Raw genomic sequence first — 72089 nt, forward strand, 5'->3', positions numbered from 1 at the left:
GTGATTCTGTGGCCTTAGGCCGATCAAGAGGCGTGACTGGTTCAGACTTGACCATGTCCCCAAGTGATCTGGTGGCTTTCGCCTATCAAAAGGTGTAGCATTGGTTCGGACACGACCAAGGCCCCAAGTGATATCACAAAGCTTTTTTGAAAAGCAAATTTCAAGGGGTAAACCGGAGGCCGCTTTAAAATAGAACAACTCCATGTAACCACGCATGATATGAAAGGACAGAGACCCCGCTTTAGCCGAGGCTCCGTATATTATATAAATGATAATATATACACTGTCATAATATGTACACAGATAGAACCGATGGCTCCAGTGTAGTAAGGCCGAAGATGAGCTATGTTCCACGACCTGTTGGTCTCCTCCTCTGATGTGCGTGAGTCTTTATGCTCTCGAATATCGATCAGATAGTATGACCCGTTGTGCAGATTCTTGCTGACCACGAAAGGTCCCTCCCAAGGTGGGGATAACTTGTGCATATCTGTCTGGTCTTGGATGAGCCGAAGCACCAAATCTCCTTCTTGAAAAGCTCTGCTTCTGACCCGGCGACTGTGATAGCGACGAAGATCTTGTTGATAAATCGCCGAGCGGGCAGCCGCTATGTCACACTCCTCATCTAATAGGTCCAAAGCATCTTGCCGTGCTGTCTCATTGTCCGCTTCAACATAAGCCAGCACACGAGGCGAATCGTGCCGGATATCACTAGGGAGAACCACCTCTGCTCCGTAGACCATGAAAAACGGCGTGTATCCTGTAGATCGGTTGGGCGTAGTATTGATACTCCATAGCACAGACGGTAGCTCTTCAACCCAACAACCCGGTGTTCTTTGCAATGGAACCATAAGACGGGGGTTTGATGCCTCGCAAGATCTCTTGATTAGCCCGTTCTGCCTGCCCATTGGACTGGGGGTGAGCCACTGATGATACATCAAGTCGGATGTGCTCACGTTCACAGAATTCCTTCATAGCACCCTTGGATAAATTGGTACCATTGTCAGTAATGATACTGTGTGGAAAGCCAAACCGGAAAATCACCTTTTTAATGAACTGCACCGATGTAGCTGCATCACACTTGCTGACAGGCTCCGCTTCAACCCACCTGGTAAACTTGTCAACTGCCACCAAAAGGTGGGTTTTCTTATCCTTGGATCTTTTAAAAGGTCCGACCATATCCAGCCCCCATGTTGCAAACGGCCAAGTAATTGGAATCATCCTCAATTCTTGAGGCGGCACATGAGCACGCCTTGAAAATTTCTGACAGCCATCACACTGTTTAACCAAGTCCTCCGCATCAGCATGAGCTGTCAACCAGTAGAACCTGTGACGAAATTCCTTTGCCACCAGAGATTTTGAACCGGCGTGGTGACCACAATCCCCTTCATGGATTTCGCGTAAAATTTCACAGCCTTCCTTAGGAGAGACGCAGCGTTGAAACGCCCCTGATACACTGCAATGATGCAATTCGCCATTGACAATTGTCATAGACTTGGATCGCCGGACAATCTGCCTGGCTAGAGTCTCATCCTCTGGCAACTCTCCCCGGTTCATGTACGCAAGATAAGGAACTGTCCAATCCGGTATAATATGCAGGGCTGCCACCAATTGAGCCTCCAGATCAGGAATAGCCAAATCCGCTTCACCCGGGAGCTTGACTGACAGGTTGTGCAACACATCTAGAAAGACATTAGGCGGGACCGGTTTACGCTGAGAGCCCAACCGGCTTAAAGCGTCCGCCGCTTCATTTTTTCGACGATCCACGTGCTCCACCTGATAACCCTTGAAGTGACCCGCAACAATATCCACCTCACGACGATATGCAGCCATAAGCGGGTCCTTAGAATCCCAAGTGCCAGACACCTGTTGAGCCACGAGGTCCAAGCCACTGAAGCACTTAACCCGACTTAGATTCATCTCTTTAGCCATCCGGAGACCATGGAGCAAAGCTTCATACTCAGCTGCATTATTAGTACAAGGGAACATTAAGCGGAGAACATAACAAAACTTATCACCTCGTGGGGAAGTTAATACGACTCCAACCCCCGAGCCTTCCAATTGCCTGGATCCATCAAAATGGATAGTCCAATATGTGTGATCCGGCTTCTCCTCTGGTGCTTGCAACTCAGTCCAATCATTGATGAAATCAACAAGTACTTGAGACTTCACCGCCGTCCGAGGTACGTACTTCAATCCGTGCGGCCCAAGTTCTATGGCCCACTTGGCAATCCGGCCAGTCGCCTCCCGGTTCTGTATGATATCGCCCAAGGGAGCTGAACTGACCACTGTGATGGGGTGCCCTTGGAAATACTGCTTCAACTTCCGGCTTGCCATGAAAACTCCATATACCAGCTTCTGCCAATGCGGATACGTTTGCTTGGATTCAATAAGCACCTCACTAATATAGTAAACCGGCCGCTGAACCAGATATTCCTTGCCCGCCTCCTTGCGTTCTACCATAATAGCCACGCTAACTGCGCGAGCATTGTCCGCTACATATAGTAACAATGGCTCCTTGTCGACCGGAGCTGCAAGAACGGGCGGATTGTCTAATTGCCGCTTCAAATCCTCCAACGCTTCATCAGTAGCCGGACTCCAGATGAATTGATCTGTCTTTCTCAGCATCTGGTATAAAGGGATGGCCTTCTCTCTGAGGCAGCTGATAAACCGGCTCAGCGCGGCAATCCGACCCGCCAAACGCTGAACGTCGTTGATACACTTTGGTTTAGCCAGGGAGGTGATAGTCGTAATCTTCTCCAAATTAGCCTCAATTCCTCTGTTGGACACAAGAAAACCCAATAACTTTCCTGCCGGAACACCAAAGAAACACTTGGCCGGATTAAGCATCATCTTGTAAACTCGCAAGTTGTCAAAGGTTTCCTTCAAATCATCAACCAGCATCTCCTTCTGCCTTGACTTGACTAAAATATCATCCACATAAGCGTGCACATTACGGCCAATCTGTTTATGCAAGCAGTTCTGTACACACCGTTGAGAAGTGGCTTGGGCGCTCTTGATCCCAAAAGGCATAGATACATAGCAGAAGGCTCCAAAGGGAGTAATAAACACCGTCTTCTCCTGGTCCTTAACCGCCATTTTGATCTGATGATATCCAAAATATGCATCCAAAAAACTCAAACGCTCACAACCCGCCGTGGCATCAATAATCTGGTCAATGCGGGGGAGGGCAAAAGGATCCGCTGGACAAGCCTTGTTAAGATCCGTGTAATCCACACACATACGCCAAGTGTCGTTTTTCTTAAGAACCAGCACCGGATTAGCAAGCCACTCTGGATGGAACACTTCAATGATAAAACCAGCTGCTAAGTGCCTGGCCACTTCCTCTCCAATGGCTTTGCGCCTTTCTTCGTTAAACCGGCGGAGAAATTGCTTTACCGGTTTATACTTAGGATCAACATTAAGAGTGTGCTCAGCGAGTTCCCTCGGTACACCTGGCATGTCAGAAGGCTTCCATGCAAAAATGTCCCGATTCTCACGGATGAACTCGATGAGGGCGCTTTCCTATTTAGGGTCCAAGTTGGCACTGACAGTGAACTGCTTGGACGAATCGCCGGGCACGAAGTCAACAAGCTTGGTCTCAGCCGCCGATTTGAACTTTGGATCTGAATCATGCTCCGTGGTCGGCTTCTTCAAAGGGGTCATGTCCGCCGGATCAACATTGTCCCTATAATATTTCAACTCCTCTGTGGCACAAACCGACTCTGCATAGGCCGCATCACCTTCCTCACATTCCAAAGCAATCTTGCGGCTCCCAAGAACCATTATTGTCCCTTTGTAACCCGGCATCTTGAGCTGCAAATAGATATAACAAGGCCGTGCCATGAATTTGGCATAAGCCGGCCGCCCAAACAAGGCGTGATACGGGCTCCGGATTTTCACCACCTCAAAGGATAGTGTTTCGGATCAGGAATCATGCTCGTCCTCAAAAGCCACCTCCAGGGCTATCTTACCAACAGGGTATGCTGATTTGCTAGGCACCACAGCATGGAACACCGTATTAGACGGTCTGAGATCTTTGTCTCTTAGCCCCATGCGGCGGAATGTCTCATAGTACAGGATGTTAATACTGCTCCCTCCATCCATGAGCACCTTGGTGAATTTATAACCTCCCACCTGAGGGTCTACCACTAATGCCAACTGGCCCGGATTGTCAACCCGGGGGGGGGGGGGGGGTGATCCTCCCTGCTCCACACGATAGGCTTCTCCGACCAGCCTAAGTAACGTGGTACAGGTGGTTCAACAGAGTTCACCGCACGCTTGTGAAGCTTCCGGACGCGCTTATCCAAGCTAGTTGTGAAAATGTGATACTGCCCATTGTTCAACTATTTTGGCTGGCTCTGATAACCCGACTGCTGCTGCTGCTGCTATTGGTTACTATTACCGCCCTGATTGAAACCTGAACCAGAAGCTCCATCGTGACCCGGCCCATGGAAACCGGATCCTGAGCCACCACCTGACCCACGGTCATACCGGAAGGCATTAGAGTTTTTAAATTCCTGCATAATGTAACAATCCTTCCAAAGGTGGTTAGCCGGCGCCACCTTCGTCCCGTGTTTTGGGCAAGGCTGATTCAACAAATAGTTTAAGCGATCCGGGTTAGGATTTGGAGCCCCATTATGATTCGCTGCTTTACCTCTGCGCCGCTGACCCTTGTCCTGCGCATTAGTGTTAGCCACAAAGTCCATGCTGCCATCCGCTTTACGCTTGCCTCCGTTTCCATGGCCCGCCGGTTTGTATTGATGCCCCTTGGAGTTGCTATTCTTCTTTCCCTTCCCTGCTTCGTCATCGTCAGTCTCGGGATCCTTGGTACTATCAGAATCAGCATACTTCACTAAAGCAGCCATGAGAGTTCCCATGTCATTACAGAACCGCTTCATACGCCCCAACTTCAACTTTAAAGGCTTAAACCGGCAGTTGCCCTCCAGGGTTAAGATCGCCGAGTCAGCATTGATCCTGTCAGACGAGTGCAAGACTTCCGACACGCGGCGTGCCCAATGGGTTGTTGATTCTCCGTCCTCCTGAACACAAGCCGCCAAGTCTACTATGGACTTAGGCTGCTTACACGTATCTTTGAAATTCTGGATAAACCGGGCCCGCAACTGGGCCCATGAACTAATAGAATTAGGCGGCAGGCTTTTCAACCAAGTATGGGTCGTGCCTTCAAGCATCATGGTGAAGTACTTTGCACACGCGGTCTCATCCACATCCAGCATCTCCATGGCCATCTCATAACTCTCTACCCACGCTTCTGGAGATAAATCAGCGGTGTAATTCAGCACCTTGCGTGGACCCTTGAAGTCTTTGGGCAGGCGTACATTGTGTAAAGAGGGGACTAAACAGGGCACTCCCAAGCTAGATGCGACCCGTGGCCCAGCTGAGGTGGTAGGACGAACCGGTGTAAGCTGATCCGCCTCGTTCTGTGCTGCTAACTCGGCCTCCCTTCGTGCCCGGGCCCGGTCCACTACATCCTGAGCATCGCGAACACCACCTGCCGGGTTATTGCCACGGGCCGCTTCACGGCCCCGCGCATTGCTTGATATGGCCGGTTCATCCAGGCACCTACTATAGCTCCGTCTTGGACAAGGTGTGGAATGAATCTGATCGCGGCTTTATGAATATGCCTCCTGTTGAATCAAAGCGGTCCAGAGAAGTTCCTTAACCCGGCGCATCTCTATTGCTTGTGGAGAGTCTCCTTCGACCGGGATAGCTTCTAATCGCGCAGCAGCTGCGACAAGATTGTCCATAGGATTAGAATAATGACCCGGAGGTGTCTGGACCGGCGGAGGAATCACAATGTTCTGCCGAGGAGGTTCCATCAGGTGGGGTTGGACCGTCGCTCCTGGCCTTGGTGCCTCGACCCGGTTTACCTCCTGGTGCCCCGACGGATTACTGGTTCCAGCTCCCGGAGTGTGAAAGAGATTTCGAGGGTCGAACCCTAACGGCAGGCGTGATCTGTGCTTCCGCTTCAAGACCTCCTGTGATGCGTTCTGGTCGAGCATGAGCTTATAGGCCTGGGCATACAAAGCGGCCCACTCTGCGGCCATCCTGTCCTTCTCTACTGCCAGGTCGGCTTTGGCCTGCATGATCTGCTCTCTCACCTTTGCAACCTCCGCATCATGGGCCTCCTGATCTGCCGGATTGGCGTCTGCCATAAGTACCGCTAGTGCGTCAAACAGGTCAGACAGAACTTGAACCGGTGGGTGCACAAGGCCTCCTGCCGCTGCTGATCCGGAGAGCATTGCTGCTGCGGTCGAAGAGTGATTCGCCGCCTGCGTGCCGGCCATGAATATTCCAACCCGGTTGATCTGATCTGGGGGGTCCGGAATACTGTTGCCATCGGAACAGCCCCTAATCTGGTCGTCTTGCAACTGGTATAATGATTCAGTCTCTCCGGTTGAGGACTCGTCGCCGGAATAGACGACGGTCTCACTACCGTATTCTGACTCGTCCTCATGCTCTCCTCCGTGGATGACTCCGACGAAGGCACGCTTCATGGCCGGTTTAACCTGGGTAGATCTCGCACGCTGAGCCGTCTCGACGAGGTCGGTGCAGATGTCCGGCTCAGGCCCAGGCTCACCTATCTTGCCGATGAAAACGTGTATGCCGCCAAAGGGGACCCGGTATCCGTACTTGATCGAGCTGGCTTCGGGACCCCATCCTGAATCGTCGATGTAGAGCTTGCCGCGACGACTCTTGGTCATCTGGCCCATAGCATAGCCTTCGAGTCCTTTGAGCTTGCCCTCCAAGATCATCAAACCGTCGTGCGATAGCCCCATGGTGGGCGCCAACTGTCGTGGATTTGTCACGGCAGATGTCCTACTGAAAGGACTTAGTCGTGGAGCCATTACTACAGGTTAACTTGAAGGGGTTAAAGCGGACACAAAGACACAAGGGTTTATACTAGTTCGGCCCCTTCGATGAAGGCAAAAGCCTACGTCTAGTTGTGATGGAATTGATGGGGTTTCGATGGCTAGGGAGCAAACAAGCTTCGCCTAGGCTTGAGTTGCTGTTGTCTGTCTTTGAACCGCCGTCGGGTCGTCCCCTTATATACATGGTTGACGCCCGTCGGTCCATGGAATCCCAAACTGGTTCATATTCGTATCCCGGTTGGTCTCCCTCTATTCCTAACTTACAGTACATGTTTACAAATCAAGCCGGTATACGACTACAGGCTCTAAACCGACTACAGGCCTTGGGCCTTCATCTGCTTATACTACTAATGAAGTTAACCCGGCCCAGGTAGGCCGGTTCACACCCAGTGGTAATATCCCCAACAGTATTGGATACCGACGATCGAATCTCAGGTAATTAACATACCGATGACAAAGGGAACAACGTATGTTGTTATGCGGTTTGACCGATAAAGATCTTCGTAGAATATGTGGGCGCCAATATGGGCATCCAGGTCCCGCTATTGGTTATTGACCGGAAACGTGTCTCGGTCATGTCTACAGAGTTCTCGAACCCGTAGGGTCCGCACGCTTAATGTTTCGTTGACGATATAGTATTATATGAGTTATGCATGTTGGTAACCGAATGTTGTTCGGAGTCCCGGATGAGATCATGGACATGACGAGGAACTCCAGAATGGTCCGGATATAAAGTTTGATATATGGGATAATAGTGTTTGATCTCCGGAAGGGTTCCGGAATTCACCGGAAGGGGTTCTGGATGTTTCCCGAAATGTTTGGGTACGAGAACACGTGATTTGGGCCAAAGGGGAAAGCCCACAAGGTTTTTGGAAAGCGCAAAAGGAAGTTTTGCGGAGTCCAGGGGCCAGACGCCAGGGTGGGTCCAGACGCAGGGAACCCTGGCGTCTGGCCCTGGAGTCCGAGAAGGACTCTTGCCTTTCGGGTGAAACCGACTTTGTGGGGGCTTTTACTCCAAGTTTCGACCCCAAGGCTCAACATATAAATAGAGGGGCAGGGCAAGCACCAAAGACACATCAAGAAACACCAAGCCGTGTGCCGGCAACCCCGTCCCCTCTAGTTTATCCTCCGTCATAGTTTTCGTAGTGCTTAGGCGAAGCCCTGCGGAGATTGTTCTTCACCAACACCGTCACCACGTCGTCGTGCTGCCGGAACTCATCTACTACTTCACCTGTCTTGCTGGATCGAGAAGGCGAGGATGTCATCGAGCTGAACGTGTGCAGAACTCGGAGGTGCCGTGCGTTCGGTACTTGGATCGGTCGGATCATGAAGACGTACGACTACATCAACCGCGTTGATAAATGCTTCCGCTTAGCGATCTTCAAGGGTATGAAGATACACTCCCCTTCTCGTTGCTATACATCACCATGATCTTGCGTGTGCGTAGGAAATTTTTTGAAATTACTACGTTCCCCAACACTCCTGCCTTGTGGCCTCCTTGTGGCGTTCCAGACTTCTAATCCAAGTCTTCTGGTTTGCTTGCAGTCCAAGAAAGATCATCGCGAAGGTTTCATTCCGTTTGGACTCCGTTTGGTATTCCTTTTCTGCAAAACCCTAAAATAGGCAAAAAAAAACAGAAACTGGCACTGGGCCTCCAGTTAATAGGTTAGTCCCAAAAATAATATAAAAGAGCATATTAAAGCCCATTAAACATCCAAAACAAATAATATAATAGCATGGAATAATTAAAAATTATAGATACGTTGGAGATGTATCAAGATTGCATCTACATACCCTTGTAGATCACTAAATGGAAGCGTGAAGAAACGCGGTTGATGTAGTCGAATGTCTTCGTGATCCAATCATGATCCGTCCGCGAACTCCCGATCCAAACGTTGAACGGATGGCACCTCCGCGTTTAACACACGTACGGCTTGATGACGCCTTCACCTCCTTGATCCAGCAAGCAAGGATGAAGTAGTAGCTCAAGTTCCCGGCAGCACGACGGCGTGGTGGCGGTGGTGGTGGAGCAATCTCGGCCGAGCTTCGCTAAGTGTACCAAGAGAGAGACGAACTACGAGAGAGTGGGAGGGCAGCGCTGTGGCATAGATGGGTGCGGCTGCCCTCCCTCTACCCCTCTATATATAGGGGGAAGGGAGGAGAGGGGCGCCCCTAGGGTTTCCCCAGGGGGCCGGCAGCCACAAGGGGCAACCCTAGATGGGTTTGGGTGGCCCCCCTTAGGTGGCTTGCCCCCTAAGCAAGGGGGAGGCAGCCCTAGGGGGAGCACCACCCTTCCTGGCCTCGTAGGATGGGGTGATGGGGTCGCACAGCCCCTTAGTGGGCTGGTGTGCCCCTCCTCTTGGCCCATGAGCCCCCCAACACTTGTCGGGCCCCCCGAAACCCCTTTCGGTCATCCTAGTCATAACCCGGTGCCCCTGGAACACTTCCGTACTCCAATACCCTTTGTCCTATATATCAATCTTCACCTCTGGACCATTTTGGAGTTCCTCATCGTGTCTAGGATCTCATCCGGGACACCAAAGAACCTTCAGTTACCACCAAAACAACTAAACTATACTTATATCGTCACCAAATGTTAAGTGTGTAGACCCTCCGGGTTCGAGAACTATGCAGACATGACCGAGACACCTCTACGACCAATAACCAATAGCAGGACTTGGATTCCCATATTGGTTCCTACATATTCTACAAAGATCTTTATCGGTTGAACCTCAATGTCAAGGATTCAGCTGATCCCATATGTAGTTCCCTTTGTCTGTCAGTATGTTACTTGCCCGAGATTCGATCATCAGTATCGCCATACCTAGTTCAATCTTGTTACCGACAAGTCTCTTTAATCGTTCCATAATACAAGATCCCGTGGCTAAATCTTTATTCACATTGCTTGCAAGCTGATTGTGATGTTGTCTTACCGAGTTCGCCCTCAGATACCTCTTTGTCATACGGAGTGACAAATCCCAGTCTTGATCCATGCCAACTCAACAGACACCCTCAAAGATACCTGTAGAGCACCTTTATAGTCACCCAGTTACGTTGCGACATTTGATACACACAATGTACTCCTCTGGTGTCAATGAGTTGCATGATCTCATGGTCATAGGAACAGATACTTTGACATGCAGAAAACGATAGCAATAAACTTGATACAATCATATGCTACATTTATAGTTTGGGTCTTGTCCATCACATCATTCTCCTAATGATGTGATCCCATTATAAAATGACTGCTCATGTCTATGGCTAGGAAACCATAGCCATCTTTGATCAACGAGCTAGTCTAGTATAGGCTCACTAGGGGCACGTTGTTGTCTATGTATCCATACATGTATTTGAGTTTCTGGTCAATACAATTATAGCATGGATAATAAACGATTATCATGAACATGGAAATATGATAATAACAAATTTATTATTGCCTCTAGGGCATATTTCCAACAGTCTCCCACTTGCACAAGAGTCAATAATCTAGTTCACATCGCCATGTGATTAACACCCAATGAGTTCTGGGGTTTGATCATGTTTTTCTTGTGAGAGAGGTTTTAGTCAACGGGTCTGCAACATTCAGATCCGCATGTATGTCGCAAATCTCTATGTCATATTGTAGATGTTCCTACCGCGCTCCACTTGGAGCTATTCCAAATGGCTGCTCTAATATACGTATCATGTTTGCTATGCAGAGTCATCCGGAATGGTGTTAAAGCTTGCATCGACGTAACCCTTTACGCCAAACTCTTTATCACCTCCATAACCAAGAAAAATTTCCTTATTCTTCTAAGGATAATTTTGACCGTTTTCCAGTGATCCATTCCTGGATCACTCTTGTACCCCCTTGCCAGACATGTGGCAAGGCACACATCAGGTGTGGTACACATCATGGCATACCATATAGAGCCTATGGCTAAGACATAGGGGACAACCTTCGTCCTTCTTCTGCCGGGGTCGAGCTTTGAGTCTTACTCAACTCCACACCTTACAACTTAGCCAAGAACTCCTTCTCTGATTGATCCATTTTGAACTCCTTGAAAATCATGTCAAGGTATGTGCTCTATGAAAGTCTTATCAGGCATCTTGATCTATCTCTATAAATCTTGTTACCCAATATGTAAGCAGTTTTACCCAGGTCTTCCTTTGAAAAACTCCTTTCAAACAACCCTTTATGCTTTCCAGAAAAACTATATCATTTCCGATCAACAATATGTCATCCACGTATACTTATTAGAAATGTTGTAGTGCTCCCACTCACTTTCTTGTAAATATAAGTTTCTTGCAAACTTTGTATAAACCCAAAAGCTTTGATCACCTCATCAAAGCGTATGTTCCAACTCCGAGATGCTTGCTCCAGTCCAAGGATCGTTGGAGTTTGCATACCTTTTAGCATCCTTAGGATCGACAAAACCATTTGGTTGTATCACATACAACCTTTCCCCCCGGAAACTGTCAAGGAAACTTTGTTTTGACATCCATCTGCCAGATTTCGTAATTGAAAATGCAGCAACTGCTAACATAATTCCAACACACTTTAGCATCACTATGACTGAGAAAGTCTCATCATAATCAACTCCTTGAACTTGTCGGGAACTTCTTTGCGACAAGTCGAGCTTCATAAATGGTGACATTACCATCAGCGTTTGTCTTCTTCTTAAAGATCCATTTATTCTCATACATGGATCATATCTCGGATTTAATGGCTCCCAGCCATTCGTTGGAATCCGGGCCCACCATCGCTTCTTCATAGTTTGTAGGTTCACTGTTGTCTAAAACATGAACTCTTGTAACAACCCGACCTCAAACGGTCAAGCCTCTGTGTATCTGTGCCATCACTATGAGTAACAAGTTTGGTGCTGTTGATAGACGTTTGGAACAACTTGCTTGTGGCAATTTGGTTGGCTCATGTGGAGGAGATCCAATAGCTCTCTTTGTCTTAATCCAACGATAGGGGAGGCGGTCAATCTTTTCCATTGCTTCAACCGGTCGACCTAATGATTGATAGTTTTACACTCATCTACCTTAGTTTAAACCGAGATATTTTATTTTAAAAATAGATATTCGCTCTGATATAGCCACTAATGACTAATGAACACAAAGAATTTCACAAATCCTCTCTTTGATGTGTTTTCACAGGAAATGGGCTAAAAGGAAAGAAATCACGTGTGAAAATGGAAAGGAAGGAAAATGAAGCAAGAATGAATCTGGAGGAGGCGTGCGAAGACAGAGCAAAAGACGACGTTCCATACGGGCGCGAAGAAACCGAGGCAAATCTTCTACATGAACAACTTTTATAAAGGGGGCCCATCAAAATGTCAAATGTGGAGCGTCAATAGAAGTCAGAACATCATCATCTTCATCCACAAACCCTAGCCACCGCCATTCCCATCTATATAGCCGTAGTGACCACCATAGTGCTTAGAAGGATCGGTACAAAAGCTTGTGTCGGTAGCTTGTTATACAGCGCCGGAATCTCTAGTTCACTGATGGACGAAAAAATGGAGAACCCTTTTTGGCGCGTTGGTTGCCAATAGGAACAATGCCACACTCCTACCTGCTGCGTACACTTGGGCTAACCCAGCTAGAACCTTCCCTAGTCGATTTCCTTTTTTCTCATTTTTTTTCATTTTCATTCTTTCCTTTCTGTTTTCATTTTCATTTTTTCTTTGTTTTATGATTTTCATGTTTTACGTTCCATGTTCATTTTTTCTTTGACGTATTTTTTGTTTAATTTTTATTTTTATTTTTATTTTAAATTTTGATACATCTTCAAATTCATGAACATTTTTGGAAATTATGATTTTTTAATTCAGAGAAAGTTTTTTGAAATCATGAATTTTTTCAATCCATGATCATTTTTTGACAAATTCACAAACATTTTGCATTTTTAATTAACAACTTTTTGAATCGACGGCCATTTTTTGAAATTTGGGAACTCGCAAACATTTTCTGAATTTTGTGCATATTTAGAAAAATCCTTGAACATTTTTTGAATTCATGAACATTTTGTTCATAATCACGAACATGTTTTGAACAAGTGACCTTTTTTCGAAATCATGTGTAATTTTTTCCAAAATTTTGAATATATTTTGAATTCGAGGAGTTTTTCAAAAAAATTATGAATGTTGTTCGAATCTGCAAACATTTTATGATTTCCTCAACATATTTTAAAATCATGAACTTTTTGAATTCATGAATATATTTATGATTTTTTGAACATTATTTGGAAATCTGGAACTTTTTTGAATCCTGTATGATTTTAAGGAAGAAAAAAACAAAAAACTAATAAAAAGAATGAAATGAAAAATAAAAGGGGTTAGACTAAAAGGGCGTGTTTTCGTCCACGTGGGAGAAAAAAGAATGAAGGCCAGCTTGGTGGACGTGGATTGTGCCTTGCATGATTGGCCGGGCCCAATTAAACTGAAACGCATGGACTAAAAAACAAAGACATTAAACAGAAGCCGACCTTTCGGCCTGCGATTTTCCTTCCGTCGTCCCCAATTTACCGGTCGCCGCCCCACAAGAAACCGAGTGGCCAAGGGGGAGGAAAGCAAATCGACTCAGACTGACAATGCATGGCAAGCGTGATTGCCGCATCGCCGACCACAATTCTCCGGGCTCCACGGAGGAGAAGCGGGATCTATGCGTCTTGCTTGATCACATCCATGGGTTCTACAGGAAGGCACTCGATCGGCTTCCGATGGGAGCGATTCCCTCGCTGGCCCCGTGCCTCCTCAAGGCCAGCATTCCCTTCGGCTTCCTCAACCCGGTCACCAACATCATCGCCAACATGGTCGTCTATGCCCCTTCACCGACGCCTGGATCCGACGATGACGAGGTGGCGGTGCTGGAGTGGGTCCTCTCCAAGATCATCACCAACACAAGCGACATATTCGTCTTCGAGCTACCGCTTTGCCGGCATAGGTCCCATGGCATGACCATCGCGCGATGGTCGCTGGACGGTCTTGTCAACTTCCTCACCACCCGCTTCCCCTACCTGTATGCTAAGGAAGCCCTCCGCTACCTGCTGATAACCCAGAAGTATAGAGGGATCAATTGTAGCCCCTTTCGATAAGTAAGAGTGTCGAACCCAACGAGGAGCTAAAGGTAGAACAAATATTACCTCAAGTTCTATCGACTACCGATACAACTCTACGCATGCTTAACGTTCGCTTTACCTAGAACAAGTATGAAACTAGAAGGACTTTATAGGTGTTGTTGGATAGGTTTGCAAGAATATAAAGAGCACGTTTATAAAAACTAGGGCTGTTTAGATAAAGAAGCAATAAAGTTAGTATAGCGAGTGTGGAAAAGTGGTGGTAGGAGTTGTGAAATTGTCCCTAAGCAATTGACTACTTTACTAGACCGATAGCAAGTTTTATGTGGGAGAGGCCACTGCTAGCATGTCATCCCTGACTTGGAATTCTATGCACTTATGATTGGAACTATTAGCAAGCATTGATGTATACTATGCAACCTTCTTCTTGTAGACTTTGTTGGGCCTCCAAGTGCAGAGGTTTGTAGGACAGTAGCAAACTTCCCTCAAGTGGTTAACCTTAAGGTTTATCAATCCGTGGGAGGCGTAGGATGAAGATGGTATCTCTCAAACAACCCTGAAACAAAATAACAAAGAGTCTCTTGTGTCCCCAACACACCCAACACAATGGTAAATTGTATAGGTGCACTAGTTCGGCGAAGAGATGGTGATACAAGTGCAATATGGATGGTAGATATAGGTTTTTGTAATCTGAAAATATAAAAACAGCAAGGTAACTATGTCAGGACCCCGACTCAATGCCACATCGATCTAGCATGTAACACCTCATATCACTTTGTGGCCTCACGCACGGTATTCCCACGGGTGTCGCCTTACCTTTGCCCGGGACCGTTTGTGCCTTTTGGCACACGTATATGATAGTGTCGCTAGCATCCATATGATAAGGAGCCCGGGCTGACATGGCTAGTCGTAAACCCAAAGTGGCACAAACTTACAGGGACAGGCATCCATGACCCAGCATCGAACGTGTCGGTCATCAGCGAGTGAATCCATGCTGTAGCACTAGGCTAGCAGGACTCCGGTGAACCGGGCTATAGCGGGCTAACAGGACTCCGGTATTCATCACGCGACATTTCCCCGAAGGGACAGACACAGGAACGAAGAAGGACACATGCCGGCCAGCCTAAGTGTTCCGGAGCAGTAGCAAGCTACCATGGCTCAGTGGAAACACTAGGAGACATTTCCCGGTAAGAGAGGCTACTAAGGATAAACAACTAGATAGACAGATCCCACACATACCAAGCATTTCAATAACATACACACAATATGCTCGATATGTGCAAATACAACATGGCATCGCAACATGACTCTACGACTCAAGTATTTTATTCAATAGGCTCTGAGGAGCGAGATATTACAAACATGGGTCTCATGACCCAACATTTAGAGCATACAAGTCAAAACACAAGCGGAAGCTATCATGTCTGAGTACAGACATCTATAGATGAAAAAGGCTGAGAAGCCTGACTGTCTACTAGATCCTGCCGAGGGCACAAGATCGTAGCTGAGGTAACAAGCTAAACGTCGAAGTCCACGCAGAACTACTAACGAGACTGACGTCTTTCTGCAAAAACATAAAATAGGCAAACGTGAGTACAAATGTACCCAGCAAGACTTACATCAGATCTAGCTACATATGCATCATTATCAACAAGGGGGGTGGCGGGGTTTAACTGCAGCAAGCCAGCTTTGACTCGGTGGCTATCCTGAACTATGACTGCAAGTAACTCTTCTGAGGTGGCGCACACGAGTCCACATATTCACCATATCAATACACCACTATGGATCCGCTCCCGTCTCCCTACGAGAACGCCATCCATAGCACTCACGCTTATCTTGCGTATTTTAGAGTATCCACTTTCACTTGTCTATGAACTGTTATAGGCAACCCAGAAGTCCTTTACCGCGGACACGGCTATTCGAATAGATCATATTAACCCTGCAGGGGTGTACTTCTTCATACATGTTTCCACCACTTAGCGTCTGCACACGACATGTGCTCGGCAGACTTCAAGCAAAAGCCGACGTGGGTGTAGACCACGACCTACCTAAACACTCAAGTCTCTAGTCCAGGTTTATCGCCTATTCGGGTTCCATCCGCGAGGAGATCCGGCCGGAGTTTCGCTCACAGCCACAAATGATGTGTGCAGGGTTCCCAAGACACCAAACGGGCGCCCGGTACACCGTGCCACGTGCCTACCGCATCACAGCCCACCCCTCTGGTCAGCGCTGCGCACGGCCTCCAGCATACTACAAACACCAGAAACTACTTGCAACTCCTGGATAGAGGACAAGGGTGATTAAGAAGTCGAGCGGGGTCATATTTCAGGGCCCAATGCATGGTAGTAGCTGAATCATGGATCACAAATACATAACTCAGTTCCTGAGGACGGCTTCAATGAGACAACCCACCATGTACTCCTACATGGCCTCTCACCGATACCTTTACCAAATCATGTTCACACACCTCTGATTCACCCCCGATGAATCAGACCTGAATCAACTCTAAGCAGTAGCAGGCATGACAAACAAGCATGAATGAGTAGGCACAACAGGGCTCAAACAACTCCTACTCATGCTAGTGGGTTTCATCTATTTACTGTGGAATGACAGGTCATGCAAAGGATAAAGGGGTTCAGCTACCGCAGCAAGTAATAGGTGAATCATTGTTGTCCCAATGCAGTAAAAGAGAGCAGGAGCGAGAGAGTGGGATTGTATCGGAATGAACAAGGGGGTTTTGCTTGCCTGGCACTTCTGAAGATAGTATAGTTCTTCATCGGTGTCATCGAACTCGTCGTCGGAATCATGTCTATCGAGAGGGAACAGATACCGGCAACACAGAAAAGAACACAATCAATGCAATGCGACAATATGATGCATGCTATGACATGGCAATATGATGTGTGATAGGTCTAATGCAACTTGGGACATAAAGGTTTGAGTCCATTTGAACCAAGGATTCAAATGATCACCCAAAATAATAAGTGATATAAGTGCATTAGCTTGTTTCACCTAAACAGCAAGGTTAAAGTGTTCTGACATGCATGAAACTACCACAGATGGAAAGATTGGATTTTTCTGATCATTTTTCATATATAATTTGTTTCATTTGGAGTTACAGATTAATTTCTATGATTTTTAGAAGTTTATACTAATTTCTGGGATTTCCTGTAGAAGAATAATTCCAGTAATTAAATTACTGCGTCAGCATTACGTCAGGATGACGTCAGAGGTCAACGGGGAGGTCCAGGTCAAACTGACCAGTGGGTCCTGCATGTCAGCAGTTAATTAAACTAACTAATTTTGGTTAAAACTAATTAGATGTAGTTAGCAGAGGGGGGGCCACTTGTCATTGACTCGGAGGAGTCAACTTGGGCCCACCCAGTCCACGTAAGGGGTCAAACCCGCCGGTCAACAGGTCAAAGCCTGCCGGCGTTTAGCCGCCGGCGGGGCCAGACGCGGCGGCGTGCTGCGGGATTCGCCCACAGGGCCCCATTTGCTGCACAGAGAGCAGCCACGGGCAGCTGGTGATCGCCCGCACCCAGCCATGGTGGTGGCTTGGCCGGGGAGTGGCTGGAGCTTCGCCAGCGACGAGGTCAGGCGGAGGCCGAAGCTCGGCCAGCTCGTGCGCGGGGCTGCGGTGGCCTAGGCGGCGTGGCGCTAGCACCTACGGCCTCTATGCGGTGCGAGGGGTGTGACGGGCACAAGCCCGTGACCAAATGGTCACCGGAGCAACGCCGGCGACGTGGTCAGGCGGCGGCGCGTGCGGTGAGCTTCGTGTGCTCGCTGTGTTGCAATAGAAGGAGAACGGAGAAGATGGGGAGGTTCAGCAGCTCACAGGGAAGCCGCAGGGGAGGTCGGCGTGCTCAGGGAAGGCTCGGTGCGGTCGGGACGACGACGGTGATCTGGGCGGCCCGAGGTTGAAGACGACGGCGGCGGGGATGATGCAGTGGCTCCGGCGTCGTGTGGCTTGGCTAGTCGGCGTAGTCGACGACGGCGAACCGTCCGGACGCGGTGAAGGGGCTCGGGGACGGCGTTGGACGCGGTTTTACGGTGGCGCGGGCGCAGCAGCGTCGGCCATGGCGGAGGGAGAGTGAGGGAGAGGAAACAGGGGAAGGTGCGGGTGTCGGCGAGGTCGGGGAGAGTGAGGGGGTTCGTTCCCACGTCGCCAGCTCGACGAGGGGAGCGGCGAGGCGACGGCAGCTGCGTGGCACGCATGCCGTGCTCGCCGTCGAGCACCTGCCTGCCTGCCTGGCCAAGTCAAGCAGCTCACAGAGCGGTGGCTGGGCTGGGCCGGCAGGTGGGCCTGGTGGGTGGCACCAGGTAAGTGGCCCGGGTGAGTCTCTCTCTCTCTCTCTTATTTCTGTTTTCTAATTTTCTGCAACTTTGTGACTTTATTTAAAATACTTAAACAGATCCAAAAATCATGAAACTAATCATGGCTACTGTCTAGAATATATCCAACAGTAAACATTTTAGTTTATGATTATTTGAGTATTTAAAATATTTTATAGTATTTAAATGCCCAAATGAAAATACCATATGATTTAATTCAGAGCCCAAATATGTCATGGAAAAATGTGCAACACCCCTGGTTATGTCTCCAGCATTTTCCAGAAATGATGAACATTTTTAAAAGCTATTTGGACTCTCTAAAAATATTTTAGTTGAACCTAGTTGAATTCATTTGGTGCTAGGGTTTAGGCAATCCCCATTTCAAGTTTCATAAAATTTAAACATGATGCATGGATACTACTGCAAATACAAGCAAGGCCTGGACTGGGGCTGTGACAAACTAATGATAAAAGTGAGCGTAAACGGTATTGCAATGGTAGGAAACAAGGCAAAGAGTTCATACTTTCACTAGTGCAAGTTCTCTCAACAATAATAACATAACTGGATCATATAACTATCCCTCAACATGCAACAAAGAGTCACTCCAAAGCCACTAATAGCGGAGAACAAACGAAGAGATTATGGTAGGGTACGAAACCACCTCAAAGTTATTCTTTCGGATCGATCTATTCAAGAGTTCGTACTAGAATAACACCTTAAGACACAAATCAACCAAAACCCTAATGTCACCTAGATACTCCATTGTCACCTCAAGTATCCGTGGGCATGATTATACGATATGCATCACACAATCTCAGATTCATCTATTGAACCAACACAAAGTACTTCAAAGAGTGCCCCAAAGTTTCTACCAGAGAGTCAAGACGAAAACATGTGCCAACCCCTATGCATAGGTTCATGGGCAGAACCCGCAAGTTGATCACCAAAACATACATCAAGTGGATCACGTGATATCCCATTGTCACCCCAGATAAGCACGGCAAGACATACATCAAGTGTTCTCAAATCCTTAAAGACTTAATCCGATAAGATAACTTCAAGAGGAAAACTCAATTCATCACAAGAGAATAGAGGGGCAGAAACATCATAAGATCCAACTATAATAGCAAAGCTCGCAATACATCAAGATCGTGCCATAGAGAGAACATGAGAGAGAGAGAGATCAAACACATAGCTACTGGTACATACCCTCAGCCCCGAGGGTGAACTACTCCCTCCTCGTCATGGAGAGCGCCGGGATGATGAAGATGGCCACCGGTGATGGGTTCCCCCTCTGGCAGGGTACCGGAACGGGCCCCCAAGAGGTTTTTGATGGCTACAGAGGCTTGCGGTGGCAGAACTCCCGATCTATCTTCGTCTTTGATGTTTTTAGGGTACGTGGACTTATATAGGCAAAAGAAGTCGGTCAAGGGAGCCTCGAGGGGCCTAGGAGAAAGGGGGCACGCCCAAGGGGGGTGGGCGCGCCCTCCTATCTCCTGGCTTCCTCGAACCTTCCCTAGCTTGAACTCCAAGTCTCCCGGATCATATCCTTTCCAAAAATCACGCTCCCAAAGGTTTCATTCCATTTGGACTCCGTTCGATATTCCTTTTCTTCAAAATACTGAAACAGGCAATAAAATAGCAATATGGGATGGGCCTTCGGTTAATAGGTTAGTCCCAAAAGTAATACAAAAGTGTATAATAAAGCCCATAATCATTCAACACATATAATAAAATAGCATGAATGCTTCATAAATTATAGATACGTTGGAGACGGATCAGCATACCCAAGCTTAATTCCTACTCGTCCTCGAGTAGGTAAATGATAAAGGAAAGAATTTATGAAGTGTGAATGCTAGAAGGTGCACAAGTTTGATCAATGATAATTTCAATCACCTTTTCTAGCATGAGTATATGTCATAACAGTAGTTCATCTCATAAAACTTCTCACGATCAAGTAACAAGCTATTCACATGTTAAAGCATAGACCATAAACTTTCTTGAAAACTAGCAAACTTCATTCTTAGTCATCAAACAATTGCAATTCATCTTATTTTCAGGAAGGGTCTATGTCAGAGCTTTGATTTAGCCAACTCCACATACTCAACTATCATATAGTCTTCTACAATTGCTAACACTCACGCAATACTAATGGTTATGGAGTTTTAATCAGACACTGAGAAAGATAGGGGCTTATAATGTTGCCTCCCAACGTATTCACCTTTGGGTGATGTCAACAATAATAATTCATGCTAACTTACATCCAGTTGGATATATATATCAGGATCTTTCCAACACGAGGTGCTTGCCAAAGGATAAAATGAAAAAGGGAAAGGTGAAGATCACCTTGACTCTTGCATAAAAGTAGAAGATAGGCCCTTCGCAGAGGGAAGCAGGGATTTGCAGAGGTGCTAGAGCTCAATTTTGAAATAGAGATAATTAATTCTGAGAGGTATGATCTCATTGTCAACATAACAACCATGAGTTCCCAATATCTTCCATACTACATACATTACAGGCGGTTCCCAAACAGAATGGTAAAAGTTTTTACTCCCCCTCCACCAACAATCATCAATCCATGGCTTGCCCGAAACAACGGGAGCCTCCAACTAACATCAAACCTGGGGGAGTTTTGTTTGCAATTATTTTTTATTTGATTTTGATCTTTTGATCATGGGGCTGGGCATCCCGGTTACCAGCCATTTTTCTCTTGAATGACAAGCGGAGTCCACTCATCTTGAGAATAACCCACATAGCTTGGAAGATACTGACAGCCCCTAGTCGCTACATGAGCGATTCGGGCATACAAAACAGATTATCATTTGAAGGTTTACAGTTTGGCACATGCAAATTTACTTGGAACGGCAGGTAAATACCGCATATAGGTAGGTATGGTGGACACTCATGGCAAAAACTGGGTTTAAGGATATTTGTAAGCACAAGTAGTATCTCTACTTGGTGCAAGGAATTTTGGCTAGCATGAGGGGGAAAGGCAAGCTCAACATGTTTGAATGATCCATGACAATATACTTTAACTGAGATGTGAGAAAACATAACCCATTAAGTTTTCTTCCTTGTCCAACATCAACTCTTTAACATGTCATACTTAATGAGTGCTCACAATTATAAAAGATGTCTAGGATAGTATATTTATATGTGAAATCTCTCTTCCTTCAATAATCTTTCATGAATTGTTCAAATGACCAATACAATGCTTGCTAACCTTCAATAAATTTACAACCTCTACTTCTTAGATGTGAAGTCATTACTCCCCATAGGATAAGCAAATGAAACATATATAATTTCAGATTTATGACTTTCAACTCATTCAACCATTTACTCATAGGATATAAGTGAAGCACACGAGTAAAATAACAAACTACTCCAAAAAGATATAAGTGAAGATCAATGAGTAGCTAAATAATTTTGTAACTATGTGAAGACTCTCTCTCATTTAAGGATTTCAGATCTTATGTACTTTATTCAAGCAGCAAGCAAAGCAACATAAATTGGCATTGCAAGGATAGCACAACTCATGTGAAGAAGCAAAAACTTAGGCTCAACCGATACTAACCGATAGTTGTTGAAGAAGAAAGATGGGATGCCTACCGGGGCATCCCCAAGCTTAAATGCTTGAGACTTCTTGAAATATTATCTTGGGGTGCCTTGGGCATCCCCAAGCTTGAACTTTTGTGTCTCCTTAATTCCTCTCATATCATGGTTTCTCTTTTTATCAAAAGCTTCATCCACAACAAACTCAACAAGAACTCGTGAGATAGGTTAGTATAAACCAATGAAAAACCTTATCATTTTCTACTGTAACAAATCACTAAAATTATTATTCAACATCGCATACTAAATGCCTCTGCATATTTAATACTCCTATCCTTAAATAGAATCATTAAACAAGCAAACATATGCAAACAATGCAAACATAACAGCAATCTGCCAAAACAGTATAGTCTGTAAAGAATGCAAGATTCATCATAATTCCTAACTCCAAAAATTATGAGAAAAATACTACGATGCAGGAGATTTATCAAAGCTCAATATGCAAAAAGTTTCAACATTATACCATTCTCTGACTTTTCTAGGGAATTTTTGCAACAACGGTAAACTTTCTGTTTTCAAACAGCAACATGTATACTAGCAAAATAAGCATGGTAAAGGCTATCCTTGACATTTTTATTGAAAATAAAGATGCAAAACATTATTCTAAATAACAGCAAGCAAATACTAACAAAAGAAAATGACTCTCCAAGCAAAACACATATCATGTGGTGAATAAAAATATAGCTCCAAGTAAAGTTACCGATGAACGAGGACGAAAGAGGGGGTGCCTTGGGCATACCCAAGCTTAGGCTCTCGCCACTCCTTATTCCATATTCCATCGAATCTTTACCCAAAACCTGGAAACTCCACAACACAAAACTCAACAGAAAACTCGTAAGCTCCTTTAGTATAAGAAAACATAACCACCACATAAGGTACTGTAATGAACTCATTCTTTATTTATATTGGTGTTAAACCTACTGTATTCCAAGTTCTCTAAGGTTCATACCACTTAATACTAGCCATAGATGCATCCAAATAAGCAAACAACACACAAAAAACAGAATCTGTGAAAAACAGAACAATCTGTAGTAATATGTATCAAACGTATACTTCTGGAACTCCAAAAATCCTAACAAATTAGGAAGTCCTAAGAAATTTGTGTGCTAATCCAGAGCAAAAATAATCAGATCAGAATCACGTTTCTGTTAATTAACAAAACTAATTTACTGGGTGCAAAAGTTTCTGATTCTCAGCAGGATCAACACAACTATCACCGTAAGCTATCCTAAAGGTCTTACTTGGCACTTTATTGAAACAAAAGCTATAAAACATGATTACTACAGTAGCATAATCATGTGGACACACAAAAACAGTAAGGGTAAATATTGGGTTGTCTCCCAACAAGCGCTTTCCTTTAATGCCTTTCTAGCTAGGCATGATGATGACAATGATGCTCACATAAAAGATAAGAACTGAAACATAACGGGAGCATCATGAAGCATATGACTAGCACATTTAAGTCTAACCCACTTCATATGCATAGGGATTTTGTGAGGAAACAACTTATGGGAACAATAATCAACTAGCATAGGAAGGCAGAACAAGCATAACTTCAAAACTTTAAGCACATAGAGAGGAAACTTGATATTATTGCAATTCCTAGAAGAATATATTCCTCCCTCATAATAATGTTCAGTAGCATCATGAATGAATTCAACAATATAACCAGCACCTAAAGCATTCTTTTCATGATCTACTTGCATATAAAATTTACTACTCTCCATATAAGAAAAATTCTTCTCATTCGGAATAGTGGGAGTATCATAAAAGACTTGAATACTATAAATTGTTTCCACATTAAAAGAGTAATGTTCAGAAAAAGGGTAATCATAATCATGACAAGTTTTATAAATATAATCATCACTACTTTTTATAGCATAAGTTTCATCACAATAATCATCATAAGTACCAACCTTGTTCTCATCATAATCGATTGAAACCTCTTCCAAGATAGTGGAATCATCACTAAATAAAGTTGACACTCTTCCAAATCCACTTTCATATTCATCACAATAAGATTCAAAATCCTCCAAAATAGTGGGATAACTACTTCCTAAAGTTGACACTCTTCCAAACCCACTTTCATCAATATAATCATCATAGGTAAGGGGCATGCTATCATCATAACAACTTTGCATATCAAAACTTGGGATGCTAAAAATGTCATCTTCATTAAACATAGCATCCCCAAGCTTGGGACAAACATTAATTTCAGCAAATATATTCTCAAATATTTCATCCTCATCAAACATAGCTTCCCCAAGTTTGGGCCCTTTCATATCATAAGCATAATCACTCTCATCATTAAAAATATGGATAGCACCAATTGTATAGCAATTATCATCATCACAATGAGTAGTAGGAGCAACATAATTTGGGAGGGATACCTTTTTACCTTTGTTGCTCCTTCTTTTCTTTTTCTTCTTCACATTATGTGTGGGTTCAACCTTCTTCTTTGAGCTCCTTATTGACGAGATTGGTTGAATAGAAAGCTCCTCTTCGTTACCTGATTCATCATAAGAAATAATAGGAGGATATTGGGAAGTCTCTTCCCTTTCATTAGTGTTCTCTTATTCTTCTATTTGCTTTCTTTTCTTTATGTAATTGGCAATATAAGGATTTTCAATGCAATTCACCGCACAATACAAATAAATCTTCTCTAGATCAAAATCAAGAAATCTATCAAGATTAAATTTTGGAATCCCTCAGTTATACGTTCCATTTCTTCATACCCCAAAAGAAGACTAAGCTCTTTATGATGCTCAAGGGTAATCAAGTTATAACAACTTTTGGACACGATTCGATCATGAAACAATTTGCATTGGAGATTTAAATGACCACGTTCATTGCAAATTTCACAAGGGGTGCCAAAAATATTGAATTTTTCAGCACAAACATCAAGACTTTCTTGCAACCCTTTAGTTTCTACATGCTTATGCCTCTTGCAATATCTATCTTCTCTATTTGGTGTATCTATGCAAACCCAATGCTCTCCACAAAAATCGACATGCTTATAGGAGACAATTTCATCATAACTAGTGCAATCATCATATATTCAAGGAGTTCATACTAACAACATTGGAATCATGCTCATCATTCAAAGATTTAGTATCAAACATTCTATAGATTTCTTCTTCTAGCACTTGAGCACAATTTTCCTTTTCATCATACTCACGAAAGACAATAAAAAGATGAAGCGTATGAGACAAACTCAACTCCATTTTTTTGTACTTTTCTTTTATAAACTAAACTAGTGATAAAATAAGAAACAAAAAGATTCGATTGCAAGATCTAAAGATATACCTTCAAGCACTCACCTCCCCGGCAACGGCGCCAGAAAAGAGCTTAGTTGACGGGGTGTGAGTGCCGCTTACCTAGCCCCCCCGGCAACGGCGCCAGAAAAGAGCTTGATGTCTACTATGCAACCTTCTTCTTGTAGACGTTGTTGGGCCTCCAAGTGCAGAGGTTTGTAGGACAGTAGCAAATTTTCCTCAAGTGGATGACCTTAAGGTTTATCAATCTGTGGGAGGCATAGGATGAAGATGGTCTCTCTCAAACAACCCTGCAACCAAATAACAAAGAGTCTCTTATGTCCCCAACACACCCAATACAATGGTAAATTGTATAGGTGCACTAGTTCGGCAAAGAGATGGTGATACAAGTGCAATATGGATGGTAGTTATAGATTTTTGTAATCTGAAAATGTAAAAACAGCAAGGTAACTAATGATAAAAGTAAGCGTAAACGGTATTCCAATGGTAGGAAACAAGGCATAGGGTTCATACTTTCACTAGTGCAAGTTCTCTCACCAATAATAACATAACTGGATCATATAACTATCCCTCAACATGCAACAGAGAGTCACTCCAAAGCCACTAATAGCAGAGAACAAACGAATAGATTATGGTAGGGTACGAAAGCACCTCAAAGTTATTCTTTCAGATCAATCTATTCAAGAGTTCGTACTAGAATAACACCTTAAGACACAAATCAACCAACACCCTAATGTCACCTAGATACTCCATTGTCACCTCAAGTATCGGTGGGCATGATTATACGATATGCATCACACAATCTTAGGTTCATCTATTCAACCAACACAAAGTACTTCAAAGAGTGCCCCAAAGTTTCCGCCGGAGAGTCAAGACGAAAACGTGTGCCAACCCCTATACATAGGTTCATGGGCGGAACCCGCAAGTTGATCACCAAAACATACATCAAGTGGATCACGTGATATCCCATTGTCACCACAGATAAGCACGGCAAGACATACATCAAGTGTTCTCAAATCCTTAAAGACTTAATCCGATAAGATAACTTCAAGAGGAAAAATCAATTCATCACAAGAGAATAGAGGGGCAGAAACATCATAAGATCCAACTATAATAGCAAACCTCGCAATACATCAAGATCGTGCCATAGAGAGAACATGAGAGAGAGAGAGAGAGATCAAACACATAGCTACTGGTACATACCCTCAGCCCCGAGGGTGAACTACTCCCTCCTCGTCATGGAGAGCGCCGGGATGATGAAGATGGCCACCGGTGATGGGTTACCCCTCCGGCAGGGTACCGGAACGGGCTCCCGAGAGGTTTTTGGTGGCTACAGAGGCTTGCGGTGGCGGAACTCCCGATCTATCTTCGTCTTTGATGTTTTTAGGTTACGTGGACTTATATAGGAGAAAGAAGTTGGTCGGGGTAGCCTCGAGGGGCCCAGGACACAGGGGCGTGCCCAGGGGGTGGGCGCGCCCTCCTATCTCCTGGCTTCCTCGAACCTTCAGGGACTTGAACTCCAAGTCTCCCGGATCATATCCTTTCCAAAAATCACGCTCCCGAAGGTTTCATTTCGTTTGGACTCCGTTTGATATTCCTTTTCTTCGAAATACTGAAACAGACAATTAAACAGCAATATGGCTGGGCCTCCGGGTAATAGGTTAGTCCTAAAAGTAATATAAAACTGTATAATAAAGCTCATAATCATTCAAAACAGATAATAAAATAGCATGAATGCTTCATAAATTATAGATACGTTGGAGACGTATTAAGCATCCGCAACTACTAAGGTTCATTAAGGTAAAACCCAACCATAGCATTAAGATATATTGGTCCCCCTTCAATCCCGTATGCATCAATTTCTATGCTAGGTTGAAGCTTCTGTCACTCTTGCCCTCCAATACATAGTCCTATCAACATACAACTAACCCTATGGTGTGATCCACGCGCGCGCTCATATGATGGGCACCAAACACTACTAGGGAAAACCTTATACACAGAAATATAGCAACAGCGCGGGTCAAAAAACTGCGCTAGTGCTATATAGCAGTAGCGAGCAAATAAAAACCGCGCTACAGACACAAACTTAGCAGTAGCGCCTGTTGTAAAGAAAGCGCTACTACTAATATTCCCATTGGCAGAATGCTAGGCTACGCATAGCAGTAGCAAGCTTAACAGAAACGCGCTACTGCTAGAGCACAGTTAGCAGCGCGTTTCCAAAGAAGAGCGCTACTACTAACGGAAATAAAATAAGATGATAAACAAATAGAAATTTAAATGAAAATGAAAGAAATAGAAAAAGTAGAAAGGGAAAAATAAAATGTAAAGCAAAATAAACGAAAAAGCGAAAAATCGGAGGAAGGCATAGCAGCAGCGTTTGTTTGTAAGAGGAGCTATAGCTAACGTAGCTGCAACGCGTGCCCTAGACCCCCGCTATAGAAACAAAATAGGAAATTAGCTATAGCAGCAGCGCGTTTTGAGGAAAGCGCTATAGCTAACTCAGCTATAGCGCTTTTTGCGAAACGCGCTACCGCTAAGTTTGACTTAGCCAAAAAACCGTTTCCCCCCCCCCCTGGCCACCACTTCCCCCAAATCCCTCAAACCCACCCCGGCCCGCGCGCGCGCCGCCGTCTCCCCGATTCCTCGCCCCACACTTCGCCGCCGCCGACGACGCCACCAGAGCCGTGCGTCGTCAACGACACCGGAGCCGCCCCCAACGCCACAGAGCCGCACGGCCTCGTCAACGCCACCGGAGCCGCCATCGACGCCACCTTCCTCGCCGTCACCGGAGACGCCCCTGCCTCCCTCGCCACCACACTGCCTCCGTCGCCACCACCGGCGCCATCATCTGTAAGCCCCCACCCCTCCTCTCTCTCTCATGCATAGGTTAGCTAGTTTAATTAGGTTAATTATCTAGGTTAGGGCAAAAATTTAGTTAGGGCATTGACAGAGAAGTAGTTAGGTTAACTAGTTTAATTAGGTTAATTATCTAGGTTAGTGCAAAAACTTAGTTAGGGCTTTGACAGAGAACTAGTCAGGTTAACTAGTTTAATTAGGTTAATTATCCATGTTAATTAGTGAAAAAATTTATTTTAGGCTTTGACAGAGAACTAGCTGCGTTAACTAGTTTAATTAGGGTTAATTATCTAGGTAAACTAGATTAACTAACTAGGTTAAATAGGTAGGTTAATTAGGTTCGTTGGATTAAGAAGCTAGGTTAAGTAGATTGGCAAAGGTTTTTGATTTTTCAAAAGACCACTATTTTTCAAGGAAAAGAATTTAGGCAAATTTTATTTTTCATTGAAGTGGTCATGTTATATCTTTTCATTGAAGTTGTTCGATTGTGCCCAAGTGGTGGCTTTGTTGTTTCCAGGGAATGATGCTGAGTGGCCTATGTTTTGTCGGAATGTTGATTCATTTCTGTTCCGGCAAATTTCAGGTTCTCGATTTGTCCACTTTTTAGCAAAGGTCATGCCGAAATTTCCCGTGAATTTCGGCATGACTTGTGCTACAAACTAGGACATATCGAGTGCCCGGGATTTGCCGCACCGGGAAGGAGTCAACATTCCTGCAAAACAATAGTCCTTTTTTATGTCATTATTCATTTTATTAGGTCTAGAATTAATTGACTAGATTTAATCATAGGAAACATGGCTAGCAACGATGAAGGACACGGTTCTGGTGATTGCGACGACGTCTACCGGGCGGCAGACGAATTTTTTAGCTTTACCGACGATCAACAGATGTTGTTGCTGGGCCCGGCATCGGGTGGAGAGGTTAGGGACAAGAAGAGAAGGGGCAGCAGGGCCGCCTTCAGCCATAAGACCGACTTCTGCTGCATCCAGCAACCGAACAATTCTCTTAATGATGGATTCTATGTCCTACACCACATGCTGGAGTACAGACGGGATCACCAGAACCTTCACATGGCACCTAGATCTGGCGATGCCCATATTCTGCAATGGGCAAAGGACATAGGAGATATCGAGGATCATCGACTTCGAGCTGAGTTCTATAACATCCAGCGCGAACTTGCCCAAATCATCATGAATGAGGTCGTCGGAAAAACAGGGATGTTCCATGCAGAAGGACAAATGTCGCGCGAAGACGTCCGAACATGGATAGCCTCTCAGCGTCTCGACATTAAGCCTTTCACAAAGCTCGATGACTATCTCCCTGACTTGGATGGATGGCACGACATGATGGAGTGATTGTCGATATATGACAATGTGTCCGTTTAGTCCATACTTTCTTTTATGACAAAACTTTGAGTTATGCACGGTGAAACTTTATTTGTGATGTAATTAAACCGTCCTCCTCGACTAGCGAAAATCACTCTAGTTAGGTCATTTGGGTACGATGAACTTTGTTATTTATGCTTATGATATGTTGTTTCTATTTTTGCCAAGTCTGTCTCTTTGTGTTGCTCAACTATATATGTTGCATATCATCGACTCATGTGACGATGCAGGTGCATAGATCATAAATGGCGAAGAAGTGCTACGCCAGGAGTATATATACGACAAGTGGACGGAGTGTCAGGCCCAGGTGTACCGGTTTTCGGTTTCCGAGCGACACGCAGTACTTAGTTTAGGTTCACGCTAATGTGAGAGAGGGATACGAACTCATGTACTCAAAGTGATAGCTATTCTCGTGTATATCATTGTTTAGATGGATGACGATGTATTTGCAAGTAATCGAGACTTGTATCGCTATTTTCGAGATTGATGACGAGAGACCACTTTGTGTTGGATGATGATTATGATGATGACATGATTTGATGAGACTAATTGTATGTGTATGCTATGATTACATTTGTATGTGGATGATATGCTAAAGATTATTGTATAAAGCCTATTCAAATGCAAAACAAATAAAAAACAAATCTGCAGGAAAAAAACTAATAAAACTAGTAGTAGCGAGGGGGGGATTTAGCAGTAGCGCCGACTTACCAGTAGCGCTTACCTGTAAACGGCGCTGCAGATAATACCAGTAGCGTCCTTTTCTGAAGAGTGCTGCAGCTATTCATGTGTAGCAGTAGCGTGTGTCAAGACGCGCTACTGCTATACGTTAGCTGTAGCGCCTTATTAGTAGCGCCGGTACCCGCGCTACTGAGAGGGCCAAAACCCGTGCTGCTGCTAGGCTTTTCCCTAGTAGTGAAAGGACAACAACATAACCACAAGCAAATTAAACCAATCATAGCAATTCACCAATTACCAACAGGACAACGAAAATCTACTCAGATATCATAGGATGGCAACACATCATTCGATAATAATATGAAGCATAAAGCACCATGTTCAAGTAGAGGGTACATCGGGTTGTGGGAGAGTGGACTGCTGTAGATAGATGGGGGAAGGTGATGGAGATGTCGGTGAAGATGACGGAGGTGTTGGTGTAGATCACGGTGATGATGATGGCCCCAACAGCGTTTCGGCGCCACCGGAGGCGAGGGCGAGAGATCCCCCCTCCTTCTTCTTCTTCCTTGACCTTCTCCCTAGGTGGGAGAAGGGCTTCCCCTCTGGTCCATGGTCTCCATGGCGTGGGAGGGGCGAGAGCCCCTCCGAGATTGGATCTGTCTCTCCGTCTCTCTCTGTTTCTGCGTCCCCAGATTTTGCCCTTTCACCATTTCTTATATTCCCGGAGATCCGTAACTCTGATTGGATTGAAACTTTGAACACGATTTGTTTCCGGGTAATAGCTTTCTTGCAGCGAAAGAAGGGAAACAACCGCCTTACAGGGTGTCCATGAGGGTCAGGGACTCGCACTGGGCACTGCATCAATATGTTAGTCCCAAAAATAGTATAAAAAAGTTGACAAAAGTATATGAAAGTTGTATAATATTGGCATGGAACAATCAAAAATTATAGATACAATGGAGACGTATCAGCATCCCCAAGCTTAATTCCTGCTCGTCCTCGAGTAGATAAATGATAAAAGAGATATTTTTTGATGTGGAATGCTACCTAGCATAATCTTGATCATGTAATCTAATCATGGCATGAATATTAAGACACGAGTGATTCAAAGCAATAGTCTATCATTTGACATAAAAGAATTAATACTTGGGCATCCCAAACAAGTAATCATGTCTTTCAAAATATCAATGCTAAAGAATGCTATCCCTTCAAAATCATATAGTCTTGTATGCTCCCTTTTCTTAACACAAGGTACCCCTCATGCCCATCCCAGTGTCAGCCAAGCAATTGATTCATACTTTTTAATGCGCTTCAGCTTTTCAACCCTCACGCAATACATGAGCGCAAACCATGGATATAGCACTACAGGTGGAATAGAGTATGATGGTGGAGGCTGTGTGGAGAAGACAAAAAGGGAGAAACTCTCACATCGATGCGGCTAATCAATGGGCTACGGAGATGCCCATCAATTAATGTCAATGCGAGGAGTAGGGATTGCCATGCAACGGATGCACTGGAGCTATAAGTGTATGAGAGCTCAAACTGAAACTAAGTGGGTGTGCATCCAACTTGCTTGCTCATGAAAACCTCGGGCATTTGAGGAAGCCCATCATGGGAATATACAAGCCAAGTTCTATAATGAAAATTCCCACTAGTATATGAAAGTGATAACTCAAGAGACTCTCTATATGAAGAACATGGTGCTACTTTGAAGTACAAGTGTGGTAAAAGGATAGTAGCATTGCCCCTTCTCTCTTTTTCTCTCATTTTTTTATTTTTTTGGTGGACTTTTTTGGCCTCTCTTTTTTATTTGGGATTCTTTGGCCTCTTTTATTTTTCATAAAGTCCGGAGACTTATCCCGACTTGTGGGGGAATCATAGTCTCCATCATCCTTTCCTCACTTGGGCAATGCTCTAATAATGATGGTCATCACACTTTTATTTACTTACAACTCAATATTACAGCTCGATACTAGAACAAAAATATGACTCTATATGAATGCCTTTGGTGGTGTACCGGGATGTGCAATGATCTAGCATAGCAAAGATATCAAAAATGGACAAGCCATGAAAACATCATGCTAGCTGTCTTACGATCATGCAAAGCAATATGACAATGAATGCTCAAGTCATGTATATGATGATGATGAAGTTGCATGGAAATATATCTCGGAATGGCTATGGAAAGCCATGATAGGTACGTATGGTGGCTGTTTTGAGGAAGATATAAGGAGGCTTATGTGTGATAGAGTGTATAGTATCATGGGGTTTGGATGCACCGGCGAAGTTTGCACCAACTCTCGAGGTGAGAAAGGGCAACGCACGGTACCGAAGAGGCTAACAATGATGGAAGTATACGAGTGCGTATAATCCATGGACTCACATTAGTCATAAAGAACTCATATACTTATTGCAAAAGTTTATTGGCCCTCGAAGCAAAGTGCTACTACACATGCTCCTAGGGGGGAGGTTGGTAGGAGTTAACCATTGCACGCGCCCGACCTTCACGCAAAGATAAACAATCAAAATACAGTGCGCGCCAATTTGGTTACATAGTTAGGAGACCATACATGCATGCTTCGGGAATCACAAACCTTAACACCAATATTCTTACTACACACAACCATTTACTAGAACATCCCACATATTATCATCTCTATATCGCAAAACTATTGCAAGGAATCAAACATATCATATTCAGTGACCGACAAGTTCTATGTAGGATTTTATGACTAACCATGTGAATGACCAATTCCTGTCATCTCTCTAAATAGATATAAGTGAAGCAAGAGAGTTTAGTTCTTTCTACAAAAGATATGACCACGCTCTAAAAAATGTAAGTGAAGCAAAAGAGCATTCTACAAATGGCGGTTTTCTATGTGAAGAGAAACAGGAAATCCAAACTTCAAATGATATAAGTGAAGCACATGAAGCATTCTATAAAGCCATACTCAAAAGATTTAAGTGAAGTGCATAGAGCATTCTATAAATCAACCATGGACTATCTCATACCAGCATGGTGCATAAAAGAAAAATGAAAACTAAATGCAAAAGACGCTCCAAGATTTGCACATATCGCATGAACGAAACGAATCCGAAAACATACCGATACTTGTTGAAGAAAGAGGGGATGCCTTCCGGGGCATCCCCAAGCATAGACGCTTGAGTGTCCTTGAATATTTACTTGGGGTGCCTTGGGCATCCCCAAGCTTGAGCTCTTGCCTCTCCTCCTTCTCCTCATATCGAGACCTCCTCGATCATCCAACACTTCATCCACACAAAACTCAACAAAAAACTCGGTAAGATCCGTTAGTATAATAAAGCAAATCACTACTCTAAGTACTGTTGCAAACCAATTCATATTTTGTTTTTGCATTGTAGCTACTGTAATATAACTTTTCCATGGCTTAATCCACTGATAGAAATTGATAGTTTCATCAAAACAAGCAAACTATGCATCAAAAACAAAATATGTCTTAAACAGGACGTCTGTAGTAATCTGAACATTAACCATACTTCTGTAACCAAAAAATTCTGCCAAAATTTTGAAAAGTAAACAAATTGTATAGAAAGACAGTGCAAAAAGTTTCAGAACCATTTGACATTCCAGTAAAAAAAATGTAAAATCGCGCACTACAGCCAAAGTTTCTGTCGTGCACCGCACAAACCAACAAGCATTGTAATCATCCTAAAGGCAAACCTTGGCACATTATTTTTATTATTAAACTTTATAAAAGCACACAACATAAATAAATGACTCTCTAAAACTTCCGGGTTGTCTCCCTGGCAGCGCTTTCTTTAAAGCCATTAAGCTAGGCATATAGTGCTCAAGTAATGGATCCACCGTATCCCAAGGTATATCAAAGCCAATTTTAATTAACAATGATTTGTAATTTAGTAGTGAGCACAAAGTAACATATATCAAGCAACAACAAAGTCTAACTCTCTTCCTATGCATCGGCATGTCATAAAAGAATAATTCATGCACAAATAGTAAAGGCCAATGCATAATATAAGAAGTTTCTTGCAATTCTATCATGTTGGAAACATAGAGAGGTGGAGATATAGTTCCTCTCTCATAATAATTGCAAGTAGGAGCAGCAAGCACATTCATATTATATCTATCAAAATCATCATGTGCAATAGTAAAATGCAACCCATCAACATAATCCTTAATAAGAGCAAACTTCTCCGATATAGTGTAGTTTGGAGAATTTAAAAAGATAATAGGACTATCATGCGTGGGTGCAATAGCAACAATTTCTTGTTTAACATAAGGAACTATAGCAAGTTCATCTCCATAAGCATAATTCATATTGGCATCTTGGCCACAAGCATAGCAAGCATCATCAAAAAGGGATATTTGAAAAGAATCAATGGGTTCATAACAATCATCATACCATTCATCCTTCGGTAAGCACGAAGGGAAATTAAACAATGTATGAGTTGAAGAGTTACTCTCATTAGAAGGTGGGCACGGGTATCTAATCTGCTCTTCCTCCTTTTGTTCTCCGCTCTCCTCATCATCTTTTTCATCCAATGAGCTCACAGTTTCATCAATTTCTTCTTCCATAGACTCCTGTAAAATATTAATCTCTTCTTGGACAGCGGAGGAGTCCTCAATATATGGCTTAACATAGGCATTAGAAGCATAATTATCATAACAATATTTAAGTATGGCAAAACTTTCAGATTTGTAAAGAGTAGCATCATACTTTTCAATCAAAGAAGAAATTTCATAAGCACCCTTAAAAGCAACAAATTCTTCAATTTGTTGAACATCATAGTAATTATAAACACCCTTAGCATACGAAGATACGATTCCATTATCACTAAACTCACATTGGTACGGAAGGTGTTTCTCAGGGTTTTCAGAACAACAAGTAAAATCATATATTTCATATAAATTCCAAGCATAGCATTGCAAATGATGAATTTGATCCAGTAAAAGTTTCCCTTTTTGAGATAAGCGGTGTCGCACATAAGAAGCATGCTCATCTAAAGATTTGCCCTCAACAAAGATAGTTGGGGTTTCAGCACAAGAACATAAGGATCGAAGATGATCCAAGTAAAAAGCTTCAGGAGTGTGATAGATTTTGAGTGGTTCTTCAACCATTGGTGTAGTAGGTAGGTACAACTATTTTGTTTGGTATTTTGCGTTTCCTACCAATAACTAAAGATAGAGAACAACTTAGAACAACAAATAAAATCTACTTAGTGATAAAGCAAACAATCACACATGAGAATATTCACCCCATGCAATAACTCCCCGGCAACGGCGCCAGAAATAGGTCTTGATAACCCACAAGTATAGGGGATCAATTGTAGCCTCTTTCGATAAGTAAGAGTGTCGAACCCAACGAGGAGCTAAAGGTAGAACAAATATTACCTCAAGTTCTATCGACCACCGATACAACTCTACGCATGCTTAATGTTCGCTTTACCTAGAACAAGTATGAAACTAGAAGGACTTTGTAGGTGTTGTTGGATAGGTTTGCAAGAATATAAAGAGCACGTAAATAAAAACTAGGGGATGTTTATATAAAGAAACAATAAAGTTAGTATAGCGAGTGTGGAAAAGTGGTGGTAGGAGTTGTGAAATTGTCCCTAAGCAATTGACTACTTTACTATACCGATAGCAAGTTTTATGTGGGAGAGGCCACTGCTAGCATGTCATCCCTGACTTGGAATTCTATGCACTTATGATTGGAACTATTAGCAAGCATCCGCAACTACTAAGGTTCATTAAGGTAAAACCCAACCATAGCATTAAGATATATTGGTCCCCCTTCAATCCCGTATGCATCAATTTCTATGCTAGGTTGAAGCTTCTGTCACTCTTGCCCTCCAATACATAGTCCTATCAACATACAACTAACCCTATGGTGTGATCCACGCGCGCGCTCATATGATGGGCACCAAAGGACAACAATATAACCACAAGAAAATTAAACCAATCATAGCAATTCACTAATTACCGATAGGACAACGAAAATCTACTCAGACATCATAGGATGGCAACACATCATTGGATAATAATATGAAGCATAAAGCACCATGTTCAAGTAGAGGGTACATCTGGTTGCGGGAGAGTGGACCGCTCTAGATAGATGGGGGAAGGTGATGGAGATGTTGGTGAAGATGAAGGAGGTATTGGTGTACATCGCGGTGATGATGATGGCCCCGGCGGCGTTTCGGCGCAACCGGAAGCGAGGGGGAGAGAGCCCCTGAGGGAGTCCTAGATTAGGGGGTGTCCGGATGGCCAGACTATAGCCTTTGGCCGGACTCCTGGACTATGAAGATACAAGATTGAAGACTTCGTCCCGTGTCCGGATGGGACTTTCCTTGGCGTGGAAGACAAGCTTGGCGATACGAATATGTAGATCTCCTACCATTGTAACCGACTCTGTGTAACCCTAACCCTCTTCGGTGCCTATATAAACCGGAGGGTTTTAGTCCATAGGATGAACAACAATCATACCATAGGCTAGCTTTTAGGGTTTAGCCTCTCTGATCTCGTGGTAGATCTACTCTTGTACTACCCATATCATCAATATCAATCAAGCAGGAGTAGGGTTTTACCTCCATCGAGAGGGCCCGAACCTGGGTAAAAACATCGTGTCCCTTGTCTCCTGTTACCATCTGCCTAGACGCACAGTCTGGGACCCCCTACATGAGATCCGCCAGTTTTGACACCGACATTGGTGCTTTCATTGAGAGTTCCTCTGTGCTGTCATCTTTAGGCCGATGGCTCCTCCGATCATCAACAATGATGCGGTCCAGGGTGAGACTTTTCTCCCTGGACAGATCTTCGTATTCAGCGGCTTTGCACTATGGGCCAATTCGCTTGGCCATCTGGAGCAGATTCAAAGCTACGCCCCTAGCCATCAGGTCAGATTTGGAAGTTTGAACTATACGGCTGACGTCCGCGGAGACTTGATCTTCGACGGGTTCGAGCCACAGCCAAGCACGCCGCACTGTCATGATGGGCATGATCTAGCTCTGCTGCCGGACAGTGCCCTGGAGGCCGCGCAAATGTCCGCTCCGACTCTTAGCTCGGAGCTGACTGCGCCGATCGAGGATGGGTGGCTGGACACCGCCTCGGGGGCTGCTATCCCGACGGTGATTGAGCCGAACACCAACCCTGTCCTTCGCGAAGCTCGCGACTCCAAGGTGTCGGACTCCTCTCCGGACTCCGAACCTTCCGTGCCCCTGCCAATCGAATCTGATTGAGCGTTGATCATGGATTTCACTGCTGCGTACATCTTTCAGCACTCGCCTTTGGCGACATCCTGAATTCGCTAAAGTTTCTCTCTTTATCAGGAGAGCCCTGGCTGGATTATGGTCAGGAAGGTTGGGATGCGGACGACGAAGAAATTCGAAGCCCACCCACCACCCACTTCGTAGCCACTGTGGAAAGTTTAAACGACGTGCTCGACTTCGACTCCGAAGACATCGACGGTATGGACGACATTGTAGGAGACAAACATGAACCAACACCTATAGGGCACTGGACAGCCACCTCATCTCACGATGTATACATGGTGGACACACCTAAAGGAAGCGATGACGAGGAACAACGGGACGTCACGAGGGATCATTCCCTCGAAAAGCAGTCAAAACAGCGTCGTAAGCGCCGCTCAAAGTCCCGCCTCGACAAAGACAACAACCATACAGACCCAGCCATAGAGGAGGGCGAACCGGTGGATGACGAACATGCTACCGAGCAACAGTCCGAAAAGGACAATCTGGATAAACAACCCGTCCCCAGCGAAGATAACAGTCCGGGCGATCTCATGCCGGACAAGTTACTAGAGTAGAAGAACCTCCACAAAAGGCTCGTCGCCACTACGCGTAGCCTGAAAAAGCAGAAGCGGAAGCTCAAAACAGCGGAAGATGCGCTCATAATCAGATGCAGCAAAGTACTCAACACCGCAGACAAATACGGCGATAGTCACCGAACAAAGAGCTACCCGAAGCGAAAACTACTGCCCGAATTCGATGAGGAGGCCGTAGAGCCCCTGCAATCAAAGAACAAGGAGGCCACTCGGTCGGATAGACGACCCCATGGCAGACATAGAGCGGCAAACGGCGCCGCACACAAGCCGGCCCTCGATCCGCACACAGATTCGCATGAAAAAGATGGCCCAGATAGATCTATCTACGGGACAAGAAAGCAAGCTCTAGTAAGCAATGCAACACATCAAGTATCCGAATACTACGGTACACCTAAACACAGGGGTGCTGCACACCCCCTATGTTTCACCGATGAGGTTCTGGATTATGAATTTCCAGCGGGATTCAAGCCCGTAAACATAGAGGCATACGACGGAATAACAGACCCTGGAGTCTGGATTGAGGATTACATCCTCCACATACACATGGCTAGAGGAGATGATCTCCCCGCCATAAAATACTTGCCCCTCAAGCTCAAAGGGCCAACTAGGCATTGGCTCAAAAGCCTCCCCGAAAACACCATTGGAAGTTGGGAGGAGCTCGAGGATGCCTTTCGGGCAAATTTTCAAGGGACCCATGTCCGACCTCCGGATGCAGACGACTTAAGTCACATAACTCAACAACCCGGAGAGTTAGCCCGAAAATTCTGGAACAGATTCCTTACTAAAAAGAACCAAATAGTCGACTGTCCGGACACCGAAGCCATAGCAGCTTTCAAACATAACGTCCGAGACGAATGGCTCGCCAGACACCTCAGCCAAGAGAAGCCAAGAACAATGGCCGCATTAACAAGCCTCATGACCCGCTTTTGCGCGGGAGAGGATAGCTTGCTGGCAAGATGCAGTATCAGGGATGGAAATGGGAAACCACGACGCAGCAAGGAACATCGTCGGACCAAGGGCAACAGCCCGAAGAGCACGACAGTCAACGCCGGATTCAAAAGCTTACGGCAGAATCATAAAAAAACTGCCCCCTAAGGATAACAGGGACGAGCTATCTAACTTAAACAAAATCTTGGACAAGGTATGCCAAATCCACAGTACCCCCGAGAAGCCTGCAAATCATACCCACAGAGATTGTTGGGTCTTCAAGCAGTCCGGCAAACTCAACGCCGAACACAAGGGGCTCGACACACCAAGCGAGAACGATGACGATCCCCACAAGCAGAGCACCGGAAAACAAAAGAATTTCCCACAAGAAGTCAAAACAGTAAACTCACTTCGCGTGACAAAAGGGAAAAATAGAGCGGCGCCCATAGAGGTACGCGCCATACGACCTACCCAGAGGAGTCCCGCCACTGGTTGTTAAAACCAATCACCTTCGACCATCAGGATTACTCTAGAAGTCTCCAGAATGCAGGACGGACTGCCTTGATATTAAATCCGATAATTGACGGACTCCAATTTACACAAGTCCTAATGGACGGCGGCAGTGATTTAAACCTGCTATATCAGGACACAATCCGCAAAATGGGGATAGACCCAGCCAAAGTTCGCCATAGCAACACTTCCTTTCAAGGGGTAATGCCTGGCCCATATGCCCATAGTACGGGCTCTCTACTGCTAGAAGTTGTGTTCGGCTCACCCGACAACTTCCGCCGCGAAAAGTTAAACTTCCATCTCGCCCCATCTGCAAGTAGCTACCGAGCACTCCTGGGACGCGAAGCTTTCTCCCGCTTTAACGCAATACCGCATTATGCATCCCTTACACTTAAAATGTCCGGTCCGCGAGGCATCATCTCCTTAAAGGGAAATATCGAGTGTTCCTCGAGCGCGGAAGATTGTGTGACTGCCTTGACAGCCACACACTAAACTGGCTTTATCCAAGCACCTACACAGGTCGTTCAAACCCCGGACACGGTTAGACGAGTCCGGTGTAAACATACAAGGGCTTACCAGCCGCATACCCCCGCACAAGGGGCTCCGCGCATATACAGCAAGAGACAATAAACCTCAATTTTATTCATTTTTTGAATTGTACTTTGTTTATTTAATATAACGTACATTTTCGCACGATCTTTTTCAACTAAGTTCCTCCCTTTTACAGATGAAAACCATGCTACACCCGTCCAGGATACGGCACAACGGAGACATAGGCGCAGACATGCAGTAGGGACCCGTTGCAAGGATTATTTTCAGATTAAGACCCTGCATAAACCCTTTTTTACTGTCTCTTGTTGATACACATCCCCTGGTTTCTTGCTATAACCAAGGAGGAGGCTGGCATTTTGGCATGGGCCACGTCAGAATTTTGCGCGTACCTGGACACCAGGGGCTTATTACCAAGGGTGTTGTTCGGCCCGTTTTCATAAAGACCGAATACCTTAGGGAGTGTTCGGCGTCTCGAGTTAGGCCTTATATGCATCCGCTCCGAATCATGTCTTTGGTCAAATGTTGGGTTTTTCCGGCTCCTGTGTTTTGCCGCCTTACGTTCCGCTCTCTCGGTTAACGCGGCACTAGGAGAACTACTGCGATTGTGCCCCGGTTCGTCCAGGCGAGCACCTCAGTAGAGAAAGCCGAAAACTGACTGTCATGATATAGCGTGAGACTGGTCAACCACTCCATGACCCGCCGAAATCTTTAGGATTCCTCCGCATAGACGAAGGGCTGTTTCCCGGTCAGGCACATACGCGCCCCGAATTCGGGTGAGCGCGGTGCCCCTAGGGGCTATATAGTAGCCCCACTGTCAAACTCCTATGGCTAAGTGAAAGTGATAAAGCATTATAGTCCGGTTGCCTAGTTTGCTGCGCTACCACCTCCTTTATAGGACCAAGACGTTGGATAAAGTGTGAAAACGCACCTTTTGCAAACACCCCCGCATTATATGCGTGGGGGCTGAAGCCGAAGACTGCCATCTTTCAGGTTATATACACATATACATTAACGGCCACACAGGAGGTGTTTTAATTCTTGAAGGCACAAGTATAAAAAGCTTTTATATTTCATTGAAACATTGTTTCACAATAATACATGTTATTCGAACATAATATCCTTCGAGCACTGCGTCTCTATTAAACGAGCGCCCTGCAGAACTTCCTGAAAATAGTGCTCGATAGGCACTCGGCTTCCGTCCGAATCTTGGGATGCAACATCGGTGGCCTTCATCTCCACCCAGCATGTCTTCACACGGGCAAGAGCCATCTGCGCACCCTATATGCATGCCAACCTTCTCATTGCATTGATATGCGGCACCGCACCAAGGAACTGCTGCACCAAGCCAAAATAACTCTTCGGCTCAGGCCTCTTCGGCCACAAAAGACTCACAACATCCTTCATGGCAAGTCTGGATAACCTATTCAGCTCCGCCCATTCGGCCAAGTGATCGGTTAATGGAAGTAGGCGCTCTGGATTATGGAACTGCGACCAAAAAAACCTTTGCTATTTCATGATCCTCTTGATCTCGGAAGTGTTCGGCCGCGTCCGTGCCACTTGCCGCCAAGTCCAGATAAGCATCCTCCGCACTCCACAGCCGGTCCAACTGAGCATATTTAGGATCCATGAATTTCCTCCGCGGCAGAAAGGGCTTTCCAGCAGCGATATCTCCGGCCTGACGCAGCTCCTCCTTCATAGCTCTCATCGTAGAGCGACCATCCTTGGCCATGGTAGCGATCTTCTTCAGGTCCTCTTGTACCGCTCGATCTTCTTTTTCAAGAAGCTTGCAGCGGTCGGCAGCATTCTTCAACTCCATGGCCATCTCAGCCATTTCCTTCTTGCTTCGGCAATGAGCAGCTTGTTCGGCTTTTAGCTCTTCGACTGCCTTTAAGGCAGCCGCGTCACTCTTTCTGGCCTGCTCCTTGGCTCCGGCGAGTTCTGCCCATAGGTTCTCCATGGCAGTGGCACCATCTGCATCAAGCATACTCGTTGTAAGGCACGGGCATCAAGCTCCCTTACCAGGTGTCCGCGGAGAAATTGCATACCTTGTGACTCATCAAGTCGCTTATTGACAAGCGCGACATCGGCATCCGCCACGTCAAGTTGCCGCTTCAGTTTGGCATATTCATCAGTCCGGCCAGCCACCGGACCCTTCGCCACCTACATAGGAAGGGCGACATATTATACCTGGGATTATGATCCTCGGCGTGCTGTCATTTTTTGACAACAAACCGAGCCTTAGGGGCTACTATCTACACAGGGCGCATTGTATATGCGGAACTATCAGAAGGTACATCATTTTGCGTACCTCAAAGCCTGTCAGTAAACTTCTGACGGCTTCGTGCAATCCGCTCTCAGCGAATGAAACCCTTTCAATCACCGTACCCATTAACGCATGGTGATCTTCTGAGATAGACGCTCGCCCAAGTAGATCCTTCAGCTCCTCCGACCATACACCAGGTGGAGCCGGACTCGTCCGATTGCCTTTTTCGAAGGCCGGACGCGGAGGGCTTTGAGGGGAAATATGACTGCCTTCCGGCTCCGCCGGACTCGGAGAAACCCTCCGTGACGACACCTCAGGGTCGCCCGCCTCGCACGACGGTACGGCAGGGGGGGCGTTTCGCTCTCAATCATCTCCGGACGAATATCCCCTGAAAATGAGCTCTGCTGAGAAGGGCTGAGATCCAAACTACAAGGTGAAACTTCGGTTATCTTCATCAGAAATAGGGCAGGGATATTATTTATTTTAATAAAAACTCCCCTTTTTACTTACGGCTCGGTGGAGGGCTGATCCCCTTGGGGGCATAATGCGGTCGAGGCATCTCTCAGCGCAGGACTCTCTGACGAAGATTTCTTCCCCCGCTTTGTGACCATGGTCTCCGGGTCTTCAGAGGCGGTCCTCTTCTTTCCTGGGATGGAGGGATTCTCACTCCCTCCTTTCCTGCCAGCCTCCTTCGCGGAGGCGGTAGCTTCCTTGTTCCCCCCTTCACCTTCTTCCAAAGGTGCAACCTCCAGCATCCTGGTCAACATTGCATCTGGCGTGGTCTCTGGGAGGGGGGCCAGACATCTGATTAACTTTGCTTTCGCTATCCACTTCTGTTCAAGGGACAGCTCTTTTATGAGCAAATTCATGATAAATATGGGATAGCGTGTCCGGGTACAGGGCTACTTACTTGAGTATCCGGGTGATTGCAGCTCAGACCTGCGTCCTCGGTCAAGTCCGGACACATCGCTTGTGATCCGAAGAAAAGCTTGTACATCTCCACGGGCGTCACGCCCATAAAATGTTGGAGAGCTCATGGCCCCTCCGGGGTAAATTCCCACAGGCGGAGGGGGCGACGTCTGCAGGGCAGGATGCGGCGAATATGCATGACCTGCGCTACTACGACCAGAGTGATCTCTCTCTCTCTAGGAGATCTTGAATGCGGCCCTGCAGCAAGGGCACGTCCTTGGACGGCCCCCAGTCAAGTCCTTTATTGACCCATGACGCCAACCGCGGTGGAGGACCCGAGCGAAAGGCAGGTGGCGCCACCCATTTGGTGCCCCTGGGAGCTGTGATATAAAACCACTCTTGTTGCCACAGGCTGAGCTCCTCCTGAAAAGAGCCCTCGGGCCATGGAGCATCAGCATTCCTGCTTATAACAGCCCCTCCGCACTCTGCCTGCTGCCCCTTGATCATCTTCAGCTCCACTTTAAAGGTCTTGAGCCACAGTCCGAAGTGAGGGGTAATGCGGAGGAAGGCTTCGCATATGACAATGAACGATGAGATGTGGAGGATGGACTCCGGATCCAAGTCGTGAAATTCCAACCCATAATAAAACATGAGGCCCCTCACGAAGGGGTCCGTCGGGAAGCTTAGCTCCCGAAGAAAGTGAGACGCGAACACCACGCTTTCACCAGGCTTGGGAGTGGGAATAACCTGCCCTTGGGTAGGCAGCCTATGCGCAATTTTGCCGGTTAGATACCTGGCATCTCTTAGCCTTTGCACGTCTTCTTCCGTAACGGAGGAAGGCATCCACCGGCCTTGCTGGTCGGAGCCGGACATCATCGAATGTCCGAAGCGCCTGTATCTGGAGCGTTGGGTGTTGGAACTCGAGGCGAGGGGCGGAATCGATTGAGATTAAAAGAAAGGAGTGGAGCCTTGGTCTCCTTATAGAGAGGTTGAATACCAAGAGCCTTCCCCGTGACCGTTTGGGACTCGCCTTCAATAGAGGAGACGTGCCAATGGGCACGGTTGGGTTACCCACGCCCATATTGATGAGAATCTCGGAATAAGGGGACACGGTCTCTGCTTTGACAAGACGTGCCAAGGAAACCGCCTCGCTAAACGCGCTGAGGTGGGACAGTAAAAATGATTCGAATAAAGGCTTGGCCGTGGTGTGATGTCACGCCATGAAATACGTCAGCAGATTGACCTTGTGTAAATATTATTCTCTCTACGGTGGTATGTGGAACTTATTTTGCAGAGCCGGACACTATCCTTGTGTTCAAAATCTTCTATGAAGTATTCGGAGGAGGAACCCACCTTGCAATGCCGAAGACAATATGCGCGTCGGAGTCGTCTTCATTGAAGCCTGGTTCAGGGGCTACTGAGGGAGTCCTGGATTAGGGGATGTCCGGATGGCCGGACTATAGCCTTTGGCCGGACTCCTGGACTATGAAGATAGAAGATTGAAGACTTTGTCCCGTGTCCGGATGGGACTTTCCTTGGCGTGGAAGAAAAGCTTGGCGATACGAATATGTAGATCTCCTACCATTGTAACCGACTCTGTGTAACCCTAACCCTCTTCGGTGCCTATATAAACCGGAGGGTTTTAGTCCATAGGACGAACAACAATCATACCATAGGCTAGCTTCTAGGGTTTAGCCTCTCTGATCTCGTGGTAGATCTACTCTTGTACTATCCATATCATCAATATCAATCAAGCAGGAGTAGGGTTTTACCTCCATCGAGAGGGCCCGAACCTGGGTAAAAACATCATGTCCCTTGTCTCATGTTACCATCCGCCTAGACGCACAGTCCGGGACCCCCTACCCGAGATCCGCCGGTTTTGACACCGACAGCCCCCCTCCTTCTTCTTCTTCCTTGACCTTCTCCCCAGGTGGGAGAAGGGTTTCCCCTCTGGTCCATGGTCTCCATGGCATGGGAGGGGAGAGAGCCCCTCTGAGATTGAATCTGTCTCTCCATCTCTCTCTATTTATTCGTTCCCAGATTTTGCACTTTCACCGTTTCTTATATACCCGGAGATCCGTAACTTCGATTGGATTGAAACTTTGAACATGATTTGTTTCCTGATATTAGCTTTCTTATGGCGAAAGAAGGGCAACAACCACCTTACGGGGTGTCCACGAGGGTCAGGGGCGCGCCCCCTGCCTTGTGGGCCCCTTGAGCATCGTCTCGCGTTGATTCTTCTTCCCAAAATTCATAAATATTCCAAAAATATTCTCCATCATTTTTATCCCGTTTGGACTCCATTTGATATGGGTTTTCAGCGAAACAAAAAACATGCAACAAACATGAACTGACACTAGGCACTGGATCAATATGTTAGTCCCAAAAATAGTATAAAAAGTTACCAAAAGTATATGAAAGTTGTATAATATTCGCATGGAACAATCAAAAATTATAGATACGACGGAGACGTATCACCTGCTCCTAGGAAGGGCCGACCCTCGCGCCGCCGTGCGCCTCATCGAGCGAGATCAGAACAAGCGGCGCGGCGCATCGAGCATCACCTCCCGTACCACCATGGTCGCCTTGGAATGCACCGCGGCGTGTGCGAGGCATCCTAAACCGAATGTCCTGGTGAAAGCGTCATTGATTATGGCCTCTCGCCTATCCGATGTCACTACACTTCTTGCTGGACAAGACCCTCTCTCCCCTGCAACCCTCAAGAGCCTTACCGAGTTTCTCAAGCAAGAGCCCGCGAGCTTGGATGATCTCACCAACCTATCACTGTATCATCTTTGTGTCAAGGAGAAAAAGAAGAAGAATAAGAAGAGGAAGAGAAGCCAGCAGACATCAGAATCCATAGAGGGGAATAGGCCACGGAAGAGGAGGCTTGGGCCTCAGTTGACATTCAGATCCACTCTCTCTCTAAAGCTGCTTCTCCTCGGCAAGATCCATGGTCACTACTTACAAGCACTTGCCAATCTGCCTTGGGATGGCCTGCGCAGGCGTCACCACTGCAGCCTCCTCAAGGGTGGGTATTGCTATGGCCCCAGGGATCCTGTCTCCAACATCATCCTCAACACCATCTGGCATGGCTCTACGTTCCCTACGCCCCAAAAGTTCGAGCTGCAATTCAAGGTGGACATGATATGCACACGCATGCTTGCACGCATGGAGTGCTGCTCTTTTTACGGCCTCGTTACCTTCCTTCGAACATGTGCTCCCACCATCACGGAGCACGACGCTATCTGGTATCTTTTCAGGAGCGACGCCGATGTCCACAAGGCCATCCGCAAGTTAAAGAAGCATGGTCATGCTGTGTGTGACAATTACCAGGACGCCTATAGGCAAGCGGCGGTTGTCTCATGGTATGTCGACTCTGACGCTCTGGTGAAGTTTGCCACGTCTTCCTTGAACATGGAGTCCGACAAGCTGCCAGCTATTTTACAGGGCACACTCACCAATGATGTAGTTGAATGCCTTGCCATGGCTCTGCCACCTACCAAGTCAGAGGAGCAGACTCAGCAACTGAACTGGGTGACCTCAAGCTCACATGTCTTGAGCAAAAAACAGAAGATGTTTATTTCAGAGTTTTGGAAAAAAAATTAGGCGCGAACAAAACTTCTTTGTCAAAAGGGTCAAGGCGGCATTGAGCGACTACTCTCGGCAAAAAGGGGTTGGTGCAATTTGCCTCTATTTTTCCTTTTCTTGCTTCTGAATTCTAACATGCATCATTTTGTCTTCCGTATGCTGAAATTCTTTTTTTTAATTATCGGCTGCGCTCTTCTGCGTTGTTACGTACAAGTCCACTATAAACTTGATACCATTTGTGGTGTGAATCCTAAAGTACCTGACGGGCCAAGTGTTGCTCTCTATAAGAAGAGGCTCCAATTTGAGTACTTCCATGTCAATTTCTTGGCAACGGCTAATCGACCAAATTCCGCTGTCAGAGCTCCAGAACTGTTCTTCGCTCAATGTAGCAATAGTGTTAAAGCTATGCGGGACAGACCATCCTGGTGCACCCCTGTATCGAATTCTTGCATAGATAATGGTATGCTCTCAGCTCTGTATCTCGTGGAAAATTCATTATGTCATTGTTTTCGAGCCATTGACAAGATTCAAGAAGACGGTATTAGGTGCTCGCTTTGGTTATCAATATGTTTGTGAATCCTTTTTCTGACTTATAAGTGATACTGCTAAGTTGAGTGGCTTATTTCTTCGGTGGTTCCAAATTAATTGCACATTGATATTTTTATGGCAGAAAGTGATAAAAGTATTTTGTAGCCGAGTTGTCTATTCAATATGGTCGATAGCTAAGTCCAGGATATGTTTCTAACATATAAAGATAATTAGCCTCAAAATTCATTACTCTTTTGTTTGAGACGGGCACATAAGTACCAAATGGCTCATGGAGTCCGTTGAGGTTTACCTAGCTAAATCATATTTGCACGTACATAGTGCTTGCGGTGGCATGAAATTATTGGAATATGTTACTTGTATGTTTCGTAGTTGTAAGACAAGCAGTAGTTGGGCAAATCAGTCTTTTTCCACTACTATGGTCATAAGAGTATGTTATGTCACCTGTATCGTTATCAAATTGTTGAAATGTGTTGTCTGTATGTTTCCATTACCGTCATGGAGTTTATGGGAACAATAGTTATTCATCTAAAAACATTTACACCTTTCCATTGCTTTGATCATAGTTGTTGTTCTCTTCATAAATTTTGCAGTGGTATAACAACTTGTGTGCTGGACGGTTGTTTTTCATCTCTTATCTCATACTCCATCCATGCCAAAGTAACTGTCGTGGTTTTAGTCAAATTTGAAATCAATGCCTACTACCTAGGGAAAGAAATCAGAGTCCGAGAGAACACCACTAGTGGTTTGAAGAAAAGGCAGCTGCATATGTATCAGCAGCGTCCTTTGGCAATTTATGATCCAAGGCCTTAGATTTATAACTAACTCAATTTGATGGCTGTCATTTTTGAAATGACATGGTTTAACATGGATTCTGCGTTACAATAATGAGAGACAAGAAGTATATGATTACAATAACTTACTTCGAGATAATTAGAATAGTGTTAATGTATTCTAATATGGTCATAAGAGATACCATAAAGGAATACAAATTCTAATTGAGCTGTTGATTTATTAGAATTCGAGTTTTCCTTTATTTATTAATACAACTACAAGAAATGGGCAAGATATTATTTTTCAGCTTACTATAAAGAATCAGTAGGTATGTATATCCATAAATAGTGTGTTTAAAGTTGTTCGAAAAATCTATGATATGGGAAGAATAGGAAATATATGTGTTATGGTGTGGCAGTGTGGCATTGTCTCTCTAACTTCATATTTTGCATTCAGTTTTAGTATACATATTGTGAAATTTGTATTATCAATGATTAAAGATAGTACTTAGTCAGGACATATAGTAGGATTTATTTTATGTGCATTAAATGCTTTCTTAATAGTCTAATTCTTTATGTTTATTCTAATACAAGCTCGATGCTTCTCTTGTAAGTTTAATGGGGCAAAGATCGTGCATCCATATGATGAAATATATTCTGGGCGCTATGAGGATTTCATTCTAACAGCTCAGGGAAAACATGGCACTCCAAATGGATTAGTTATCAGTTCCTGCCATTCTCATTCTCATATGATGGCCACCATGACAGAAGATTTTATTTATTTCGATCCCAATACAGACTCAAAGATTTCAAAGATGACTCCTATTTCTAATGTGGCTTGGGAGTTGAGAAAATGCACGGGTAGAATCTTTTGATAATTTTCTGCTTTCTATGATGGGACATAATGTACAAAATGAGAATATATGACTACACAATGTATAGCAGACAGCAAAATTTGGTTCTGAAAGTCATCCTTGTTGTCAAACAGGGCAACTGAATAATCCTGTGCTTGTGAGGAGCAACTCATTAACGGCCTAAGGTTTCCAAGAACCAAGAATAAGAAAGTGTATGATTCCAACAAGACTACTATGCCACTTCAACTTCAGTAAGGAAAACTGTGTCAGTTCGACCTACTTTCTATATTCTACTATGGTGCAATAATTAATATGGCCACACAATGAAGCAACCTGACATGGTTAACTGAAGAGTATTAACCAAGATGCAAATCCTCCAAGAAGTTGGTGAATTATTAATGGTTTCAGTACTTGATTTGGTGAAAAATCCTCATAAATATATTGGTCTCCAAGTGTGCAAACAGCCCAACCGAAGCGAAATAAACTAATCTCTTCAGCACTATAAATCATAGAGGTCGGGAGGAATAAGAAATAAAACATCTACTGCCATGAGCAATGTGGTGTGAACTGTTGGAGATATGCCCTAGAGGCAATCATGTATGATGATATTTCCTATGTGTTTATGAATAAAGATAGTCCTTGGATATTATCAATGATGTGTATCAGCAAGTACGTGACTTGTTTGTGGGACTATGCATTGCATGATGACTGTCCTAAAAGGTCCCTAGTCGAAAGGGTTGTGTGGACGCGCAGCCGACTAGACTAGCATATGACACGGTCGATGGCTTGGTCTCACTAGCCATGGAGCATTGGATGCTAACCGGATAATATGGACTTGGAAAGGTCTGCTCGGATTCAACGTAGTCGGATCCGAGTCGAGATAAGGTCCGAGGCGGACAGACCCAACTATGAGACGCTGCGATATGTCATCTGTGAGTCTCTAGTACAACATACGTTCTATGTCCTAAGACCTGAGCTGACGCATGTACTCGGGATGGTGACAGACTTGCTTTGGGCCGACCAAACGCTACTCCGTAACTGGGTAGTTACAAAGGTAGGTTTCGGGTTTGTCCAGTCCCATGCTGCGAGACATGGTCGAGCAAGATGGGATTTGCCCCTCCGATCAGGAGAGATATACTATGGACCCCTCGTGTGATCCGACCAGGATAAGCATGGCCATGCGACCGGGATTATGAGATAATCCGGTTTGTGGTCGGTATCACTGGAACGAGAAAGAGGTCGGGCTAGCACAAGGATGACAGTCTCGCCTTGAGCCCCACAACATATATCGTGTGGCAAAGGGAACAGAAGTGTGACATGTTGTACAGGTTCGCCTAACCAGCTTCATGGTCTACTTGGTGGTCGGCACGCCTTGCTAGAGGCCGCTACCAACCGTACAGGTCGGAGGTGATCCGAACTGCGACCAAGCCGACTTGAACCTAAGGGGTCGCGCACTTAAGGGAAGGAACCTACGAGGTCGGTTCATAGGACACTGGTCGGATGTGATACGAACTGGACTAGGAACGTGACCGAGTAGACTTTGGGCTTTAGGGTCCGTGCGAGGCCCAAGTGTTGAGCCCGCGACGGACACCTACATAAAGTGGAGGTACGGCACACTCAAGTGGTTGATCGCTTTAGCGTTGCGACTAGGGTTTGCATGTGTTGTGAATAGCCACCTCCACTCGCCGCCGACTGTGTGATCGGACCTAGCAGTCCGCCGCACGGTGTTCCTCCTGCACGCGCGGATACCGTTAGAGGCGGTGCACTTGCGCCGCTCCGGCGAACTTGTACGTGGGATCGGACGACCGGCTGTTCGAGGGAGATCGAACGAGGAGGAGACGATCCACGCAGACGCACTGCCCCAACTCTTCTTCCACTGCACGGCACTGCGCGTCTAGTGGTAACGAACTGTGATCCATCTCCCGTAGCATGTTCTTGGTTGTTCTGCACATAGATTTAATTTGCAGTCGACGCACCCTACCGTAGAACCCAACACGAACTTCAACAAGATAGGGAGGCATCTCTGGACATAAAAAATATGAAAGGGAGGCATGGAAGTTATCCCTCGAAACATGCTTTTTCCCTGCTTTGTACATAAAGCAATCACTGAACCAAGTACACGGCTAAATGATATAAGATGGTGAGGTAGCACTCATACAATGCCAATCCCAAGATAACCGGATCACGCAGAACTACGCTACCGAAAGAAAGTATTGGGAAAACCAAGTACAACGCCACACAATGCCCTAAACACCTAAGCTCCATGACAACACCCCTAGGAGGGAAAACGGCACAAAGCGTCACTGCTGCTGAGTCCAAAAGGGACAAGGGTCTTCACTCGGAACCATGGCACAAAGAGGAGCACCACGACAACGTCTTCAGGAAGATAATGACGCTCGCAAGTGTCACCGTCGTCGGTGACAAAGCGCAGAGCTTTCGCTCGGTAGCTCCCCTGTGCCACCATGAGGTCTTCAGAACATGCGCAACAGGTTCAGCTCCCTAGGTCCGGATCAGGGCGACGCAACTGCCAAAGACAACAAGAGCACCCGAGCCACCCGCCGCTACCCTCCTGCCGCCCACACGACCAAGTGGGAGCCACCACCACCGGCATGTTGCCCGCCGAAAATCCAACCATGCGGACCGCCATCCAAAGCCGCCGCTCCGGCATCCACATCACGGCAAACAAACCACAGAAGGAGGAAACGTCTCCTTTCATTCCTAGCCCAGCATCAGTCACGGGGTGGGCATATAAACCGAAAACTGAAGGACCGAACCGTTTTGACCTCGACCGAAGCCAAAGTGACCGAAACCGATTTTTTCGGTACTGAGATCAGTTAGTGATTCGTAGAAACCGAATTCGTTTCGACAGTTTTGGTCCCCATGCTCGGTCAACCAAACAGACCAAAGAACCATCAATGCCCACCACTATCTCCTCCTTTCCATGTCTCGACGCCCGCAGGGCAAGGCAGCTAGCGACGTCCCGATCCCGACCGTCTAGCTTTGATCGCTAACATTTTTTTATCAAGAGAAAGCCGATCGCTAACCTGGTCTGTAGAAGGCTAGAAGCCCTATTCTATAGCCCACACAAAATAGCCCAGACAAGCAGCCGACCAGCACAGCCCAACGCAGCGCTGCTGTGCCCAAGTGCCAGGCCAGAGCCCACTTCAGTCTCTTTGGTACATAACCAAGTACCGAACTGATCGATCTGTCCACCGAACGCTCGGTTCCACTAATTCCTGAAGACCGATCGGTGCTTGTTTTTTAGGAACCGATAAACGTAAAATGCCGAAGTACCGAACCGTTTGGTTCGGGGGAACCGAACGTCCCTAGCCAATCCCGATGGACCGAGGGGGGCACAACCCCATGACACCGATGGCCGCCACTGAGCCCACTAGCACGATGCCTTAACTATTGTCACGGGCACCGATCCGCTTGATAGGATAGCGGAGACCCGACCACCAGCACCGACCACCACACCCGCGAGGAGAGGGATCTCAGCCTGCAGGCACCACCTAGGCCAAGCCCAATCTTCCTTACCAGGTGCAACCGCATCAACCCGCCTCGGGCCGAAATCTAGCCCATCCGAGCGTGAGCCCTAGGACAGAGCCAATGCCGTCGCGCGTGCGGTAAGGTCGGCACCGCGGCAGACACCCGCCCAGCCCCGCGCGTTGCCTACTTGGTCCCAGGAGTAGGGAGATCGCCACCTCTACCCTGCGCCGCTAACCAGAGCCAAACCGTCAGAGTGACGCCAAGAGCTCGACTGGCCCACACCACCGCCAGTCACCGGAGCACCAGCTTGGACTCCAGCCAATCCCAGCGCCGCACGCAAGCTCCCCAGGACCAAATTTGAATGGATCTAGCAAGGAAGCCACTTGTGCACGTCCGCCCAAGCTGAGAACCCACACAACCGTCGCCCTAAAGACCAGCGTCAGCCTGCCACCACGCCATCGTAGCCGCACGCACCATCGACCAGCTCGCCCGCCGCCACGCCGAGGATCCCTACACCAGCCCCAGGCCCCACCCGACCCGCTGTCCCACGCCAGCACGCTCCGGGCAGAGAGGATCCAGGGCCCCACCACCACCTACATCGGTCGGGCTTTTCCAGGCGACACCTCGCGGCGGTGGCGAGGGAGGACAGGCGCGGGGTGCTAGGGATTGCCCCTAGTCGCCAGCAGGGGCGATGCGGGGGGGTGGAGGGGAAAAAAGAATGCAGGAGCTAGCTGCACACACTACAAAAAAAAGACACATCCGTGACATTTTGGGCCGAACGAAAAAAAATTCTGTCATACATATGACACTTCTATGACGATAATTGTGACAAAACCCGGTATCATCATAGATGTGGTGGGCTCCTACTTCTATGACAAAAAACCATGACAGAAAATGGGCTTTTCATCCTGGGCGGGCCGGAGACGCAGCTGCATGACATTCTTTGGGCCATCTATGGCAGAAAATTTCGGGGAGTTACCGGTTACGGTGGGAGGTCGGGGGCCGAGCGATGCGCGTTTCTCTCGTACACGTACGCGTGTGTGTGCAAGGTGTTGGCTCTAACTGAACCCAAGTGAGGCGTTGGGCTCTAACTGAACCCGAGCGATTGCACTGCAGGCTAAGCGTTACTGAACCCGAGCGATCGATCGATGGCTGTTAACTGAACCCGATGGAGTGTTTCCATCGCTACTGATGCTAACTGAAGCCGATTGATTGGATGAACAGTGAGCATTGCGGGGGGGTATGGATGAACAGTGAGCGGTGGCGTTGCCTCTGGATGAACAGGACCCTGGGGTGTGGAGCGCTGGATGAACACTAGACAGTGGAGGGGTGGCCGAGGAGGGGTCGTTGAACAGGACCCCGTGGTGTCGAGGGTTGGATGAACAGTAGACGGTGGAGGGGTGCCCATGGAGGGCTGGTTGAACAGTAGCCGGTGGAGTAGCGCGCGGTGGAGGCTGGATGAACAGGAGCCCGTGGAGGCTGGAGGAGGTCGACGGTAGCCCGTGGAGGCTGGAGGAGGTCGACGGTGGAGGTGAACAGTATCCCGTGGAGTCCAGTTTTGCGGTACGCCACACCCCTCCCAATGAACAGGACCCCCGTTTCGACCGTAGCGCTCCAACACAAGTCTGTTTTGTCTATTCTGCGATACGCCACACCCCTCCCGATCAACAGGACCCCCGTTTCGACCGTAGGAGGTCCGTTTCGTCCGTTTTGCGGTACGCCACACCCCTCCCGATCAACAGGACCCCCGTTTCGACCGTAGGAGGTCCGTTTCCTCCGTTTTGCGATATGCCGCACGCCTCCCGATCAACAGGACCCCCGTTTTGACCGTAGGAGGTCCGTTTCCTTGTTGTGCGGTACGCCAGGCCCCTCTCGATCAACAGGATCCCGTTTCGAACGTGGCCGGTCAAACACAAGGTCGTTTCCTCCGTTCTGCGGTACGCCAGGCCTCGTTTCCATCGTCTGTTCCGTCCAAGCCCTCCCGATGAACACGGCCACGCATTCCGTTCCGACCCAGCCGGTTGGCTCCCCATGAACACGACGACGATGTCGTTTCTCCGTTCCGATCCAGCCATGTACGTATGCGCGAGTAGGCATTCGAGACCCTGCCTGTATGTACGTACGTGGTCGTATTTTCTTTCTTGCACCCTCGCCGTTGTACGTACGTGTACATGCTACGTGTGCGCCTCTACTACGACACGTGCGCGCCTCTACATCTACGACATGTGCGCGCCTCTACATCGACCAGTATGTACGTACACATTCGCGACTAGAATGACAACGCTATGTACGCTTCGACCAGGTGGGTCCCGACTGTCAGGCACTTCCTTGCGTGCGAAGATGTAGCTGGTGGGTCCCAGCAGTCAGGGGGCGAATCGTTTCTTTTTTTCCCGGACGCACTTCCTTGCGTGCGAAGATGTACCTGGTGGGTCCCAGCAGTCAGGGGGGCGAATCGTTGTTTTTTGCCCGGACACACTTCCTTGCGTGCGAAGATGTAGCTGGTGGGTCCTAGCAGTCAGGGGGGCGAATCGTTTTTTCGCGAAATACGGTGGCCCGTCCGGTGGGTCCTCGCTGTCAGGTGGAAGAATAATTATTTTGCACGTAATAGGGAGGCACTTCCTTGCTACAGCCATGGACCCAGCTATCAGCCTCTGCACGTACAGTCCACGTCTGATGGAAGCCGCTCCTTGACCACGTTGACCACGCCGCGCCGAGAGCACCAGGGCGGTGGACGACGGTGAGGCCTAGGAAGGGGACGACGCGGAGACGGGGAAGACGTGGCAGTGGATGCCCACGCATAGAGGAGTACGAGGGTTCACTGGTTCGCTGCAGTGCGAGGCTGCCGTCGCTGCAGAATAATAGGGGGTGTGGGTGAGTAGAGGGATGGTGAGGGAGTCCTGGATTAGGGGGTGTCTGGATAGCCGAACTATCACCTTTGGACGGACTCCTGGACTATGAAGATACAAGATTGAAGTCTTTGTCCCGTGTCCGGATGGGACTTTCCTTGGCGTGGAAGGCAAGCTTGGCGATACGAATATGTAGATCTCCTACCATTGTAACCGACTCTGTGTAACCCTAACCCTCTTCGGTGCCTATATAAACCAGAGGGTTTAGACCCGTAGGACGAACAACAATCATACCATAGGCTAGCTTCTAAGGTTTAGCCTCTCTGATCTCGTGGTAGATCTACTCTTGTACTACCCATATCATAAATATTAATCAAGCAGGAGTAGGGTTTTACCTCCATCGAGAGGGCCCGAACCTGGGTAAAAACATCGTGTCCCTTGTCTCCTGTTACCATCCGCCTACACGCTCAGTTCGGGACCCCCTACCCGAGATCCGCTGGTTTTGACACCGACATTGGTGCTTTCATTGAGATTTCCTCTGTGTCGTCATCTTTAGGCCCGATGGCTCCTCCGATCATCAACAACGAAGCGGTCCAAGGTGAGACTTTTCTCCCCGGACAGATCTTCGTATTCGGCGGCTTTGCACTGCGGGCCAATTCGCTTGGCCATCTGGAGCAGATTGAAAGCTACGCCCCTGGCCATCAGGTCAGATTTGGAAGTTTGAACTATACGGCTGACGTCCGCGGAGACTTGATCTTCGACGGGTTAGAGCCACAGCCGAGCGCGCCGCACTGTCACGATGGGCATGATCTAGCTGTGCCGCCGAATAGTGCCCTGGGGGCCGCACTAGTGCCCGCTCCGACCCTTAGTTCGGAGCCGTTTGCGTCGATCGAGGACGGGTAGCTGTACTCCGCCTCGGGGGCTGCGATCTCTACGGCGATTGAGCCGAACACCAACCCTGTCCTTTGCGAAGCTCATGACTCCAAGGTGTCGGACTCCTCTCCACACTCCGAACCTTCCGCGCCCCTGTCAATCGAATCCGATTGGGCGCCGATCATGGAGTTCACCACCGCGGACATCTTTCACCACTCGCCCTTTGGCGACATCCTGAATTCACTAAAGTCTCTCTCTTTATAAGGAGAGCCCTGGCCGGACTATGGTCAGCAAGGTTGGGATGCGGACAACGAAGAAATTCGACTCCCACCCACCACCCACTTTGTAGCCACTGTCGAAATTTTAAACAACGTGCTCGACTTTGACTCCGAAGACATCGACGGTATGCACGACGATGTAGGAGACAAACATGAACCAGCACCTATAGGGCACTGGTCAGCCACCTCATCTCACGAGGTATACATGGTGGACACACCTAAAGGAAGCGACGACGAGGAACAACGGGACGCCATGACGGATCATTCCCTCGAAAAGCAGTCAAAACGGCGACGTAAGCGCCGCTCAAAGTCCTGCCTCAACAAAGACAGCAGCCATACAGACCCAGCCATAGAGCAGGGCTAACCGGTGGACGACGAACATGCTATCGAGCAACCGTCCGAACAGGACAATCTAGATAAACAACCCGTCCCCGGCGAAGATAACAGTCCAGACGATCTCACGCCGGACAAGTTGCTGGAGCAGAAGAATCTCCACAAAAGGCTCGTTGCCACTGCGCGTAGCTTGAAAAAGCATAAGCAGAAGCTCAAAACAGCGGAAGATGCGCTCAAAATCAGATGGAGCAAAGTACTCAACACCATAGACAAATACGGCGATAGTCGCCGAACAAAGAGCTACCCGAAGCGAAAACTACTGCCTGAATTTGATGAGGAGGTCGTAGAGCCCCCGCAATCAAAGAACAAGGAGACCACCCGGTCGGATACCCCATGGCAAACATAGAGTGGCAAACGGCACCGCACACAAGCCAGCACGCGATCCGCACACGGATTTGCATCAAAAAGATGGCCCAGTTAGATCTATCTACGGGCCAAGAAAGCAAGCTCTAGTAAGCAATGCAACACATCAAGTATCTGAATATTACGGTACACCTAAATATAGGGGTGCCGCACACCCCCTATGTTTCACCGATGAGGTTCTGGATTATGAATTTCCAGCGGGATTCAAGCCCGTAAACATAGAGGCATACGACGGAACAACAGACCCTGGAGTCTGGATCGAGGATTACATCCTCCACATACACATGGCTAGAGGAGATGACCTCCACGCCATAAAATACTTACCCGACAAGCTCAAAGGGCCAGCCCGGCATTGGCTCAAAAGCCTCCTCGAAAACACCATTGGAAGTTGGGAAGAGCTCGAGGATGCTTTTCGGGCAAATTTTCAAGGGACCTATGTCCGACCTCCGGATGCAGACGATTTAAGTCACATAACTCAACAACCCGGAGAGTCACCCCGAAAATTCTGGAATAGATTCCTTACTAAAAAGAACCAAATAGTCGACTGTCCGGACGCCGAAGCCTTAGCAGCTTTCAAACACAACGTTCGAGACGAATGGCTTGCCAGACACCTCGGCCAAGAAAAGCCAAGAACAATGGCCGCATTAACAAGCCTCATGACCCGCTTTTGCAGGGGAGAGGATAGCTGGCTGGCAAGATGCAGTACCAGTGACCCAAGTACATCCGAAGTCAGGGATGGAAACGGGAAACCGCGACGCAGCAAGGACCAGCGCCGGACAAAGGGAAACAGCCCGTAGAGCACGATAGTCAACGCCGGATTCAAAAGCTCACGGCAGAACCATAAAAACTGCCCCTTAAGGATAACAGGAACGAGCTATCTAACTTAAACAAAATCTTGGACAAGATATGCCAAATCCACAGTACTCCTGGGAAGCCTGCAAACCATACCCACAGAGATTGTTGGGTCTTCAAGCAGTCCGGCAAACTCAACGCCAAACACAAGGGGCTCGACATACCAAGGGAGGACGATGACGAACCCCACAATCAGAGCACTGGAAAACAAAAGAATTTCCCACAAGAAGTCAAAACAGTAAACTCACTTCGTGTGACAAAAGGGAAAAATAGAGCGGCGCCCATAGAGGTACGCGCCATACGGCCTACCCCAGAGGAGTCCCGCCACTGGTTGTTAAAACCAATCACCTTCGACCATCAGGATTACTCTAGAAGTCTCTGAAATGCAGGACGGACTGCCTTGATATTACATCCGATAATTGACGGACTCCAATTTACACAAGTCCTAATGGACAGCGGCAGTGATTTAAACCTGCTATATCAGGACACAATCCGCAAAACAGGGATAGACCCAACCAAAATTCGCCATAGCAACACTTCCTTTCAAGGGGTAATGCCAGGCCCATATGCCCATTGTACGGGCTCTCTACTACTAGAAGTTGTGTTCGGCTCACCCGACAACTTCCGCCGCGAAAAGTTAACCTTCCACCTCGCCCCATTCACAAGTAGCTACCAAGAACTACTGGAACACGAAGCTTTCGCCCGCTTTAACGCAATACCGCATTATGCATCCCTTACACTTAAAATGCCCGATCCGCGAGGCATCATCTCCTTAATGGGAAATACACTAAACCGGCTTCACCAATCAAAGCACCTAAATAGGTCGTTCAGACCCCGGACACGGCTAGACGAGTCCGGCGTAAACATACAAGGGCTTACTAGCCGCATACCCCTGTACAAGGGGCTCCGCGCATGTACAACAAGAGACAATAAAGCTCAATTTTATTCATTTTTTGAATCGTACTTTGTTTATTAAACATAACGTACATTTTCGCATGATCTTTTTCAACTAAGTTCCTCTCTTTTACAGATGAACATCGTGCTACACCCGTCCAGGATACGGCACAACGCGCAGATGTGCAGTAGGGACCCATGACAAGGATTCTATTCAGATTAAGACCCTACGTAAACCTTTTTAACTGTCTCTTGTTGATACACATCCCCTGGTTTCTTGCTATAGCCGAGGAGGAGGCTAGCGTTTTGGCATGGGCCACGTCAGAATTTTGCACGTACCTGGACACCAGGGGCTTATTACCAAGGGCGTTGTTCGGCCCGTTTTCATAAAGACCAAATACCTTAGGGAGTGTTCGGCGTCTCGAGTTAGGCCTTATATGCATCAGCTCCGAATCATGTCTTTGGTCAAATGTTGGGTTTGCCCGGCTCCTGTATATTGCTACCTTGCGTTCCGCTCTATCGGCTAAGGCAGCACCAGGAGAACTACTGCGATTGTGCCCCGGTTCGGCCAGGCGAGCACCTCAGTAGAGAAAGCCGAAAACTGACTGTCATGATATAGCGTGAGACTGGTCAACCACTCGATGACCCGCCGGATTCTTTAGGATACCTCCGCCTTGACGAAGGGCCGTTTCCTGGTTAGGCACATATGCGCCCCGAATTCGGGTGAGCGCGGTGCCCCTAGGGGCTATATAGTAGCCCCACTGTCAAACTCCTATGGCTAAGTGAAAGTGATAAAGTATTATAGTCCGGTTGCCTAGTTTGCCGCGCTACCACCTCCTTTATAGGACCAAGACATTGGATCAAGTGTGAAAATGCGCCTTTTGCAAATACCCCCGCATTATATGCATGGGGGGCTGAAGCCGAAGACTGCCATCTTTCAGGTTATATATACATATACATTAGCGGCCGCACAGGAGGTATTTTAATTCTTGAAAGGCACAAGTATAAAAAGCTTTTATATTCCATCGATACATTGTTTCACAATAATACATGTTATTCGAACATAATATCCTTCGAGCACTGCGTCTCTATTAAAAGCGCGCCCTGTAGAACTTCCTGAAAATAGTGCTCGGCAGGTACTCGTCTTCCGTCCGAGTCTTGGGATGCAACATCGGTGGCCTTCATCTCCGCCTAGTATGTCTTGACACGGGCAAGAGCCATCCGCGCACCCTCTATGCATGCCGACCTCCTCATTGCATTGATATGCGGCACCGCACCAAGGAACTGTTGCACCAAGCCAAAATAACTCTTCGGCCCGGGCCTTTTAGGCCACAAAAGACTCATGACATCCTTCATGGCAAGGCCGGATAACCTATTCAGCTCCGCCCATTCGGCCAAGTGATCGGTTAATGGAAGTGGGCGCTCTGGATTATGGAACTGCGAGCAAAAAACCTTTTCCATTTCGTGATCCTTTTGATCTCGGAAGTGTTCGGCCGCGTCCGTGGCACTTGCCGCCAAGTCTAGATAACCATCCTCCGCACTCCACAGCCGGTCCAACTGAGCATATTTAGGATCCACGAATTTCCCCCGCAGCAGAAAGGGCTTTCCGGCCGCGATATCTCTGGCCTGACGCAGCTCCTCCTTCATAGCTCTCATCGCAGAGCGACCATCCTTGGCCTTGGTAGTGGCCTTCTTTAGGTCCTCTTGTACTGCTCGATCTTCGTTTTCAAGAAGCTTGCAGCGGTCGCAGCATTCTTCAACTTCACGGCCATCTCGGACATTTCCTTCTTGCTTCGGCAGTGAGCAGCCTGTTCGGCTTTTAGCTCTTCGACCGCCTTTAAGGCAGCCACATCACTCTTTCTGGCCTGCTCCTTGGCTCGGGAGAGCTCCGCCCGAAGGTTCTCCATGGCAGCGGCACCATCTGCATCAGGCATACATGTTGTAAGGCACGGTCATCAAGCTCCCTTACTAGGTGTCCGCGGAGAAATTGCATACCTTGTGACTCGTCAAGTCGCTTATTGGCAAGCACGATGTCGGCATCCGCCACGTCAAGTTGCCGCTTTAGTTCGGCAAATTCATCAGTCCAGCTAGCCACCGGACCCTTCGCCACCTACATAGGAAGGGCGACATATTATACCTGGGATTATGATCCTCGGTGCGCTGTCATTTTTTGACAACACACCGAGCCTCAGGGGCTACTATCTACAAAGGGCCCATTTTATATGCGGAACTGTCAGAAGGTACATCATTTTGCATACCTCAAAACCTGTCAGTAAACTTCTGACGGCTTCATGCAATCCGCTCTCAGCGGATGAAATCCTTTCAATCACCGTACCCATTAACGCACGGTGATCTTCTGAGATAGACGCTCGCCCGAGCAGATCCTTAAGCTCCTCCGACCGTACACCAGGTGGTGCCGGACTCGTCCGATGGCCTTTTTTGAAGGCCGGACGCGGAGGGCTTTTAGGGTACATACGGCTGCCTTTCGGCCCTGCCGGACTAGGAGAAACCCTCCGTGAAGACACCTCAGGGTCACCCGCCTCGCAAGACGGTACGGCAGGGGGAGGCGTTTCGCTCTCCATCATCTCCGGACGAAGATCCCCCGAAGATGAGCTCTGCTAAGAAGGGTTGAGATCCGAACTACAAGGTAAAATTTCGGTTATCTTCATCGGAAATAGGGCAGGGATATCCTTTATTTTAAAAAGAACTCCCCTTTTTACTTACGGCTCGGTGGAGGGCTGATCCCCTTGGGGCCACAATGCGGCCGAGGCATCTCTCGGCACAGGACCCTCTGACGAAGATTTCTTCCCCCGCTTTGAGACCATGGTCTCCGGGTCCTTAGAGGCGGTAGCTTCCTTGTTCCCCCCATCACCTTCTTCCGAAGGCGCAACCTCCAGCATCCTGGTTAACACGGGATCCGACGTGGTCTCAGGGAGGGGGGCGGACACCTGATTAACTTTGCTTTCACTATCCACTCCTGTTCAAGGGACAGCTCTTTTAAAGGGCAAGTTCGTGATAAATATGGGATAGCGTGTCCGGGTACAGGGCTACTTACTTCAGTATCCGGGCGATTGCAGCTCAGACCTGCGTCCTCGGTCAAGTCCGGACACATCACTTGTGATCAGAAGAAAAGCTTGTATATCTCCACGGGCGTCGCGCCCATAAAATGTTGGAGAGCTCGTGGTCCCTCCGGGTTAAATTCCCACAGGCGGAGGGGGCGACGTTTGCAGGGTAGGGTGCAACGAATCAGCATGACCTGCGCTACTATGACCAGAGTGATCTCTCTCTCTAGGAGGTCTTGAATGCGGCTCTGCAACAAGGGCACGCCCTTGGACGGCCCCCAGTCAAGTCCTTTATTGACCCATGACGCCAGCCGCGGTGGAGGAACCGAGCGAAAGGCAGGTGGCGCCACCCATTTGGTGCCCCTGGGAGCTGTGATATAAAACCACTCTTGTTGCCATAGGCTGAGCTCCTCTTGAAAAGAGCCCTCGGGCCATGGAGCATCAGCATTCTTGCTTATAACAGCCCCTCTGCACTCTGCCTGCTGCCCCTTGATCATCTTCGGTTCCACTTTGAAGGTCTTGAGCCACAATCCAAAGTGAGGGGTAATGCGGAGGAAGGCTTCGCATGCGACAATGAACGATGAGATGTGGAGGATGGACTCCAGATCCAAGTCATGAAATTCCAAACCATAGTAAAACATGAGCCCCCTCACGAAGGGGTCCGTCGGGAAGCCTAGCCCCCGAAAAAAGTGAGACGCGAACAATACGCTTTCGCCAGGCTTGGGAGTGGGAATAACCTGCCCTTGGGCAGGCAGCCTATGCGAAATTTCGCCGATTAGATACGTGGCATCTCTTAGCTTTAGCACGTCTTCTTCCGTAACGGAGGAAGGCATCCACCGACCTTGCAGGACGGAGCCGGACACCATCGAAGGTCCGAAGCTCCTGAATCTGGAGCTTTGGGTGTTGGAACTCGACGTGAGGGGCGGATTTGATTGAAGATTGAAAGAAAGGAGTGGAGTCTTGGTCTCTTTATAAAGAGGTTTAATACCAAGAGCCTTCCCCGTGACTGTTCGGGACTCGCCTTCGATAGAGGAGACGTGCCAACGGGCACGACTGGGTTACCCACGCCCGTATTAATGAGAATCCCGGAATCAGGGGACACGATCTCTTCTTTGAAAATACATGCCAAGGAAACCGCCTCGCTAAATGCTCTAAGGTGGGACAATAACGATTCGAATAAAGGCTTTGCCGTGGTGTGATGTCACGCCACGGAATAGGTCAGCAGATTTAATTTGTGTAAATATTATTCTCTCTACGGTGGTATCTGGAACTTATTTTGCAGAGCCGGACACAATCCTTGTGTTCAAAATCTTCTATGAAGTATTCGGAGGAGGAACCCGCCTTGCAATGCCGAAGACAATATGCGCGCCGGACTCGTCGTTATTGAAGCCTGGTTCAGGGGCTACTGAGGGAGTCCTGGATTAGGGGGTGTCCGGATAGCCGAACTATCACCTTTGGCCGGACTCCTGGACTATGAAGATACAAGATTGAAGACTCTGTCCCGTGTCCGGATGGGACTTTCCTTGGCGTGGAAGGCAAGCTTGGCGATACGGATATGTAGATCTCCTACCATTGTAACCGACTCTGTGTAACCCTAACCCTCTTCGGTGCCTATATAAATCGGAGGGTTTTAGTCCGTAGGATGAACAACAATCATACCATAGGCTAGCTTCTAGGGTTTAGCCTCTCTGATCTCGTGGTAGATCTACTCTTGTACTACCCATATCATCAATATTAATCGAGCAGGAGTAGGTTTTACCACCATCGGGAGGGCCCGAACCTGGGTATAAACATCGTGTCTGTTGTCTCCTGTTACCATCTGCCTAGACGCACAGTTCGGGACCCCCTACCCGAGAACCGCCGGTTTTGACACCGACAGATGGCCTGGCCAGCGGAGGGAGTAGTAGGGGGCAGTGAGGCCTCCGCCGCATCGCAGCCGGCCACGGGAGGCAGGAGCACGAGGCACGACCAGCACTGGTTTGGACGCTGGAGCAAGAAGACCAGAGGTTGAAGAAGCACTACAGCCGTTGGACGGACATCGTACGGTCACCGGAGCTAGAATCGTGCATATTGACTAAGTTGACAAAGCCCTCCGTCCCCGTCAACTTAGTAGGCCCACAAGTCAGCCTACCACCATGGTGGGTCCCAGCTAGCAGGGGGAGTATTCATTTTTTTTGTGCGTAATAAGGAGGCACTTCCGGTGGGTCCGAGCTGACAGCGGGGGGGGGGGGGACGTTTTTTTCATGAAATATGGTGGCCCGTCAGGTGGGTCCCAGCAGTCAGGGGGAAAACGTTTTTTTCGCAAAATACGGTGGCCCGTCCAGTGGGTCCCTGCTGTCAGTTGGAGGAATCATTATTTTCCGCGTAATAAGGAGGCACTTACTTGCTGCGGCCGTGGACCCAGCTGAGACTCTCCACGTACAGTATACTTCCGATGGAAGTCGTTCCTTGACCACGTTGACCTCGGCGCGTTTCGTTGCATGCATGCATCCATGCGCGTGGTGCATCCCAACTGTCAGCCTCTCACGTACAGTCATCTTCCGATGACTCTCGGTTGTTGACCATGTTGACCACACCGTGCCGAGCGCACCCAGACTGGAATGACCCGGAGATGAGGAAGACTGGGTAGTGGAGTCGCAGATTGAGAGGAGTGGCAAACTTCACTGGTTCGGGTGCACGGCAGCACAGCTGCGGTGCACGGGAGATAGGAGCAAGAACAGAGGTTGAAGAAGGAGCACGGCTGTTGGATTAACATCCAACGGTCCAGCTGCTAGAATCATTTGTTGATTAAGTTGACAAAGCCGTGCATACACGTCCGCTTAGCGGGCCCACAAGTCAGTCACCAAATCTGACGGGTCCCAGCTGTCAGGTGGAGGAAACATTTTTTCAGCTTAATAACGAGGAACTTTCCTTGCGTGCGACCATGGACCTCGTGGGTCCCAGCCGTCAGGCTCTCCACGTACAGTCCTCTTCCGATGACTCTCGTTTGTTGGCCACGCCGCACCGAACACAGCGATGCGCTAGACGACGGCGAGGCCCCGGATGGGAACGACTCGGAGATGGGAAAACGCGGCAGTGGAGTCGCATATTGAGAGGAGGAGAAGGGTTATAACTGGTTCTGTTGCGGCGTGGGGCTGTAGTCTGTGGAGAATAACAGGAGGTGTCGAGGGGTGGAGGGATAGCCTGGCCGGTGGTGGGGTAGCGCTTCGCAGCGATGCGTGCTAAGAAGAGCCGCTAGCCGCCGAAGGCCGGACCAGGCGGTCCCGGTGACGCTGGAGGAAGAAGACGAGAGATTGAAGGTGCATGCCGGCCGTTGGATATAAATCCAATGGATGTGGATGACACAATCATTTGTTGACCAAGATGACAACGCCCTGCGTAGGCTTTGAACTATTGGCCCACATGTCAGCCTGCAAATATGTGGCATATATTTAACCCATGTTTTCTAGAATGTACAGTCCATTTGCTGGGCTGGGTGAACCAATAATTTCGCGTCAATCAGGCCCATTTATATTTTCTAAGAAATCCCAGCCCATTTGCACTTCCTTGAAATACACATATTAGGTGGGCTCGTTATATATATAATGTTATGTTAGAAGGAGCAATTAATATCAAAGAATAAACCGGAGAGGCACATTTTATATATATATATAATTAAGAAATTAGCGAGTTATTGCTCAAAATAAAAATGAGCGTGTTATTATTAAACTGGTCCTTAAAATCTTCGCAAGCTTTTGTATGCAATCACTAGGATTTTCCTTGCCTGTGAGTCAAAAACAACCAGGATTTTCCGTTAAACATTTACTTTTATAAGTTAATAACACGTGGGATGTTTTTATAATGTATATATAAGTCTCTATAAAATATACTATAATAGTAATAATATAAATATATATAATGTGCTTTGAAGGGAAAACATAAATTGGACATAGCATTACTTTTATAAGAGACCTGAGTTTTATACCCGACAGTGGGCATACTAACAAGTTCACACACAAATACAACAGAAAAGGTAAACATTCATATCAAACTCAGGTTCACAGGACACGTTCATATTCATAGCCAACATTCACTATCAACAACTCAAAAGATTCATATATACACAAGCTCAGCATATCTATGCATCCAAATGATTGATAGATCACACGACAATATTCATACATAATTCACAAAAAGATTCAGATATACACATGTTCAGTATGTTTATGCATCCAAATGATTGAGATCACCGCCAATATGATCCATGGACGAACTTTAATTACCTAGGGTACTAACTGGTAAATGGTGTTCAATCGGAGGTACTTCTTGCTAAAATTAGTTCTTGTACGAGTAAACTTTTGAGTACATAAGAGGCAGCACAGATGGTCTGAACTTTGCTTGTAGGTTTATCCTCAAATAGTGGCCTCGTGCCGAGGGAGGTTTGAGCAACTTGGCCACTACTTTCATCCAACTAGTTTACTAGCTCATCTTGGTCCTATATCTCGCCAAAATTCTACATTGCAGACGAGAAAGGAGGCGGTTGAGAAAATGAACCACCCAAATTTTTTGTGCAGTTCAACTGAAATGGAGCATCCTTGGCGTGCAGACTGATTAAGTGCCAGATGAATATACGAATAACCAACTTGTCTGGAATCTTTAGACTCCATGCCATATAGTTCGCTACCATATGTGCCGATAACCAAAAGGCACAAGTTGGGACCAAAGACTGGACTGCGTTTTTCTGGGCTATGCACCAAGCAATATTTTTGGCGTTCACTCTCCTAATACTTGGAGTTTGACAATTGGTTGACGCTGGTTGATACTCGAATGAATATAGGCACTTCTTGTCAACATCGATGCTTGTCTGAGTGAACTTTGGAGTACATAGCAGCAGCATAAGTACCTGTCCATCTGATCATTTTGTGCAGTTCTACTGAAATCACCCGATGTAATGATTTGCCTGCGAATTCAGGCTCCAAATTACTCCTTTATAAAATCGGCAAATAGTAGCACAATACCAAATTACCAATACATATGACAGGCACAATAATCAGGATAAAGACCAGTACCAACCTGTGTGAGGTAGCATATCAATTACTATTTCCTTTGACTGGAAGCCGAGATAAGCCAAGCGACTGACAGCAAAGGAAGAAAGCAAGCGGAGATTAGCGACTGACAGGAAAGGACGGAAGCTATCGAGGCAATGAAGCACCCAAAGTCTTTGTGCAGTTCCACCAAAATCGAGCATCCCTGTTGGCACATATATTGAGTGAGATTACTGTAATAGTGGGACTATTTGATGAAACATACACTAACAAATAGAAGCACCCTCATTATCTTAATGGGTAAAGTTAGCAACATAGTAGTCTTGCTTAAAGAGAGGTATTAGTTTATTTAATCAGTGCCAATTAGCTCAACTCAACACTCAAAGCATTGCCATTTATCATAGGTTGCAAAACTTAAAAGTGCAAAGATAAAGGAGTTTCTCATGACAGTAGCATGATACAAATAGAGATGACAACAAACTAATATGGATGAAGGCCTTAGGCCCGTACCAACCTGAGAAAAAAAGCTTATTCATGTAGTCCCATAAGAGATGATAAAGCACTCACTGGAATCACACAATAGTATATATTTTTGTGCACTTCAAATGTATGGTTGAAATCACTCTTGTTTACCAGTACTGAGATTATATCGAAAGATTATCAAGAACTTCCAGCAGTGTTAAAGCACTGGCTGGGATACAGTTCATTGTATAGTCTTGTGTAGTTCCACTAAAATGTATGATTGGCACAACATGATCCCTATTTGCACAAGTAGGAACAAGGTGAAACCTTCATTAGCTTAGTGAGAAGGATAGGAAGACATTAGCATATTACTCAAACAGTAGCATCAAATTCATGATGGACAATACGCAAAACATTGCCTCATTGAACCAATGGCAATAAATTGACATGCAAAACAATAGCAATATTATGTCATGACACTAATAATATTCCCTCCCTGCTCCACCACATGATTCACCTCCATAGACAAACATTCACACGTACATGATTCAGCATAGGGTCCTACTGAAGATTTGTTTAACTCCAACAGGAAAATTAGGCAGTAAAAAATTAGTGGTACTTAAGTAATCCTAATTAATTAAGTGAGACAGCAGAAGTGGAAGGGCTCCCTGGAGTATCGTCTCACATGTAAGGTAGTCATTGCCGGAGCCCTTGAATAGCCTTGACTGAGGCCTCTGGCTTCAGCAAGATCGCCTTGGCACTGTTTATTCTTCTTCTTCTTCCTCTTCATGCTCTGTTTCTCTTTCTCCTCACCAGTTGGTGAAACCAAGTACATGATTGGCCTTCTAATTCAGAATTGGTTTTGTCAGTGAGGGAGTACAAGTGTACTAGTAAAAACAGCATTATTTTCTCATGGCAGTCAGAAAATAGAGATGAACACATGCATTAAATATCATTCTTACCTAAAGGAAGGTTATGGCGCCAATATGGATGATGAGGATTGGAACACAGATCTCCCTTTGTGCAGTTCCACGAAAATGAACCAACTGTTCCATTCTGACATTCCAGTTAAACAGCACAAATGTCACTTCTTTTAAGAAGAGTTTTGTGCAGTGCACCAAAAGGTCACAACAGCAACCAGGTGAATTGGATATCCCTGTTTGCACAAAAAGGCACAGAGGAAACAGTCAGAGTCTCGAACAATTACAGGCAAAAACATTTGGCTAAACTTGTCAGAGTCTCAAACAATTACAGGCAAAAACAGTGGCATGGCTTCATTTTTACCAGGGACATTATATTAAGAACAGCTAAGGTTGCGTTCGGTTCACAGGTTTGGTGCAGGATTTTTGTAGGAACACAATTCCGACGGTATTCTTTCCCTTCCAACCGTTCGGAACACGGGAAAGGTGAATAGTGCTTCATAGGAAAGCTGGTCTGGTAGTACTGATTCCATCGGATTAGAAACATCCATGCGCTGCTCATTTTTTGGGCGGAAGCCCGAGGCAGGCGCTCGCTACCATGCGTTAGACAGGTTGTTGTGCTGTGTTTGCCCGAATAAAAATATCAACCTATGTGTGGTATGTGAGGTGAGGACAAGAGTAGTCACTGTGCAGCTGAATAAACAAATAGCATCTCATACTGCCAAGCATGCTACTCTACAGAAACAAATCTGTACATTTCGTAGTCCATCCGAACACATTCTCTTGAGAGTTTCCTCCGGTTCGCTGTTCCATAGTTTTATACCTGCATTCCTTTCCTATTCCGGTCCTCTTTTCTGCCCCTTTATTCCGACCGGAGCCTAAATATTTGGTATAAGGGCATGGGACAGTGGGTGCACCAGCAGTACAGCACCATGTACATAAACAGGGGCATAAAGTGGTGATTCATAGTTTGTTGCCCCGAGAAACAAACATCCAAGAAACATATCTGGGTTAGTCCCATTTTTGTTCACTCTAGCCACCTACTCCTATGTGTGGATAGCAAATCTAGTCCTGGTCATACTACTGTGTACAGCGTTACCCCTATATTTCCCTTTTCAACCAAGAGACCGGTTGGATGACCAGTCGGTACTACTTTCATCCCCTTTCCTTCCTGTTTGTACCAAGTCCGATGTACTCCCTCCGTCCGGAAATACTCGTCAGAGGAATGGATGTATCTAGATGTATTTAGTTCTAGATACATTCATTTTTCTGCATTTTTTCGACAAGTATTTCCGGACGGAGGGAGTACATACTAAATTCCCCCACCCCCACTTTATTTCAATGACAAGTATTTTCGGACGAAGGGAGTACAAGATTCGACTCCATGAAGTAGCTTTACCTCTAACAATAGAAGGAAAAAAATAGGTGACGTTGGACCATCCGATCGAGAGGGGCTGAGAGGTAGAAAATGATGCACATGCAGTGACGTAGCAAGCTTGGGAAGTAGAGCTAAGGCGGTTTCGAACAAAGATATACCTGAAGGTCGTCGGGATGTGGATAGGTGGGCGGCGGGAGGCCGATCCGCCCACAGGCAACTACGAAGGGATCGGAGGACCTCCCGCGCCGGCGCTCGGCCAGAGATAATGGTGCGGCCGGCAATGGATCTCCTCCCTCGCTGTCGACGACGGCCTAAACGCTGCCCCTCCTCCCCTTCACCGGCGGAGGGGGATACGTCCAGATCTGTAACCAGCGATGAGGATAGAAACCCAGTGTTTTTTGAAGGGAGAAAGACAGTGTTACTACCCCTATCTTGTTTAGATTTGGAGAGGATGAGAGTGTGTGAATAGAGTAGCCCTAGCAAGCAAGAGCGGAGGCTCCGGCCTATATATAAGTAGTGGGGTAGTTTTCCTTTTTCACTCCATCAAAACAACCGTTTAAAATTGTGTACTACTACATGCCAGGTCGCGGTTTTTATTAGTTGTTGATTGTTTTTTGAGATAGCTACCCGCTTGTTCCAAGTGGTGTTACGGTGTGCCAGGTCGCACTTTGTATCGTTCAAGTCTGGTACGACAAGTCCCTCCATTAAATGAACAACCACCCCCTCGTAAAAATTGCGAACAATCCCACAGCTAAAATTAGCGGAAACGTGGGTTTCCCCAACATGCATTATTATTTATATATTCTACTCCCTCCGCTCCTAAATATAAGTCTTTTTTATTAGCCACACCCAAGACAAGAAATTTTTTATTAGAAGTGAACCCCACATGTCATAGACACAAAAATTGTGGCAAGATTCCCTTAGGCAAGCCAAAGTGTGTCTAACAATTTGAGCAACTCAGGTTAGGCAAGTGTGGCAAGTGTGGGAAAAATAATGTGGCAACATAAGACAAACATAGTCACAATCCAAACAGCCCCGTAATTTTTTGTGACATGCATGAAAATTTGGTTAGTTAAATTTATAGTCAAAATTTGGCAAGGTGCATCAAATCAACACATGCAAGTATCAAAAGGAAAGTCACGGCATGCATGCATGCGTTGTACTCCCTCCGTTTCCAAATACAAGTCTTTTTAGAGATTGCAACAAGTGACTACATACGAAGCTGAATATGTCTACTCCTACATACGAAGTAGCCCATTTGAAATGTGTAAAAAGACTTTTATCGAGTGCAGTGCTTTGATGTGTCACGTCAACTCGTACAAGACCGGGAAATTTGATTACTATGACACCCTCTCCCTCGCGGACGAGCTCCGGTGCCTTAACTACACCTGCCTTTGGCTGCATGACAGGTGGGCCAACCACCTGTTGGGCCCACCTGTCATAGACGCAAAGGCAGGAGCAGTAAGTATCAGCTTTCGCTACACGCTATCTCTCCCGCACGAGGTGGACGGACATGCAGCAGTGGATTCGATACTGTAGAAGTAGGAGTAACATCATTGTTCGTCTTCTCGAAGAGGCGAAGAGCCAAGTGCAAACCAAACATGGCAGTTGCGAACGCTTGCGTGGTGCGGTTCCTTGGAGTACTAGCCAGGCTCTTGCATGAGAAAAAATTGCTATTGTTTAACAATTAAACTCCATTATCCATTGGTTGATACTCATTCTTCATAGGTCCATGCGCTTAGCACCGTTTCCTCCTGGGGTCACCAATGTTTATTTGCTAATTAATAGCATTCCATGCAATGAACTAGCCATTGCAAGTCATTAAAAGCATGCACACCTCTCATCTCTTATTGGTTGATACGTATGTCAAGAAACAATAAACAAGGTGGAAAGTAATGCACCGCGCCTAAGTGTTTTGGGACTATTTGGTTTTCGTAAGATGACTTACACACCTAGACGGAGGGAGTAGTATATACCTGTAAACTGGAAAGGAGTATTTGCCTTTCTAGAGATTTTAACAAGTGACTAGACTACACCGTGTGCAGTACCCCCTCCCTTCTGGTTTATAGGGCTCAAATCTCAAATCTCATGAACCAAGGCATTTTGCGATTGGAGGAATGTACCGTATCTCGTACTTTACAAAACTACCCTAATTAAACTCATGCATTAATTACGTAGTTCTCTTGTTTTCCTCTTTGCCTTGGTAATGGTGCATAATATTGAGCACTCCTATATGACTAGCCGCTCTATCTACATGCGGGACATTTCAAAGCATCCGGGCCTGCGTGTCATCCACCAAATCACAGCGAGGTGCTACAGTCGAGACTCAGCTGTCACCCCGGTGTGGCCGTCATGACCCGTCATATGACAAAACCCACACCTTTACTAGAAGTGGTAA

At 46.7% G+C, this 72089-nt stretch overlaps 1 pseudogene; it reads left to right on the forward strand.

The window, feature by feature from the left end:
- Nucleotides 1-13467: 13467 nt before the first annotated feature.
- Nucleotides 13468-48878, forward strand: LOC123158153 (uncharacterized; annotated as a pseudogene).
- Nucleotides 48879-72089: the final 23211 nt, after the last annotated feature.

The sequence above is a fragment of the Triticum aestivum genome, chromosome 7B (genome assembly GCF_018294505.1).
Source record: "Triticum aestivum cultivar Chinese Spring chromosome 7B, IWGSC CS RefSeq v2.1, whole genome shotgun sequence".
Lineage (NCBI taxonomy): Eukaryota > Viridiplantae > Streptophyta > Magnoliopsida > Poales > Poaceae > Triticum > Triticum aestivum.